The following is a 72,089-nucleotide window of genomic DNA, read 5'->3' on the forward strand; positions in this document are numbered from 1 at the left end:
TTGTAGGGGAAGAAAGAGAAGCTAACTATATTAACCTTGTAGATTGTTATAGGTTAAACTTTATCAGTGTGCCGTGTTTTACCCAGTTACTCCTGGGGGGGAACAACTTTAATATATGTTTGATGAAACGTGATTATATGAATGAGTGTATTTTATATGACTTAGACTTCAGTTTGAATGACCAAACATGTCTTTGGCCTATAAATGTCTTACAAACTCTCATGAAAGATGTTCGAGGTGTGCTGCTCATGCATTTCAAACATGTGCACACAACAACGTTGGCAGCACTCTTTACAGCAGAGCGAAGGGCAGCTCGCTGGCGTGCATTTCCAACTTTATACAATAGCAGCTGCAGATAAGAGAACATGTAAAAAGAAAAGATATTGTCAAGTCTTTGATGATGCGAAAAAACTAAATGGCCCTGCTATAAAATCAATATGGTGCGATAATTAAAATTGGCCTAAGGCTCAGCAGTATGTGATTGGGAGGAACTTGTTTTTTCTTCCTTAACATCATAGCCCATTTATCACCTTGTGTCAAATGTAAGCTGGCTAATTCAGCAGATAATTCACAACAAAGTATCAGAGTAGTATTACTAATGATCAACCACATTGATACTACAACCATTGAGCACTTACATGTGTAGGGAAGTAGCTGTTCCTGTTTGTTTGTCAATGCAGATGTGCTTGCAAACGGTCTGCAGGAGTCCTCATGTCAGACTGCAGGGGTTGTTGTGGTTTAAATACACACTTTGCCATAGCAACTGATGCATCCTTTGCCAGTTTCAAGACAACATGTCGCAAAGTGAAAGTGGACATTCTGCTTTAGCAAAGAAGGCCTGTCGCCATGTTCCTAGTGGATCTTGATAGTGCGACCAAAGTACATTAGAGTAGTGCAGTTGTACACCACAACCCAAACATTAAACATGTCATTTTCCCATAGAAATAAATACATCCTTTTTAAAAAAATAAATGTGCAGAGCTGAGTCTACCATTTCGCCTTTATGAAGATATTAATGCTCAGTGCCCTCTCATGCAGCTTAATACCATGACCAAAATATTGCAGCATAGAGCAGTAATACACCACTGCAAACCACAGTTTAATGACACAGTTTTTTGACACACCGTTTGCATTGGATCACAATAAATCAATCTAGTAGAGAATTTTAAAGGGGAATAGTATTTTGTTATTATTTTAAAACAAAAAATATAATTTATGCATTAAGGCATCTATTCTATTTAGACAAAACGAGAAGATGAAATATGCACAAAGAAACAGCTTTTAGGAGCGAACTGTTGTTTTTTTTGCTGTTGAACAGCACTGGTCAACATGTGCATACTGTACCTATATATACCTGCGCATCTCAAACAATTACTATATTGTGCAAAATTATTTGAGATCAGAGTTAATTTCGGGCTAAAAATCCAAACTTAAGGCTCAGGAATTTTTTTTGCAGTTAATTTGCTGATTACATTTTGAACCAGTTTACTTTTATTCAACTTTTTATCAGTTGTTGACATTTTATCAGACACATTTTTTTATTAGCTGTGCACTATTCTTATCAAAATTTTAAACACAAAAGAAGAAATACATTGTTGAAATATTTTACTAGAGTGATACCTCACCATATCACGCTTCACTACATTTATTCTTTTAAAGCGTTTGCCTAAATTAAGCATTTTTAAGGATAAAAATGACTAAATTAAGTAAAAATATCAATATTATTGGCCAATAGATGAGATCAAACCATTAGATTGCACTGTTCAGTATCGTGGCCACTGATTGGCTCAGCCTCAGACAGCATTACTATACTGGATTAAAAGAGTGTAAAGTTGACTTAAAAATTGTGTTATTTCATGTCTCTTGCAGTGTTGAAAAATGTATTTAAAAGCAGTGTTAATTTTGTTGACTAATGTTCGTCCTAGTTATTGTCAACAGTTTTTCACGTATAGTCATAGTCTTTTGACGAACATTAGTCATATTCTAGTATTCTAAGTTGATTTAGTTTAAGCCCAGTTTTAATCGATTCAATTCTTCAACATTTTAATTGCAGTAAATTTTGTCGACTAAATTATACAGTATAAATTTGTCCTGAAACCCCTTGTTTTAAGGTTATCTCAGAGGAACTACTAAATTCTAAACAAAACTAAACTAAATTCACAACAAGACCTGTTTTAGTTAGGGGAAGTATAGGTTGTTGACGATAACTAAAATAAGTATTGTTAGTCACCAAATTTACTTCTGTTTAGAAGGAAATAAACAGTTTTTCATACTCTAGTTATATGAAAATAATAGATTTACTATGCATAATTCCTACTTCACTGAAATGTATTTATTGCATAACCAATTAGCAAGGGATTACTATACTAAAACAAATAAATGCATTGTTTAAATCAGGGGTGTCAAACTCATTTTAGATCGGGGGCCACATGGAGAAAAATCTACTCCCAAGTGGGCCGGACTTCTAAAATCACGGCACGATAACGTAAAAATAAAGTCAACTTCAGAATATTTTCTTTGTTTAAAAATAGAACAAGCACATTCTGAAATTGTACAAATCATAATGTTGTTGTTTTTTTACACTTACATGTTGCAGTTAATAGTATTCTATCTTTATTTGTTATTTATATTTTCTGAATAAATGATGTGATATTGTTCATCAGTCAACTCATTGGTGTTAATTTTCAATCTGTCAAGATAAAAAATGTTTTTATCAAAATCAAATTACAGGATGTTATTCATGTAGTTTGCTCATTTTTCTCGACTGATGTACTAACATCATGTGGTGATTTTTTTTTTACATATGTAGCATAATCTACAAAGATACAAAGAATTGCTATTGCGACATCAAGTGGACAAGATTAGAACAGCAGTTTCTTTCATTCAAAAATGTAGGCTCATTTTTATACTTAGCAAACTCATCCCGCGGGCCGGTTAAAACCTGTTCGCGGGCATGATCCGGCCCTCGGGCTGTACGTTTGACACACCTGGTTCAAATGTTTTATTCTACAGTAATTTCCGCCCTGAGATCGGTAGGTCGTGAGTTCAAACCCATGCCAAAGACTGTAAAAATGGGACCCATTACCTCCCTGCTTGGCACTCAGCATCAAGGGTTGAAATTGGGGGTTAAATCACCAAAATGATTCCCGGCCGCGGCCACCGCTGCTGCTCACTGCTCCCCTCACCTCCCAGGGGGTGAACATGGGGATGGCTCGAATGCAGAGGATAATTTCATCGCAACTAGTGTGTGTGTGACAATCATTGGAACTAACTTTTTTTAATACATTTTTTAATTTGATCTGCTGATTTTGGTCTATATGCAAAATACACTTTAAAAAAATATTTTTGATACATTGAAAACAGCTGCCAACCTGATTATGATCAATATCTAATTGGTCATTAGTCACATGATTGTAGTTAACATCAGGGTGTCCAAAGTGTGGCCCAGGAACCTCTTATAGACCCCCAGCTTGTTTTGTATGTCCCGCAGCACAAATTAAACATTAAAAATGTGAAAAAAAGAGCAAAAAGGCACAATGTAAAAACTTTTTTTTTTTTTTAAATGTTCAACTAAGATGATTTGATTTTTCTGTATTCGGCCCCTCGGTGGAAAAGGTTTGGCCGCCGTCTATCAGAAGCAGCCAGGCCACTGCCAGTTTGGTAGTGCTGCTGCTGGCCTTCCTTGCAACTCTTTATGGCACATATTCAAGCCGGTCCAAAGTCCATGAAAGTTTTGCTGATAAGCGTAGCCAATAAAAGCAGCAGCGGTGCAGTGTAAACACACCTCGGCCCAGAGAGGGCCTTCTTGGGGCTGATTTACATAAGGAGCCATCAGCCAGCCCACTCATTACCATCTTTTATATCCCCCAGTACTGGGGCAGCATCATGGCATAGTATAGCACCATCCTCCTCTCAAGCAGGTGTCAGCACCAGTCAGGTCCTCGCCAAACTGGACCAGCAGAGCCCGAACGGAACTTATTCTTTGTCTACTTCCCCTCCCTCTCCCCCCCCCTGTTAGTTCTAGGCCTATGTTGACTTTTTAATGTTCTCCAAAATGGTGTCCAAGCTGACATCCCTGCAGCAGGAGCTCCTCAGCGCCCTGCTGGACTCCGGGGTCACTAGGGAGGTTCTAATCCAGGCCCTGGACGACATGGACCCCCTCATCCCCGCAAGCGGCTTCGGGGTGAAGCTGGAGAGTTTGCCCCTGTCGCCTTCGCACAAGGGCGGCGGCGTCGAGTCCGACTCCAAGCCCGTCTTCCACACGCTCACCAACGGCCACGGCAAGGCCAAGCTGTCCGGGGACGAGGGCTCTGAGGACGGCGACGACTACGACACGCCGCCCATCCTCAAGGAGCTCCAGTCGCTCAACACGGAGGAGGCCGCGGAGCAGCGCGCGGAAGTGGACCGCATGTTGGCGTGAGTTTGCTTTCACATTAAAAGTATTAAAAATATAATTTTTTTATTTTTTATTTTTTTATGTATCCGCACAAAATGAAACAAATTTACGCGTTATTTTTTTTTTTTTAAATTTATTTCTAAACTTCAAAAAATTGGGAGTTTAATATATATGTCACGCACGGGCCTTATTATTCCCTTTAAAACGAGTTATTACTTATTACTTAATTGTTAGAACTTGATGTTCATTTAGTAACAATAATAATTTTAATATGCAATCACTCTTAGTTAAAAAAAAAAAAACCCACTATTTGATGGCAGAGGGAGTCCCCGTCACCGGAAAGAATCCCCACAACTAAGCCACGTGTAGTTGAGATATTATTAATTCTAATTCTATAAATCATCAACTGAAAGATACACAGTGTCGTGCGATTAGACCTGAATGGAGATCTAGTTATTCATTGTCAAAAAGTTATAAACTAACATCTCCCACTTAAGCAGCACACTTCCACGCGGGCCTCCGCGTTCTCCAAAACAAACAGACGCGCGTAGATTCGCTTTAATTAACCCACGGGAGCTTCTCCGGCGTGTATTTTTGTGCAACAGTAACGGACATGGGACTGATACAGGTGAGACGGTTTAAAAAAAAAAAAAATGTATTCCATGTTTGTGTTAGTTGAGCACCATGGCCTCACTTTTGTTCATTTTAGATGTATTCTTGTCACGTCTCATTTGCTAAATATTTAAAATAATTGCTTTGCTTTTTCTGCGTCTTTAAAAGTATTATTTTATTAGAGTCAGATGTTAATACCAATAATAACTAATGATTTGTGGAATAGAAATTGTGTTTGAATTCCTGCACTGTTATATGGTTATGGTTTATTTGTTTCAGACATGTTACATTTCAACATATCTGAAAAGAAGTAGGAAGACGCAAAGCTTATATTTAATCCTACCCTTCCTTCATGTATTTTACTAATTTACACCATAACTTCTAATTTTTTACATTGAGTTATCTTCCTGTTTGAAAGAAGGGTAAACAAATAACACATATAACTTTTTGGTGATATAGTCAATGAATGGTATGTATTACTTAATATTGTAGAATCTGTTATAATCTGTTATTTTTGTAGTTCTAGTTAAGATGCATCATTGGGATATTTTCAAACAAATACTGTTAAGTCCAAAGTTTCCCTGCACTTGAACTCACCTATTTTCTGTCATAAACAAGAGTGGCCTTATTGTTATTCTGAGCGCAGCAAACAGGGAAGTATTCATGGTCATAGAAACACAACTTTATATGTGAATGTGGATAAAAAACTATATATTCATATATGTACTGTCACGGTTGATTCTGTGTTGTAATGTGTTTTTCCCACTTTTCTCCTGACCTGGTATAGAGAGGATCCATGGCGGGCTGCCCGCATGATCAAAGGTTACATGCAGCAGCACAACATTCCCCAGCGGGAGGTGGTTGACATCACTGGGCTCAACCAGTCGCACCTCTCCCAGCACCTCAACAAGGGCACGCCCATGAAGACGCAGAAGAGAGCGGCCTTATACACCTGGTATGTGCGCAAGCAGCGGGAGATCCTCCGACGTAAGTTGACTTTAGCTTTCTCAGTCCTCTTTGCATGCGTGCACGCCTGCTATGATGAGAGTTGCATGCAAAAGGCCCGACACTTCCCTGTAAATCCCTGACTGTCCTTCAAAACTGTTACCAATACTCCCTTTGGCTTTTTTATGCTTGTTACAATTTTGTTGTGTTCCTATGCAAAAGTCTTAGGCCACCTGCAGCTTTGTTGACCTCTTGAACAGCAACCATTTTGACACAGTAAGAGAGATACAGTCAGTAGCATTACCTGTAGGTTTTGGCGAGTTCTATTTTGACCCAATTCCAACCAGGAAGTAACCTGCTAACTAACAAACACACATGTCAAATGAGGTCACATGAGCTTATCAAGAAGGGCAAGCGGCTTCTCATGCATTATACAGACTATACTTTTGCAGTATGACATGTGCAGATTTGTTCAAATGTTGTGTTAAATGTCTTTTTCAGCTTTTAACTCAATTGTGACTCAATAATATTTTTCCCATGAACATTGGAACAAAGCCCTTCCATGAACTAGGAAGTAATCCGCTAACTAATAGACACAATCGTCCATAAAAGTCACAGCATGCAGCTTCTCATGCACTATCCTGAAAACTATGGAATTGTGCATCTCATTTCTTCTTCCTGGGCTCAGCAGGCTTGGCAAGCAGCATATCAGTTGTATGCTTTTGCCAATTGCATGAATGGTTCTGGCCTAGTTTTGTATGACAAATGCCCTTCCTGATGCAACCTAGCTGGCCGGGAATCAAACCTATGCCCACTGCCATGAAAGACAGAAGCATGTACCATTATACGCACTATTGTGACTAAGTACTTGTGTTGTCCTGATACCAATATTTTGTTACCGGTACCAAAATTATTTTTTGGTACTTTTTCTAAATAAAGTGGACCACAAACAATTGCAGTATTGGCTTTATTTTAACAACAAATCTTAGGGTACATTAAAACATATGTTTCTTATTGCAAGTTTGTCCTTAAATAAAATAGCTAACATACAAGACAATTTGTCTTTTATTAGTAAGTAAACAAACAAAGGCTCCTAATTTTGCTGCTGATATATGCAGTAACATATTGTGTCATTTTCCATTCTATTATTTTGTCAAAAGTATTAAAGCCAAGCAGTAGAAAATAAATTATTAATATACTTGTTCATTTACTGTTAATATCTGCTTATTTCTCTTTTAACATGTTCTATCTACACTTCTGTTAAAATGTTCTAATCACTCATTCTTCTGTTGTTTGATACTTTACATTAGTTTTGGATGATATCACAAATTTGGGTATCAATCCTATACCAAGTCGTTACAGGATCATACAATATTCATATTCAAAGTCTTCATGTGTCCAGGGACATATTTCCTGAGTTTATAAACATAATATACATTTTAAAAAAACGAAAGAAGATGTTTTGATGCGGACCGGTACTTTTCAGAGGCGGTATAGTACCCAAAATGATTCATTAGTATTGCGGTACTATACTAATACCGGTATACCGTACAACCTATTAAGTACCCTTCTTTAGTGAAAATTTGATGACATTTTGAGTCAACTGAAAAGCCTTCGAACCCGAAAGTATAACCTACTTGTTAACAAACACAAATATTAGATAAGGTAAGGGCAAGCAGCTTATCATGCACTTTCATAACTAACAACTGTTATTTGTGTGAAAATTGCACATTTGATATTTTGAGTCAAATGCCTTGTTACCGAGTTCAACTATTTTGACCTATTAACCTTGTTTACGCTCACACACACACAGATTTTGAGTCAGTGGGCCAGCCTGCCATTAACTAGGAAGTAACCTGTTCATTAATAAAACCAGCATCTCATGCACTATCCTAACTACTACTGTAGAGTAGGCCTACTCTTATTTCTTCTGTCTTCTTCTTCCTGAGTTCATCAGGCTTGGCAAGTAGCATAGCGTGCACTACTGGACTAAATATAATAGAATGTAACCCCCTTCGAACTAGTACTAACCTGCTAACTAAGAAACACTAATGTCACAAGTGGTTGGGTCAAGCAGCTTTCAAGACTAAATACTCTTACTTGGGTGACATACGTATCCAAATTTGTTGAAATTGTGTTTTAAATGTCTTCTTACTGAGTTCAGCGGACTTTGCAGTCAGCTTATCATGCACTACCGTGACTAAATTATATTTTTTGTACACACATGCTGATTTGAATAAATTTTAGGTAAATCGAACGGTCATCCTCATTCGAGCCAAGAAGTAACCTACTAACTTGCTCAAATGTCAAATGAGCTTGGGACAAGCAGCTTATCATGCACTATCGAGAGTAAATACACGTATTTGCGTGACGTACGCAGATGCGCTGACGATTTGTGTCAAATGTTCAGCAGGCTTCACATGTAGCATATCATGCACTATCGTCACCAAATAATCTTTTCCGTACACATGCAAATTTTATGAACATTTCTTCTAAATGTCATCTTACTGAGTTCTGCAGGTTTCGCTGGCAGCATATCATGCACTATTGTGACTTTTTTTTTTTCATACACATGCAGATTTTATGACATTTTGTTTTAAATGTCTTCCTACTGAGTTCAGCAGGCTTCGCAGGCGGCATGTCATGAGGCATCATATCATACACTATTGTGACTAAATCATTTTTTTTCCGTACACATATGCAGATTTGATGACATTAAAAAATATGTATATTTTTACTTAGTTCAGCAGGTTTCTCAGCCAGCATATCATGAGGCAGCATATCATACATTATTAGGACTAAATATTATTTTTTTCATACACATATGCAGATTTGATGAAACCAAATACAAGAAAAATGTCAAATGAGGTTGGAGCAAGCAGCACTATTGCAACTAAGCACTCCTATTTGCGTAACATTTTGAGATCTGAGGACATTTTGAGCTAATGGAAGTCACCCTCTGTCAAACCAGGAAGTAACTTGATAAATTCGGTATCAGAGGTCTGTGCTCCACTGAGGGCCATTCTAGTTGTTTATGGTTATTATAGAAATAATAAAACAACATATCTAATGGTGGACTAAGACTTTTGCACAATGTGTTGAGTTGCAATTGTATTTTCTACAACTGTGTTCTTTGAGTGCGTTTGAGATCAACACAAACATTGCACAACTCCGTCCACAGTTGTAACAAACATGCCTTCTTCTTATTTTTGCAGAGTTCAACCAGGCAGTTCAAGGTTCTGGCAGCAATATGACAGACAAAGGCAATCAGGATCCGGTGTTTTTTTTCCCAGAGTTCAACCCGTCTGGTCAGGGCATGGGTCAGCCCGGCGAGGAGGTCGGCAGCGAGCCCTCCTGTAAGAAAATGAGGCGTAACCGTTTCAAATGGGGGCCCGCGTCCCAGCAGATCCTCTACCAGGCCTATGAGAGGCAGAAGAACCCAAGCAAGGAGGAGAGGGAGGCTCTGGTGGAGGAGTGCAATAGGTTTGTGGATCTTCCAAATCCTATTCGGATCAACAAGCTCTCTAGGATTTAACAAATCCATCTTTATTTTTCCTCCAGAGCTGAATGTCTCCAGAGGGGTGTGTCCCCCTCCAAAGCCCAAGGCCTGGGCTCCAACCTGGTCACAGAGGTGCGGGTGTACAACTGGTTCGCCAACCGGCGCAAGGAGGAGGCCTTCAGGCAGAAGCTGGCCATGGACGCCCACTACAGCACACCCACGCACAGCATCAACCCACTGCTGTCCCACGGCTCGCCACATCACCCCCAGCCCAGCACTTCTCCAACAAGTAAGAATAGCGTCACTTCCTGTTGCCGATTGGTCATTACATGCTCAGTACCACGTTTCTGTAGATGTTGCACACTGATTGCAGTGCAGCAAAAACATATGCCTGTTCTGACCAGCGAGCATCGCATCTCCTTTTTATCTGCATATTTGGAGACATTTTGGGTCTTCTTATTTATGTTTTAGGGCAAACAGCTTATCATACACTATAACTGTTGACATTTGGGGTTTTCTTATTTATTTTTAGAGCAAGCAGCTTTTCATGCACTGTTACAGTAGAAATTTGGGATATTCTTATTTATTGTTTAGTGCAAACAGCTTATCATGCACTATTAATGTAGAAATGTGTGGTTGTATTTATTGTTTAGGGCAAGCTGCTTATCAAGCACTATTACTGTAGAAATTTGGGGTCTTATTTATTTTTGGGGCAAGCAGCTTATCATACACTTATACTGTAAAAAATTGGGGTCTTCTTATTTATTTTTATGGCAAGCAATTTATCATGCACTATTAGTGTAGAAATTTGGGGTTGTCTTGTTTATTTTTTTGTGCAAACAGCTTATCATGCACTATTACTGTAGAAATGTGTGGTCTTATTTATTTATTAGGGCAAGCAGCTCATCATGCACTATCACTGTAGAAACTTGAGGTGTTCTTATTCATTTTTAGGGCAAGCAGCTTATTATGCACTATTACTGTAGAAATTTTGGGTCTTCATATTTATTTTTGGGGCAAGCAGCTTATCATGCACTATTACTGTAGAAAATTGGGGTCTTCTTAATTATTTTTAGGGCAGGCGGCTTATCATGCACTATCTGACAATCTGACTAAATACACTTATTTCCGTTACATCTCTGGATTTGTTGAAATGTTGTGTCTGTCTTCTTATGACATGTTCCTGAGTTAAGTGAAGCAAACAGCTTATCATGCACAATCGTGACTAAATACACTTGTTTCTGTTACATCTGTGGATTTGTTGGAAAATGTTGTGTCTGTCTTCTGACATGTTCCTGAGTTTAGTGAAGCAAGCTGCTTATCATGCACTATCGTGACTAAATACTCTTGTTTCCAAGGCAACCGCAGATTTGTTGAATTTAAGGTCTGTTTCTTTCCTCTTTGTTTTTTCTGAGTTCAGTGTAGCAAGCAGCATTTCATGCTCTATCTTGACTAAATACCCTTATTTTCGCGACGTCTGCAGGTTCTGTTATCATTTTGCATTTAATCTCCTTATTTATTTTCCTGAGTTCAGATAGGCAAGTAGCATTTTATTAAAGATTAAAGTACCAATGATTGTCACACACACACTAGATGTGGTGAAATTTGTCCTCTGCATTTGTCCCATCCCCTTGGGGAGCAGTGGGCAGCAGCGGCGCCGCGCCCGGGAATCATTTTGGTGATTTAACCCCCAACTCCAACCCTTTGTTGCTGAGTGCCAAGCAGGGAGGTTATGGGTCCCATTTTTATAGTCTTTGGTATGATGCAGTATTGTGCCTAAATACTTTTATTTACATTACATCTGTAGATTTGTTGAAACGCTGTGTCTTCTCATGACATTTATGACAATACTCTTGCTTTGATGGCAACTGCAGATTTGTTTAATTTCAGGTCTTCTGCTTTCTTATTAGTTTTTTCTGAGTTCAGTGAAGCAAGCAGCATATCATGCACTATCTAGACTAAATACCCCTATTTTAATAAAATTTGCAGATTATTTAACATTTTGCATTTAATTTCCCCATTCGGTTTTCTTGAGTTCAGAGAGGCAAGCGGCATGTCATGCACTTTTGTGACTAAATACTGTTATTTCTGTGGCAATAACATTAAAGTTTGCCAAGATTTCCTTGCACATTTTACTACAATAATCCTGATTTAGAAAAATAAACCAGAGCATTAGCCTAATCTGCTCAATAATGATTTGTAATAAACATTTAGCTCAACAGAATAGATCATAATATTTGTTCTGGTTGCTAGGCAGAACTCGTGGCGACTCAATGATTTATGCTGCCAAACCCAATGAAAAATGTTCATGTGTACATTAGAACCTAGGCAACACGGGTCAGTGCGCTTCGCTGCCTCACAACACAGAGAAAGGACAGCGATAGGCGGCAGGAACATGGTCCCATTAGTCTGTGTTAAATCCAACGCAAAATGACCAAGGGGGTCCCACTTCCTGAAACGAAAGTTCCAAGAGAAAGCTGCGGCAGGTATCAGCTGCCTTGTTTGCCGTCGTGTGCGAGAACGCGCTGGGCTCGGGCAGGCGGCGTTGATGCGATCAGAGGAGCGTAGAAAGAGGGGACAAGTGATCAATGAGCGTGAGTGAGTGAGCTGAGCAAATGCCATTGTTATTCTGATCTTTGAAAACACACTGAGAACAATCCACATTGTACCTGCAATCTCCACTCCAAAGTCAGCATGGAGAAGCATGACACAAAGGGGCGGCCATCCTGTGACAGCGTTAGGGTCAGGCCCGGGTCAGGGGGTGGTTATCGGCGGAGGTGGGGTTACGCGATGCTCGCCCAGGTTACCTCCGCATCACGCCCTTATTTCCTCCTCCTGCGCTTGTTGCTAACGACTCCGTCCGCAGGCGTTGCCAAAACGAGGAAACGCCAGCGCGGTTTTGCCGTGACCATTTCACCCCGACCTGGTGTTTGCATTGGGAGTAATTAGTGTTGACAGAGTCTACCTGGCGTGTACACGACATAACAACAAAGCTGATAGGCCTCGCCGAGCTTTATCCTCCGCGCCATCACTCACCCTCCATAAAAGTGGGATCGGAGAGCTCGGCTCGCGGCCTTTTGTGGCCACTCGTGTCCGAACACGAGGCGATCTTTGGTGGGAAAACAAACTGTTTGCCTTGGCTCGCTCTTTCTGCCTTGTGACAAACCGCTCGTGGATTGTCTGTTTGCTCGAGCTCTCTGTTGTTGCGTCGCTCAGAACACCTGACCAGGCTTTGACCTCAGGTTTAGGAGGACGGGGAGGCTCTCAGCTGGCTGCTTACAAGGTGTCCTGCTGGCGTCCTGCCGACAGCATCAGCTGTTTTTCAGTGTCAGCCCGGGCCGTACAATAATGACCCCGCGGGGCGTCTCATTGCGTTGCTAGGGCACGGCCTGTATTATGCATGCTTAATGGACAATTAAAATCCTTTGGTACTACATCTCCCAGGCCTTTGATAAGGGGCTCCTCGGACTTCTACTCTCTATACTTCTCCTTGGCAGGGGTCCCCATTGTCTGCTGTATTAGAAGACTGCAGTGACTGCAAACTAGGTTCATTTATCTCTGCTGGGCCCTTAAGGAGGGGACCCTTTTACATCCCCCCTTACCTTTATAGGCTGTAGTGCAGTAGCAGAGGCTGGTTGCAGACTTGGAGCAGCAGGAGCTGTCCACTGGACTATTGGCTCTTTTTGGGCCAGACAGGACTGATGACCCTTTGCTCGCCAATAGAGAGAGAGATGGAGAAGTGCTGATCCCCCACCCCTTCTCGAGCCATCGCCGTGGTATACCTTCAGTTGCACACGAAAGGTCATCGCCGGGTCGGATCAAAGAATTCCGCTCTCACTTTGGGAGTTTTGTATTGATCGGGGATCGCTCCGTCGAATACGTCCGACACAAGTGAATAGACGTTCAAACAGCGTGACGTATACTTTGTGCTGACACGAGCTGCGCAATCGAAAGCAAAAGAAAATGCATTTACAAACAAAATATTATCTATAAACAGCAGAAGAGAAATTGAAAGGCAAATACAAATACACAGAGTAGACATTGGCAGAGTAAAATAAATCAAATGTTTGGGTGTAATAATGGATTATCAAATAAACTGGAAATCTCATGTAAAAATATGCAACATAAGGTGGCAAGAAATATTTCTATTGTGAATCAATCCAATCCACTTCATTTATATAGCACATTTACACAACAAGAATGTTTCCAAAGTGCTGCACAGCCATGTTAAAAACAATATTAAAAACAATATTATGCTACACCAATGACTGAATAAAAACAAAGAATAAATGAATAGAACACCAATACAAAAACAATATAAAAAAGAAATATGATTAAAAACGATTTTAAAGGGTAAAACCAATTAAAACAGTAAAATAGACATAAACATGTATAAAAAAAAAACACAGAGGACAACAGAGGACAGAATAAAGCTAAATATGTTCTTGACCAGTGATTCCCAAACTGTGGTATGCGGGTTCCACCCAGTGGTATGCCAAATAATCACTTAGTTAAATATTCAAACAGAGTGTTACTGTTCAAACTGTGTGTAACGGTACAGTGGCTCAAAATATGTTGTATATTTGTTAAACAAAACCTCTACCTTGTTTTTAATAAATATTTAGGCCTAATACGCTACTGTATTTGAATGCTTTTCATTATGGTGGTACTTGGAGAACCAAGTGTTTTCTGAGATGGTACTTGGTGAAAACAGTTTGAGAAACACTACACATTCTTTATATGTTATTGTGCAGAAATATGGGGAAATGATTACAAAAGTACACTACATTCAGTAATTGTGTTACAAAAAAGGTCAGTTAGAATAATACATAATGTTTGCTATTAGGAACATTCAAACCTTTTACTTTTTATATACAAAACATTGAAATTCAATGATTTGGTGCATTTGCAAACAGCAGAAATTATGCTCAAAGCGAAATGTAACCTGCTATTCAAGCATGTAACACAATCATTTTTAACAAAAAAGAAGATATATAAACTTAAAAATGTAATTTAAAACATTTGTATGCACATACTGTACAACACTTAAAACCTTCAGCATATCAGTATGTGGAATTAAATTACAGAATGGATTATTTAAAGAAGTCAAACAATGTAGTAATATGATTTAGTTTAAGAAACTGTTCAAACTACAAGTGTTTACAAAGTACAAAAATGAAGAATTATGATAGACGTCTTGAACTTATTGAAAATGAGAGATTATTCATCTCGTTAAGTGAATCATAACTGACTTAATTATTTATGAAGATAACTGTTGTATTTAGAATGAATTGATGTAAATAGTGTACAAATTAAGAACAGGAAGTGAACATATGTGTTAGTAGTTGCTATGAAGTAGAAAAGGGGTAAGATTAAATAAGATTTGCTTCTTCCCACTTCTTTTCGGACGTGTTGTAAAGAAAAATGAAAATATGTTAAACTGTTTACATGTTTGAAAGAAACTGTAATCAACCAACTAATACTAGCGCCAAATCACACCTTTTGGTACTCTTAATTAGGCACATGTTTACATTTGACATGTGTGTAAAAAATAAACAAAATGTATTTACATTTAATTTAAGTAGAGTCAAACCAAAAATAAAAACATTTATGAAATGACACCATTGCAACCAAAGTAGTTAATGTTTAGAATGAAAAAATATAATTGAAAAAGCATTAACATCCCAGCAGGCACTAGACATTAAAACAACGTTGAGAACTTGTTGAATTAGGTCCTGACATTGAGCAACTCAAACATAAAGTCGGGTTCTGACGTTGATTTGACCATTGAATTTTGGTCATTTCCTAACCAATATTTCACAACGCAAATACAACGTTAAAACAACATGCTTTTTGACAACATTTATTCAATGTCAGGTTGTGGCGTTGATTTGACCTTTGAAATTTGGTCATTTCCCAACCAACAACTTGGATCCAACGTCAGACACCAACGTTGTCTCAATTTACAAACACACTTATTTTGCAACAATGTTTTCAAAGTCAGTTTTAAAGGGCATGTATGTATAATCACAGTGTACCAATGCTTTGTGCCTGCTGGGATGATCATAAATACAGTATACAGCTCTTATATTAAATGTGTACCTAATTAGGTGGCAGTCCGGTCTATAATTCTGTCTTTGGCCACCTGTGTGTCCTTATGCAATATTTACCCACTGTCCACCCACTAATTGTGTTGACTGAGGTTAATTAAGTCATCCATCTTGTTTAGGGCGTCTCACAATGAGGTGTGAATCTCCACAAACACATTCATTTCACTTAAGCTGCACCTGCTTACGCTATAGCAACCAAACACTTGCAGAAAAGCTGGCTTTCCTAGCGTCCAAAAATGCAGTGCCACCGAGTCGGCGCCGTGTAAGCTTTGGAAAGCTGCACACTCGGGTGCGGGGGCGGAATCCGTGGGCCTGCTTACAGTCACCTTAGGGCTGCCCTACGTTCAGAAAAGACTGCCCGGCGCTGCACTTTTCGGCTCCCAAAGAGAGGGGTCACAAAAAAGAGGACGGGGTACGTCCTGCGGAGACCCAGGAGGTCTGTCATATGCAGGCCCACTACAATGAGGCCAGCCTGGGGTTGGGGAGGTAGGCTTTGATATTACATGGCTCACACAGGGCGCTGGAGGCCTTTAAAGCTGCTCCGCTCTCTCACTACCACTCCCCTCCTTAAAGTTCTCGCCCTCCTCCTTCTCTCCTTCTGCTTTTAGAACCACACTTTTTTGTTGTTTTTTTGGACCAAACCTCCAAATTTAAACTTCTTGCCTTGCCGTTAGACGCATCTAAGTTGTCCCAGTCGATGGAATTATGACCAGAGAAACAAAACGAGGCCTAAAAAGCATCCTTCTCCCCCTCTGATGCTTTAAGAGGTCGAGATAACTGCCATTTTATGAGCGCCCTTCCATTGTGTGGCCACGGGGGTCATGAGTCCAATGGAGTGCTTTATTGTCTTGTGGCGGTGTTTACAAGGCCCGGCGGAGTGTTGCGGGGCCACTAGTATGTCGCCGGAGACAATATGAAGTCGGGAGGGCCGGACAAAATGGAGGACAGATATAAATCAATGTTAAATGGCTGGTTTGTCCACTAAACTGACTGTTTTAACCTCACAATTTGTTCTATATTCTAATACAGTGGTTCTTAAAAATGTTCACTAAGTACCACCTCAGAAAAAACTCTTCAAGTGTCACCATAATGAAATACAGTAGCGTAGTAAGCCTAAGTATTTATTAAAACAAGGCAGAGGATTTATTTTACATTACACACAGTACACTGTGTTTGAAAATAGGAAACTAAAACATTGTACTTTAATCAAGTGATTCTTTGACGTACCACAGTTTGAGAATCACAGTTCTAATATATTTTAGTGGTTTAAAAGTTCTGCCATATGAATTGGACCTTTTCACAAAGCTTTAGTAGCAATTACGCTAAGAGAAATGCAACTTATCCACCCCCCAGCGTCACCATTAGCAACTTTTTCCACCAAGAACTGCGTAACGGGAAGTCAGCGTATGCAGGGGTCCATTTTTTGGGGGATTTATTTTGTAAAAAACAGAGAAAACAGACATTACATATAATTAAAGACAAAAGTGTCATATTTGGGTTATATAAGTCAGTGGTCCCCAACCACCGGGCCGCGGCCTCACAAGAAATTAAAAAAATTACAAAAATGTTTTTTAATTTAATTGTATTTATTTTTTTATTAAATCAACATAAAAACAAACACAATATATACATTATATGTCAATATAAACCAATACAGTCTGCAGGGATACAGTCCGTAAGCACACATGATTGTATTTCTTTATGACCAAAAAAAAAAAAATTTTTTTTTTACTACACCCCAGGAAATGTTTTGAGACAATTCCAACTTTCACCACAGCGTCAGTTGCTATGTGGAGTGCCACTTTCCATAATTTTCAGCAGACTGCATTGCAAAATGATTAACCCCTCTCTTCCTCTCAGCAATATCCACCCAGGAATGGGGCCATATGAATCCCTTGTCTACTATACTGCTGCTCATAAACACATTATAATGGGACTGTCTGTGAATGTATCTTATCGCACATTCGATGGTAACTTCTTAACGCACCCTAATACACACCTGGGGCCTCGTTTGTAAAGGTTGCTCAGCACAAAAAAGTTACGTCAGCACACAGCGATGGAATTTGTGTGTACAACGTTCACCACAAACGTTGTTATTTTTAAAACAATTCTATACAGAAAAGATTGCGTATTCCTGTGCAAACTCTTTCAGGCACGCAAAGGGATCAAATTTTAAATAAATACAAATGCACCGTAAAATACAGCGCACGTGTATTTCACAAAGTATGAGCATTTCTCTATTTGTGGATATATCGTATATTTGTTTGGTGGAGCCTGAATACAGTATGAAAATATAGAGCTGTTTTTAGCCTAGATATGAAAATATAGAGCTGTATTAATGTAGGTTTATTGTACATGTAGTTTTATATGTGGTGGGTCATTGACGTATTGTTTATTTTGCTAATTTTTAACAAATTAGCATAGCACTGTGTAAATAGGTCTGGAGGTGTGTCTTAGACTTTGATTTTTTTTTTAGGCTAAAGACTAAAAACTATGCATTTTTGGTTATATACAATTCTGTTGTAAATTTATGAACATGTCTTTTTTCAAGACGTGTAGACTTTGGGAGTTTATAACACAGTGTGAGTTGTCGCAAATGTCTGGGTCTCAAGTAGCCACGCTGCACATGCTGTACACGGCCATTATGTAATCCTATATTATTACCATGCAAATATTTGATATGCTACACAATACACCTATAAGCTAAACAACTGTTCAAAAACCCATTAATTTCGCAAATTATATTTTAAAATCATCTTGCATGTTTGCCAATTGCCCACAAGAACTTTGAATATTTCCATTGACTACATTTGTTATGCAACAGGATGTTATTGTTGGTATATATATACATGGTAAATATTTTTTGTTTTCATCTTAGCAATATTTCTAAGTCATGATGGACCTGACACTATTAACTTGATTGGTCAAATATTACCATTCCAACTGTAGTTTGTTGATCCTATTTGTTGAGCTATTTAGCTTTGACCATTTATGGAGGATTGTGGGAGGAGTAGTACTTTTAATAGATCTTAATATTTATTTGCATACGCAATGTTTTAAGATAGACTCCATGCACAGTTTTATAAATGAAGCTCCTGGTCTGCCAGAGAATAAAAAGACCAAGCAGGAAGGATCTGTGTTGTCAATTTAGCGACTTTGTCACTATATTTAGCGAGCATGTAGACTCCTCTAGAGTATCTTTTCAAAAACAAATATTGTTTTCGGACATTTGGAGATACCACTTTGCCTGATTTACAACTGCTAAAAGGTGTTTTCTGTCGAGGCTTTCAAAGTGTGAGGTGCAGCAGAATGAGAAAAATAAAAAGGGGTAATATTTTTAAAGCTGCTAAGGTAACTAAATTGGGGCCCGAAGTACGACCCCCACATTACAAAAAGGTTTTCTCACCTATTTGTGTGAAATGTTATATTTAATTAGGTGCATTTTCGGACCTAATTAACAGTTATGTTGGATGCAAAATAAAAATAAAAAAACATAACTACAACACAAATGATCAAACATTTCAGTACTGAGTTCTAGAGATGTCCGATAATATTGGCCTGCCGATATTATCGGCCGATAAATGCTTTAAAATGTAATATCGGAAATTATCGGTATCGTTTTTTTTATTATCGGTATCGGGTTTTTTGTTATCGGTATCGTTTTTTGTTTTGTTTTTTTTTGTTTTGTTTTTTTAAATCAACATAAAAAACACAAGATACACTTACAATTAGTACACCAACCAAAAAAAACTCCCTCCCCCATTTACACTCATTCACACAAAAGGGTTGTTTCTTTCTGTTATTAATATTCTGGTTCCTACATTATATATCAATATATAACAATACAGTCTGCAAGGGATACAGTCCGTAAGCACACATGATTGTGCGTGCTGCTGGTCCACTAATAGTACTAACATTTAACAGTTAATTTTACTAATTTTCATTATTTACTAGTTTCTATGTAACTGTTTTTATATTGTTTTACTTTCTTTTTTATTCAAGAAAATGTTTTTAATTTATTTGTTTTATTTTATTTTATTAATTTTTAAAAAAAAGGACCTTATCTTCACCATACCTGGTTGTCCAAATTAGGAATAATAATGTGTTAATTCCACGACTTTATATATATCGGTATCGGTTGATATCGGTATCTATACAGTGGTAATTAAGAGTTGGACAATATCGGAATATCGGATATCGGCAAAAAGCCATTATCGGACATCCCTACTGAGTACTTATAGCTTACAGGACCAGTGTAAAAATGGTGCGAGCCATAGAGGACAGTGATAATGTCGTTAGGCCTATTTTACAAAAATATTTTTAACCCACCTAAATAATTTGGTGTGATTTATATATATATATTTTTTAAATTAAAAAGTTGCCGAAAAATACAATATCAATATGCAGGAATATGAGTTTAAAAATAAATAATAATATAAACTGTCATTATTCACTATGACTATAAATGATTTGAAGACCCTTAGTCAGCGCTTATAATCCAATCCAAACCGTTTCATCAGTATGCCCGCATTACTATACTGAAAATCCAGTCCACATTTTCACTGTTACCTTAGCAAGGTAAAGGCAGACGCAGCAGCATTAAGGCTACTTAGTGTGTTTACAACACACTAAGGATGTCCAAATCAGATTTTTTTTTTTTTTTTGTCAAATCTGAACTTTTTATGTAGTCGTTCACGTTACCAAAAAATGTGTCCAGACTCAAATGTCAATGGCAAACTGACCCGAATACAGGGATGGCGTCCTGCAGTGTTAACGGATGTAAACTCGGAAGTGAACATGCTCTGATTGTAGTCGTCTCAGTACTGGCGCATTTGTGGCGATTTCAAGGATGCTGTGTAATCAAAGTCAACATTTTCTGAACCGAAGATTATGAAAGAAGATGTCTCCCGCAGTTTTGGGGACATTTGCCTTGATGTCTGCTCTAAAGAGCGTGATGGCGATTAATGGTAGAACATTGATTGATGTGAGTTCCTAAAACATTATTTTTGCCTGTTTATGCAAATTTCTCAACCATTTATTCTGTACCTGTCTATTTTGGTGAATAATTTACCATTATGCGACCAGAGCGCGGGAGAATTCACACTGAAGTCGCATCATAACACTATCTGATTAATTGGTAATTTAAACCTCATAATAATAATGGCTATAATATTGCTGACAGAAAAATAACTTGCATACCGTATGATAAGCAAAGCACACTACTACAGCTTTGCAGTAAAGGAGTGCGACCTAAACTTAATGGATGTAGTTTGACAGCCTTAGTTTTATTTTAGAGTCGTGTTTTGGGGGCTTTGTAGGCTGGATGCACTGACAGACTCATGGTCAAAAAGGTGGAGTTCAATGGGTGTTTTTGATCTTCACTTTTACCGTTTTCACCATAAATGGCAGGTTATTGTCATAGTCCATATCACCCATCTCTACTAGCCAGGTGTGGCCCATGGGCCTTGAATTTGACACCTTTGGTGTAAATGCCTTAAATTACCATTACAGTAATAACAGGAAACTAACAATATTGCTTTTCAACCATTTCAATCTCTTCAGTATTCGCTGTGTAATTCTAATACAGTAACAACAAGTTGTAAGCAAAAAAAAATTATCAAGTACAACAATTCTGAATCACAGAGGTTGTGCACAGACAACATATCTTTGGGTGGACATCCAGCCCCTGTTTTCCAGGCAATCGTTTTTTTTCCCACCAGAACCTTCTCTGTTTTCAGCTCAACTCTGTAGTGCTCTACAAGTTGGTTTACATTGCTGTCATCTGTGCAACGTTTCCCTGTTTGCAAGTTTACTAAGGATGACTGAAGTTTTCTTCCACTTCCACTTCAAACCTAGTGACGCCCCTGATTATGTCAAGGGAAATTCACTGTTATATGTACAGCACGTAAAAGGTGTCTCAGAGCGTAACATTAAGCGATGTTAAAGGTAGTAGGGAGGTGATTTTTCAAAGAAAATAAATGAAACCAATAACAAAACTACCTAAACAACAAATATATTTGATTATAAATATCAAATACAAATCTATTTATAGCAAAAATGCTAACTTGGTTTAATATGTTCAAAATGTTTTTTTATTGTTCCAAAAAAAAAACTGTAGAGATACTTTTAAATAATACACAAATGTCATGTTAAATTTTCATTTAGTGTGTTTAATTAATTCTGTTGCAAAGTCCAAAAATAATATGCAGCAATAAAAAAAAAAAATTATCATATATTGCATGTACATACAGTACATACACACCTTCACATTCAATATGTGTTCTTTATTTTCATGACTATTTACATTGTAGATTGTCACTGAAGGCATCAAAACTAGGAAAGAACACACGTGGAGTTATTTAACAAAAAAAAAGTGATATAGCTGAAAACATGTTTTATATTCTAGTTTCTTCAAATTAGCCACCCTTTGCTTTGATGACTTTTTCGCATACTCCTGGCATTCTCTTGATGAGTTTCAAGAGGTAGTCACCTGAAATGGTTTTCACTTCACAGGTGTGCTTGAAGCTCATCTAGAGAATGCCAAGAGTGTGCAAAGGGTGGCTATTTTGAAGAAAGTAGAATATTGTTTTCAGTAGGGCTGTCACGCCAATTTTCTTCCCATCACAAAAACCTTCCTAACCCCCATTTACTTCCGGGGTCATTTCCGCTTACGTCAGTTCCTCTTACGTCATTGACAGCGATCGATAGCACTTCGTTTGACTCTTTTTTATAATACAGCGTTAACAAAACGTCTGAATTATCAACAATAATGTTGATTTAAAGTACAGACATTTAACATTATATATTAATTAATATTACTGAAATGTTTAAACAATAATGTTGATTTAAAGTACAGACATTTAACAGTTTTGTATAATAATTAATATTAGTGAAATGGTTTCAACAATAATGTTGATTTAAAGTAGTACAGACATTTAACAGTATTATATGAGGTGGCGACTTGTCCAGGGTGTACCCCGCCTCCCGCCCGATTGTAGCTGAGATAGGCTCCAGGGCCCCCCGCGACCCCGAAGGGAATAAGCGGTAGAAAATGGATGGATGGATGGATATATTAATTAATATTTTTTGCACGTTACCACGAAGACAGAAGTTCGCAGCAGCGGCCCTAACACTCCGCTTGAAATGTTGCGAAGCCTGCTGGTGTTTGACATAAGTCCCCTGGGACAGATAAAGACGAATATCATCCAGTGACACCACCATTTTCAGGAGATTTTGATTTATCGATCGCTGGCAATGACGTGAGAGGAAATGACGTAAGTAAGAGGAACTGACGTAAGCGGAAATGACCCCGGAAGTAAATGGGGGTTAGGAAAGTTTTTGTGATGGGAAGAAAATTGGCGTGACAGCTGCAACTAATGATTAATTTGATAATCGATTAATCTGTCGATTATTACTCAGATTAATCGATTAATAATCGGATAAAAGAGACAAACTACATTTCTATCCTATCCAGTATTTTATTGAAAAAAAACAGCATACTGGCACCATACTTATTTTGATTATTGTTTCTCAGTCGTTTGTAAATGTTGCAGTTTATAAATAAAGGTTTATTAAAAAAAAAATTTAAAAATTTTTTTTTTTTTAATTAAAAAAAACAAAAAACAAAACTCTGTGCATGCGCGTAGCATAGATCCAACGAATCGATGACTAAATTAATCGGCAACTATTTTAATAATCAATTTTAATCGATTAGTTGTTGCAGCCCTAGTTTTCAGTTACAATAGGAAAAATTAACTTTAAACATTCGGCTCCATTTTCCAGCAGTGACACAAAATCAATGAGCCTATCATTGCTCACATTTAGCAGCGTTTCTTTATCAATCCCATCAGTATGTGTCAATGCGTCTCTGCTCGCTGCGCTAGGGCGTTCCCGCTGTCTCACCTGGGTCACGGACGGGAAGATGAGAGATCTAGAGCACAATTAAAGATTGTCTCTGCAACGGGCACAGTGTGTGTGAGAGAGAGCATAGGATAAGAATGTGTTTGACATTGCTTGTAATTGTGTAATGTTTACTCGGTGGATATCAGAGAGGGCCTGTATCGGCAAACATGCGTCTGATTGTCAGTGGTGCTTCTTAGACAGGAGGGGACGAGCATTCCTTAAGACCTCCAGTAAGACAGTGCATGTAGTCCATAGACATGGGATTATAACGGAGCAGTGTGGTGACAATAATGTTGCTGGGAGTCATTGCACAGTGCATGTAGTCACACACACACACACACAGCGTGGCCTTGGCTGAGCTCAGCAGATAGCAGCAATGGACGCAGGTCAATGTGTTTGTTTGCTCCGTCCTTCCTCACTCGGAGGCAAAGAGCGAGCAGGTGAGCTCAGTGGATGACGACAGGATCGCTACAATCTATAGTATAGGATCTGGAGCAGCGCCTTTAAACATCAAATTGCTAACCAACCTTTAGTTAGTCTATTATGGCGTTTAAAGAACAATAATAACACGCCATAGAGCTTGGACCTCCACCAAAGTCAAACTAGTGCTTTATTTGAGTTTATTTGTTAGCTAGCAAACCACTTCCTGTTTCACAGAAGCCGGATGACAGAGCATGTTACAAATTAATCAATCAGTCAATCAAAGTTTATTTATATACACTACCGTTCAAAAGTTTGGGGTCACCCAAACAATTTTGTGGAATAGCCTTAATTTCTAAGAACAAGAATAGACTGTCGAGTTTCAGATGAAAGTTCTCTTTTTCTGGCCATTTTGAGCGTTTAATTGACCCCACAAATGTGATGCTCCAGAAACTCAATCTGCTCAAAGGAAGGTCAGTTTTGTAGCTTCTGTAACGAGCTAAACTGTTTTCAGATGTGTGAACATAATTGCACAAGGGTTTTCTAATCATCAATTAGCCTTCTGATCCAATGAGCAAACACATTGTACCATTTGAACACTGGAGTGATAGTTTTTGGAAATGGGCCTCTATACACCTATGTAGATATTGCACCAAAAACCAGACATTTGCAGCTAGAATAGTCATTTATCACATTAGCAATGTATAGAATGTATTTCTTTAAAGTTAAGACTAGTTTAAAGTTATCTTCATTGAAAAGTACAGTGCCTTTCCTTCAAAAATAAGGACATTTCAATGTGACCCCAAACTTTTGAACGGTAGTGTAGATATATATTTATATACATCGGACACTGATTGTTATCACTCCGGTACTCTTGTCTTGTTCTGTATATTGTACAGTATTTTGTATATTGTACAGGATTGCTTATTATTTTTATTGGATAGTAGTCTATTTATTTCAATTCTTAGCTTCATCTTTATTACTTCTTGTGTAATTTATTTTTATCCCATATTTGTTCCCACTACCGCACCTTACGTTGGAGTCCTTAATCTCGTTATATGCAAATATAGTGACAATAAAGTCCATTATATTCTATTCTATATAGCCCTAAATCACAAGTGTCTCAAAGGGCTGCACAAGACACAATGACATCCTCGGCTCAGATCCCACATCAAATGCCGACCGGTGCAAAACTGACAATATATTCCAAAATTGTTTCTCAGCTGTGGTCTGTATGGGCCGCGGCAGTACTCACTTGTAATACAAGTTTCCACCACTTGTGGCAGTAATGACAATATCAAACAAACAGAAGAAGCCTGCAGCTAAAGTCATATAACTGCACTTTTTTTGGAATTTTGCCTATCGTTCACAATCATTATGAGAGACAAAAAGACATGTTTTTAGTTTTTTATCGCATTCTAACATTTAAAAATCGGCTCGTTCTTGGTGGCTAGCAATCCATTCTACCTCTAAATCCCTTTAAAAATGCATTCAAAACCAGTCAACAATACTTACTTTACGTTCCGTAACCTGTATAATAACCAATCTGTAGAAACATTGTTATTGTAAGAGCAAACAGCGAGGAACTCTTTTTCTATCGTACTAACACATTGGCGAGCTACGGTGTTAGCCGTAGAAGCTAACTACGGAAAGAGATAGCTTTTACGTCACCACGAAACGCGTTTGAGTTTGTAATGCACAACACTGCGATAGGACAGCAATCTGTACTGACTGAAAAACATGAACAATTAGATTACAGTATATGTAAAGTATTAGCCCACATTTCATGTTTTGTTTGTACACAGCTCGCTCAACAGCGTATGCACTGAAGTGTAAGGTGATGTGCTGCATGCATCATGATCAATAGTATAGTGACTTACTCGATGGACAGTTGTCTGTTTGGTCCAACTGGCTGGAGATGTTTCCAGTTGATTTGGGTAAGTAATCCATGAATTCGGCATAGCCTCGCTGAAAAGTTTCAGTTTTGCAGTTTGACCATGTCATTTCTCTCGGCTCCCGTCTGCTCCAATGTTTCAGCCTCTTCTCCGTGCTGGCTTCTATAAGCAGCAGTTCATCCTCCGTGTATTTAGTTTCAAAAATATAAGGTTGTGAATCCTCATTTGTCCAAAAATAGTCGACTTCGTTGTCTGTTACCAAGTCTGCCATGATAAGAAAACACACTCGCGTTTGGTTCCGGCAGTAGGAACACATTTGTTGCAGGAAGTCGGAAGTGCGCTGCTACGGAAACGGAAATAAATGCGCCGAAGAATTGGTTCCGGCTGTGCATAATATGACCAAAATGCGGTACATATTGTACATATTACATATGAACATGTCTGTTACTACATTATATACATACTTGCAGCATAAAACGTTTTGAAATAGTTTTAGAGGGCTTTGAAGGCTAAGCCGGTGACTCCCATTAGTCGCATCTTGCAAGCGTTATTTATCATCTTTAAAATCTTAAAAAAACAAAAAACATATGTTCTTGTCTCTCATAATGATTGTGAATGATAGGCAAAATTCCCAAAAAAAGTGCAGTTCCCCTTTAAGCGCAAAATTTATGACTAAAATGGTGAAGCTGTATTGCCATTTGCACTTTGATTTTATCGACAGTTTATAGAAACGTGTTATTTCTATTTATTATTAATTTAGTTTAAATGTATGTATTTTTATTTTAGCACATATATTTGTCATCAGTTTTCATGAGTCCCTTTTTTGGAGTATATTTGATAAGTATTTATTTTAGTAATCAGCCTGACCTAAGCCTTGATAATAATCTTTGTGATTAAAGCATGCTTTCATGTCAATATTTTATCCTGCTCAACTGTAAGTAGTTAATATATAATTATTGAATAGTGTTAATATTTGAATGAGTGAAAAAATTGGGCTCTGAGGTAAAAAAAAATTAAGAACCGTTTATGAATGGCTTGAAATACAAAATACAGTAAACCTCATTTTCTCAGTTCGGCATTCACGCACTGTTTCCTTTCTCTATTTTAGGTTGTAAATAATAACAAAATGTTAAATAGTAACTATATTGAAAGTGGTTAAATGGAAGGAGAAAAAAGAAAAGAGTGCTGCATCTATAAATCTAGCAGAGGGCGCTGTCTCACAAGTTAATACACAACATTTTTCAGCAGAAAGATGCTTTGACAAGATGTGATGTTGTTTTGCAAGTGCAATTCTGTAAATTGTACGCTTGTAATAGGGTTTACTGAATTTAAAATGTGCTTAATAAGTATAAGAATCCAGACGGTGATCCACATCCCTCCCAAAATGTAATCACTTGTTTCTTATCCTTTTTCGGACATTTCTTGACAAAAACAAAATGTTCCCATATATATTTTTTTAGCTAAGTAGCTAACTAAAAACAGACAAGCATAAAAAACCAGGGGGGGTTAGGTTTGGTTGTTATCATCACTTCAGTCATCAACAATTGAGAACAGAGAAATGGACATTGAAACAATGTAGGTCTGACTTAGTAAGATATGTACAGCAAGTAGTGGACATAGAGAGAGAGAGAGAGAGAGAGAGAAAGAGAGAGAGAGATCGGAAAGCATAAGAAAAAGTATCTACATTTGATTATTTATATTTGATTATTAACAATCCGGGGAGGGTGTTAGTTTAGGGTTGAAGTTGCCTGGAGGTGTACTTTTATTGCGGTTTTGAAGGAGGATAGAGATGCCCTTTCTTTTACACCTGTTGGGAGCGCATTCCATATTGATGTGGCATAGAAAGAGAATGAGTTAAGACCTTTGTTAGATCGGAATCTGGGTTTAACGTGGTTAGTGGAGCTCCCCCTGGTGTTGTGGTTATGGCGGCCATGGTTAAGGAAGTAGTTTGACATGTACTTCGGTATCAGGGAGGTGTAGCGGATTTTATAGACTAGGCTCAGTGCAAGTTGTTTTACTCTGTCCTCCACCCTGAGCCAGCCCACTTTGGAGAAGTGGGTAGGAGTGAGGTGTGATCTGGGGTGGAGGTCTCAAAGTAATCTGACTAGCTTGTTCTGGGATGTTTGGAGTTTAGATTTGAGGGTTTTGGAGGTGCTAGGGTACCAGGAGGTGCATGCGTAATCGAGGTAATAGTGGAGGTAATAAATCTGTCTGTTGCTTCCAAATCAGAGTTGGCGTGATGAAATAAATGGAGGAAACCCTCTTGTCAGTCATCCATTTTCTTTGTCTCTGTGGGTGGATGCGGGCCAGCTAGCCTACCCACCCAGAAAAGTTCAACCGTATGACGTAAATGCAAGGTAACGTATTAGAAATATTCAAAAATCAAATTCGTTTTTTTGTTATCTCATTTCGGACCTGTCCCGAAAGTTTCATCAAAATCTGCTCATAACTGTTTGAGTTATGTTGCTAACAGCAATAACCAAGAATAAAAACATGGCCAACGACCACCGTCAGCAAATCGACTAGTTAAGGTAAATGCTCAAAGTAATTAATCTTTTTGTAAATTTTTCAGAAAAGCATTATCAAAAAAGTCACAAAATTCCGATTTCCTAGTTTGATTGAACGCAGCATTAGATACCTTAGGTCAGGGGTGTCCAAACTCTTCTGACAGTGGCCACTTTGATACATTTTGTACACAAAAGATGAGAAAACCAACCCAATGTTGGTTCATACATACTGAACTATCTCAAAACATCCACTTGCTAGCAATTTGCAACCCGTAGCTAATTTTTTAACAGCCCGCGGCACAATGGTCAGCATTCTGATATCAGCATGTTTTATTTTGCTAACTCTGAAAGTATACACCTCAGCGTCAAATATGTTGTTGCTTGACAAATGATACCTGTTAGCATGTTAACGTTATTATGCAAACTTTTTTATTTAATTTAGAAGGTATACAGCTCAGTCATATGTATCCTAAAATTATACTGCTACCATTTTAAAAAAAAATTTCCAGGTACACACCACAGTGTAGTATATTTTGGTATTTGACCTACGTTACAGTTAGCATTTTAGCATACTACCTTTTTTAAGCTAATTTAGCAGGTATTTCACTAATGCTAACTTTTAGCATGCTATTATTAGCATTTTAGCATAATACTTTTATCTTTTTTAGCTCATTTGTTCATATTTTTTATTATTATTAAATCTAACTTGACGTTATCTAGCCATCATGCTAACTGTTAGCATTTACAAGAAATGTTTAAAGAAATAGCATGTGTTATTTGAAAAAAATCTATACATTGCACTAGTCGAGGCTGCAATTTGGACACACCTGCCCTACCAAGTTGAAAAATTGTGCTTAATATAGATATCACTACTGTTATCACAATCTGTATTTTTGGACGTTAGGGAGACTGAAAACTAATAATGATGTGAAACTTTTCAGAAAACAAATCTTACAGAGCCAATGACCTTTTTGTTCATAGCGGTCCTGGTGTCTCCATCTAACGTTGTCTCTTTGTGTGCGTCAGTGCGATACAGCCAAGGTCCCGGCGAGGTCACGTCCTCCACCAGCATCAGCCACCACGGCAGCAGCGCCATGGCCACCAGCCAGTCGGTGCTCCAGCAGGTGTCTCCGGGAGGACTGGACCCCAGCCACAGTCTGCTGTCACCCGACGCCAAAATGGTGAGTGAGCACACCTAGGGGGGCCCCCAGATTAGATAAGCGAGGCCCTGCTTTTAACATAAACGCACCCAGGGGCCCGGCCTCCTCTCCCATGGAGACAACAATTAGCACTTTGTGTATTTGGAGGCCGCGCCGGCCTGTAGCGTGCACCATGACAGCGTCAGCGGGCGTGCTCGTCCTCTGGGCCGACAAAGAAACATTGTGTTCTTATTGATTAAACGCCAAGCGGAGCGCTGCCAGATAAAAGACGCATACATTTGATTTTGTTTAGTTTTTTTTAGGCTTCTCCCGTCTGCCCTGGTCCAATATTTGGTTTGCGACAAGGAAACTTGTGTGCAGCATTAGAAAGGTGGTGCAACAGTACTTTCAATATGATGACTCACTGTACTGAAGCAATTTGAAGACACAGCCCTAGACAACTATTTGACTATTTTTATTACACTTGTCACCAACATATTTAGCTCTTCATCATGCCAAGAGTAGTAGGACCACTCTGTAAGTGCAGGTATTGTTTGTGCATTTTTTAACAGATATTTTCTTCTTTATCAGTGAGTGTGAGCCTTTTATAAAAGTCTACACAACGCACATTTAACGACATCCAAAACAAGAGATGTACTGGATAAGCTGCATGCCACTGATATTTCTACTCACTCAATAAGATAAATATTAATTACGGAAAAAAGTATTTTTTTATGTGTCTGTAGGCTGTTTTCTTCAGGATTTAGTTCAATAATATCACAATTTATATGAAATGCTTTTTCACTTTTCGTATCAAATTTGTACATGTCGTATTTGCTGATGCTGTTCTGTTGTTGTTGTTGTTGTGGTTGTTATTGTTATTGTTGTTTGTTGTTGTTGTTGTTGTTGTTGTCTCTGTCTTATCCCCCTCCTGTCCCCACAATTTCCCCCTCTGTCTTCCTTTTTTTCTCTTTCTATCCCGTCCTGCTCCGGTCCGGCTGCGGCAAACATTGATATAAATCCAATCAATAAAGTCAAATACAAATAAGACAACAAGAGATGTAAATCTGTACAGCAAATATGCGCATCTGCATCAACAATATGATTTGCCTAAATAGCTAGCCAAGACCAAAAAGTAATACTTTAATCACTGAATAGGGATTTATATATATATATATATATATATATATATATATATATATATATATATATATATATATATATATATATATATATATATATATATATATATATATATATATATATATATATATATATATATACATATATATATATATATATATAATATTGTATATATATATATATATATATATATATATAATATTGTATATATATATATATATTATATATATATATATATATATATATATATATATATATATATATATATAATATTGTATATATATTTTTTTATATAGACGTGTATATATATATATATATATATATATATATATATATATATATATATATATATATATATATATATATATATATATATATATATATATATATAAATAATTATATATTTATACATAAACGTTAATATAATATATATATATTTATGTGTATATGTATCTTCATTATTTTTGGATGATGTTTATGTACAAATATTCCCAACCAAAATATAAATATATTATATCACTTTTTTAAAGTTTTTTAAAAAATATTTTCCCCCTAAAATAGCTTGAAAATATAAAACTACTTTGACATAAGCCACGTTGCAGCTAAAATCTTAAAAATAAAATGTTTAAAAGAGATAAATCTGTTGACATATGCACACTGCAGTTGTTGTATTTTCAATAAAATGAAAAAAAAATTGTAAAGAATAAATCAAATCAATTGACCTATGCACACTGCGGTTATTTACAAAAAACAAAAACCTTACATGCACATTTACATTTAATAAAAAATAATTATATATATGTTTTTGATTATTATATATTATATTTCCAGAACATGTATTTTGATTATATAATTTCATAATATATTTTGTTTTTATTTTGAGATTTAAAAAGAATAGTTTATCTTCCTATATTTATAGCAGGCATGTGTGCTGACATTTTGGGTGCTAAAGCCAGAAAAAAGAGCACTCATCGCAAAAAATAGTTAAAAAAATATTTTTTTCATTATTAAAAAAATATATATTTTCAAAATTATTTAAAAATGAAGTTTGTGAATGCCGTCAAGCAGTTAGGGGAAGAATTCTCACAATGACTCAAATGTATAAACATATTTGGGGGGAACATTCAATTAAATACAATTAAAAACAACTTTATTTGTCGCTGCGGGCCAATTCAAGGCACGTAGAGCAGCAAATATTGAATCAAAGGCAATTAGACTTTTAGCAGCTGTAAACACGAACTATACAAATAAAAACAGCACACAAATAGAGAATAATTAGACATTAAATAAAGCTAATGATAAAAATGCTAACATATGCAATCAGGAAAATTAATAACAGAGATGAATTGTTATTCTTAATTAAATGAAGAAAAAAACCAGAAAGCACACCTTTTTCATTTAGAGCAAAATATTCTCTGTTTTTGATATATATTTATATGCAGTGCATGTTTTTAGTCACTATATTTTATCATTCAGAATTGTTATTAATAGGGTTTAATGTATGTATTCATTTATTTATTTCACATGTTCCTTCATTTTCCAGTAAATAATGTATAAATCCAAATGACAAGGAATATGCTTGAATCTATCGTGCCAGTGCAATATTAATTCATATAATATCTTGCCCCAGATCTCCGGCTCTGGCGGAGGCCTCCCCCCAGTGAGCACGCTGACCAACATCCACAGTTCTCATCTCAGCCACCAGCAGAACCTCATCATGCCTCTCTCTGGAGTCATGGCCATCGCACAGAGTACGTCCTCCCACTCTCAGACGCCATATTGTGTTTCTTTCCTGACCGCCGGATGCTTTGCCGCCAGGTTTAAACACGTCGCAGTCTCAGACGGTGCCGGTGATCAACAGCGTGGCGGGCAGCTTGGCGGCGTTGCAACCTGTCCAGTTCTCCCAGCAGTTGCACAGCCCACACCAGCAGAGCCTGATGCAGCAGTCGCCCAGTCACATGAGCCAGCAGCCCTTCATGGCCACCGTCACACACTCGCACAGTCAGTATCAACAAAATGACAAATTATCCGTATACTTATGTCAATTTAGCTACAAACTAAGCTAATCTACTGGGGATTATATAGAATATAAGGATAATTTATTGCAACCTTGTGTCCAAATATCTAATAATGTTGTGGGTTTTGTTGCCATGAATTCATAAAACAAGAAATTATAAGATTTTCTAAGCAAGCCCTCATATGTTGTATTTATTGTTACATCTACAAAACCCAAAACTAGTAAAGTTGGCACGTTGTGTAAATCGTAAATAAAAACTGAATACAATGCTTTGCAAATGCTTTTCAACTTATATTCAATTGAATAGACTGTAAAGACAAGATATTTAATGTTCGAACTGAGAAACTTATTTTTTCTTCTTCAAATAGTCAATAACTAATGGCAGCAACACATTCCAAAAAAGTTGGCACAGCAGGGGCATTTTTACCACTGTGTTACATGGCCTTTCCTTTTAACAACACTCTGTAAACGTTTGGGAATTGAGGAGATCAATTTTTTAAGCTTTTCAGGTGGAATTCTTTCCCATTTTTGCTTGATGTACAGCTTAAGTAGTTCAACAGACCGGGGGTCTCCGTTGTGGTATTTTACGCTTCATAATGCGCCACACATTTTCAATGGGAGACAGGTCTGGACTACAGTCAGGCCAGTCTAGTACCCGTACTCTTTAAGTACGAAGCCACGCTGTTGTAACACATGCAGAATGTGGCTAGGCATTGTCTTGCTGAAATAAGCAGGGGCGTCCATGAAAAATACATGGCTTGGATGGCAATATATGTTGCTCCAAAACCTGTATGTACCTTTCAGCATTATTGGTTCCTTCACAGATGTGTAAGTTACCCATGCCTTGGGCACTAATACACCCCCATACCATCACAGATGCTGGCTTTTGAACTTTGCGTCTATAACAATCCGGATAGTTCGTTTCCTCTTTGGTCCGACACGACGTCCACAGTTTCCAAAAACAATTTGAAATGTGGTCGTCAGACCACAGAACACTTTTCCACTTTGCATCAGTCCATCTTGGACGAGCTCGGGCCCAGCGAAGCCGGCGGCGTTTCTGGGTGTTGTTGATAAATGGTTTTCGCTTTGCATTGTAGAGTTTTAACTTGCACTTACAGATGTAGCGACGAACTGTAGTTACTGACAGTGGTTTTCTGAATTGTTCCTGAGCCCATGTGGTGATATCCTTTACACTCCGATGTCGCTTTTTGATGCAGTACCGCCTGAGGGATCCAAGGTCACGGGCATTTAATGTTGGTTTTCAACCTTGCCACTTACATGCAGTGATTTCTCTAAACTCTCTGAACCTTTTGATGATATTACGGACGGTAGATGGTGAAATCCCTAAATTCCTTGCAATAGCTCGTTGAGAAATGTTTTTCTTTATCTGTTCGACAATTTGCTCACGCATTTGTTCACAAAGTGGTGACCCTCGCCCCATCCTTTGTTGTGAATGACTGAGCATTTCATGGAAGCTGCTTTTATACCCAATCATGGCACCCACCTGTTCCCAATTAGCCTGTTCACCTGTAGGATGTTCCAAATAAGTGTTTGATGAGCATTCCTCAACTTTCTCAGTTTTTTTGCCACTTGTGCCAGCTTTTTTTTAAAAACATGTTGCAGGCATCAAATTCCAAATGAGCTACTATTTGCAAAAAAACAACAAAGTTTACCAGTTCGAACATTAAGTATCTTGTCTTTGCAGTCTATCCAATTGGAAATAGGTTAAAAAGGATTTGCAAATCATTGTACTTGTCCAGGGTGTACTCCGCCTTCCGCCCGATTGTAGCTGAGATAGGCTCCAGCGCCCCCCGCGACCCCGAAGGGAATAAGCGGTAGGAAATGGATGGATGGATGGATGTATTCTGTTTTTATTTACGATTTACACAACGTGCCAACTTCACTGGTTTTTGGTTTTCTATCATGTGCCAATAGTAGCAGCAATTGCACACTCATACACTGTTTGAAAACATTTTTTAAACCATTACACCTCCAGGAAATCAATATATGTATTACAAAAATATGTTTTAAATATATTGTGATACAATTGTTATTTATTTATTTAACATTTCTTTAAAGAGACATCCAAAAAATGCATACATAATCAAATATAAAATAATAAGATACAAAGGGAAACTATTATTAAATAAAACATGTTTTAATATTTTTTGAAATCTCATAAAATAATAAATATACACAAAATATTTACAACTAAATATTACAATTTAAATAATACATTTAAATTAAAAAACAATTTTTTTGTTTAATTATATATACTAATAATAATAGTAATTATAATAAAAATCATCATTATACAAAAACGTCAATGCTAAGAAATGAAATATATTAGTGAATTAAATAAATTATAAGAAACTAAATATTTCATAATAATTATTGAGAACATTTACAATTAAAATGATTATTGTGAAAAATACAAGTTATTTAAAAGTGTATTCAAATTACACAAAATAATGATAATATTATTAACAATAGTAGGGGACGGCGTGGCGAAGTTGGTAGAGTGGCTGTGCCAGCAATCGGAGGGTTGCTGGTTACTGGGGTTCAATCCCCACCTTCTACCATCCTAGTCACGTCCGTTGTGTCCTTGGGCAAGACACTTCACCCTTGCTCCTGATGCGTGCTGGTTAGCGCCTTGCATGGCAGCTCCCTCCATCAGTGTGTGAATGTGTGTGTGAATGTAGAAATACGGTCAAAGCGCTTTGAGTATCTTGAAGGTAGAAAAGCGCTATACAAGTATAACCCATTTATCATTTATTTATTTATTACAAAAATTAAAGTATTATTAAATATGAATTTAAAAATGTTTTGCTATATAATAACATAATAAACATATGAAAATATTTACATCTAAACATTAACATTTAAATAACACATTTAAAATAAAATATGCAAAAACAATTTTTAATTAGTTTATTTATACATACCAACATAAATAGTAATAATTATAATCATCATCATGTACAAAAAATGTCAATACTAAGAAATGAAGAAAAATATTGTAAAATATGATTCAAATCAATTATATGAACTAAATATTTTATATTAAATATTGAGAACACTTACAATTAAAATGATTAATGTGAAAAATACAAAAGTCGTTTAAAATTCTATTTAAATTACACGTAATAATGATAATGATACTATTAATAACAATAGTAATGATCATTACTACAAAAAAGAAAGTATTATTAAATATGATTTTAAAATTGTTTTGCTATATAAAAACATAAGAAATATATAAAAATATTTAAAACTAAACATTAACAATTGAATAACACATTTAAAATAAAATATACAAAATGTTTGTTTTTATTTGTTTAATAATACATACTAATAATAATAGTAATAATAATAAAAATCATTATACAAAAACGTCAATACTAAGAAATGAAAGAAAATACTGTGAATTAAATCAATGATATGAAACTAAATATTTTATATTAAATATTGAGAACATTTACAATTAAAATGATTAATGTGAAAAAGATCACGGGTACGAGCGGCCGAAATGAGTTTCCTCCGCCGGGTGGCGGGTCTCTCCCTTAGAGATAGGGTGAGAAGCTCTGTCATCCGGGAGGAACTCAGAGTAAAGCCGCTGCTCCTCCACATTGAGAGGAGCCAAATGAGGTCGTTCAGGCATCTGCTCAGGATGCCACCCGAACGCCTCCCTAGGAAGGTGTTTAGGGCACGGTCGACCGGCAGGAGGCCACGGGGTAGACCCAGGACACGTTGGGAAGAATGGCTACCGGCTGGCCTGGGAACGCCTCGGGATCCCCCGGGAGGAGCTGGACGAAGTGGCTGGGGAGAGGGAAGTCTGGGCTTCCCTGCTTAGGCTGCTGCCCCCGCGACCCGACCTCGGCTAAGCGGAAGAAAATGGATGGATGGATGGATGGCATTTAAAAGTGTATTTCAATTACACATAATAATGATAATGATATAACAATAACAATAGTAATAATTATTATTACAAAAATATCAATACCAAGAAATGAATAAAAATATTGTAAAATATTATTCAAATTAATTATATGATACAAAATATTTAAATTAAATATTAATAACATGTACAACTAAAATGATGAATGTAGAAAAAATACAAAAGCCATTTAAAAGTATATTTTAATTACACGTAATAATGATAATGACAATAATAATAATAATAATAATTAGAGATGTCCGATAATATTGGACTGCCGATATTATCGGCCGATAAATGCTTTAAAATGTAATATCGGAAATTATCGGTATCGGTTTTAAAAAAGTAAAATGTATGACTTTTTAAAACGCCGCTGTACGGAGTGGTACACGGACGTAGGGAGAAGTACAGAGCGGCAATGAACCTTAACGGCACTGCCTTTGCGTGTCGGCCCAATCACATAATATCTACGGCTTTTGACACACACAAGTGAATGCAATGCATACTTGGTCAACAGCCATACAGGTCACACTGAGGGTGACCGTATAAACATCTTTAACACTGTTACAAATATGCGCCACACTGTGAACCCACACCAAACAAGAATGACAAACACATTTCGGGAGACCATCCGCACCGTAACACAACATAAACACAACAGAACAAATACCCAGAACCCCTTGCAGCACTAACTCTTCCGGGACGCTACAATATAGTTAAGGTAGCGGAGGTTGTCCCCCGCTACCTCAACCCCGCCCACCTCAACCAAATTCCAAGCTGCTGTTTTGAGGCATGTTAAACAAAATATTGCACTTTGTGACTTCAATAATAAAAATGGCGGTGCCATGTTGGCATTTTTTTACATAACTTGAGTTGATTTATTTTGGAAAACCTTGTTACATTGTTTAATGCATCCAGCGGGGCATCACAAAAAAATTAGGCATAATAATGTGTCAATTCCACAACTGTATATATCGGTATCGGTTGATATCGGAATCGGTAATTAAGAGTTGGACAATATCGGATATCGGCAAAAAAGCCATTATCGGACATCTCTAATAATAATGTGATAATGATCATTATAATGACAATAATAATCATAATATATCTATTTCATCCAAAAAAACAAGTGTAAGGTCAGAGGTCACTAATAATGTTCTTCTGCACCAAACTCCTCCAAGCATACCTTAACAACATTGCTTTATGCAATAAGACGTTTAAGTCAAAAAAAAAAAAAAGTTTCCCCTTTTTGGTGACTTGTGAGAAATCTCAATGTGATTGTCCATGAATAACATCCCGCGTGTCCTCCACAGTGTACCCTCACAAGCAGGAGCCCCCTCAATATTCCCACCCGTCACGCTTCCCCTCGGCCATGGTGGTGACGGACGCCAACAGCCTCAGCACGCTCAGCTCCATGTCCTCCGGCAAGACGGTGAGTTCCTCCTACGCAGACCCCCCTTTCTCCTCCCCCCCTCACACTCACCTGTACATAATGGCACCATCATGATGCAGATACCAGGAAATAGACGGCACCCATAAGAGTTGTGTGTGCTGACGTGTTTGATTCCTGTCACATTAGGACGCTCCAGTAAACAAGATGGTGCAACTCGGGGGTCTCTCCTGGGTAAATACTGTTTTATTAGTAGAGCTTGTCACCCCACAAATGGATACAGGTGGCACACTCCTCCATACTTCCATTTCCTCTCCAATCGCTCGCTTGCTCCTTCATGCTGAACCTGCCGTGATTGATGCCGCCCTCCTTTGCAGCAGGAAATGAGCCTCGCTCTCCTAATCACGCTTCTCAAGCTCGGTGGAGCTTCCACTTTCTGTCATGCACGGCCAGGGAGGGAGGGAGTGATACTGGTGATACCGGTGGTGATACCGGTGGTGATACCGGTGGCGATACCAGCGATACTGGTGCTGGGTGTGGGTCTTCCTCTCCTTCTTCTTTCTAATTGCACTGCTTCCTCTTTCCAACTTTGCTGAGCGCTCTAGCCTGAAACTCCATCACTGGCGGTGCGTTCAAACGCTTCATTTCCCACCCTGAGTCCCACGGCATGATCCATGTAACAGCAATGCATCTTCTTACAAATCCATGTTTCTGTCCATCGTTCCATCTACAGCAGGGATGTCCAAAGTGCGGCCCGGGGGCCATTTGCGGCCTGCAGCTAATTGTTTACCGGCCCGCCACACATTCTGCAAAAATTGCAAAATTGATAGTATTGCAAAAATGTAAAAAAACATTTAAAAAAGTGGAATGAGGTGAAATCTAACGAGAAAAAGTTGCAATGTTGACACAAAGCTGCCATGCAGGCTGTTTTTTTTCTTTTGTCTTTCTTTATTTTTCTTTTTTTTGCCATTGCTCAAAAAAAAAAAGACAAAAAATCTTTGTTATAATGAATTATTGACCTATTCAAGGCTCCAATTACTTCAAAAATGTCACTTTAAAATGTTTTATGTGGAAAAAATATTGCATATATTGTGTGGTTGCCGTATAAAAACATTAAAGATTTTTGACAAAAGAGCATAAAAACAAACAAAATAATAGTTCAAACGTAAAATCGACAGATATATCCGAAGTTGATCTCGTAACTTAAGTGTTGAAAGTTAAAAAAAAACTAATAAAAATGTATCACTTTATGAGTGGGGCACCTTTTGGATCCCAAACATATTTAGTGGGATTTTATTAATATTTTCACTGATTCCTCAAAAATATTAAAGAATTCAAATCAATGGTGTCCTGCATTATTGATCTTTTAGAGCTCTAATTACTAAATACTGCATATTTCCAGTTTTGCTATAAAAAACAAAGTTGTCTTTGACAGAAAAGGCATAAAACCTTCTTTTTTTTTTTTTTTTACTTTTTATCAACCTGAAGTTGATATAGAGATTTACTGTAAGCATTAAATAAAAAATAATAATAATAATTTGACTTATTTTTAACGTTTTAATGACTGAGACCCTTTATGGTCCCCGGGAGCCCTAAAGGTTAAAAAAAAAAAAATCTGTATATTTTGTTATGGTTTGAAAATGAAAAATATCAAAATGGCCCCCGCATGCTTAAATTTTTCCGTGTGCGGCCCTCAGTGGAAAAAGTTTAGACACCCCTGATCTACAGTATTAGGGTGATGTTTATGTGCAAATATGCAAATATTCCCGGTCAACATAAAATTACAAGACGATTGAAAGCCCGTTTACATTTACAGTGTAATATTCAAATAAAAATGTCCCCGAAAATGTTTGGAAAAATGAAACTGCATTGACTACTTAATTTTTTTTAAATCCAAAATTTAAAAGAAAAAAAAACATTTACATATGCACACTGCATTTAATATATTTTTTGAATAGAATTGAATGAAATCTAAAAAATTAAATCAAATCCATTGACAATTAATTAGTATTTTTTTAGAACAATGACTCACATACAGTTTACAATTTTTTTTTAAAATTTTTTTTTAATTATTACTATATTCCTTTTATTGTTATTATTATTTGTACTTATTAGCCTTTTTAATAATAATAATATTTGTAATTAATATTATTGTTTTTGTTGTGTCTCTGAGGAAGGTTCCACTGCAAAAATTTTAAATAAAATGAAATGTTAGTATTGGAACTTTTGTTGTACTGAAATGTTGATGCTCAATAACAATACATCCATAAAATTAGCAGTTATTTAAAATATATTAATAATTATTGTTGTTATCATTGTTTTTGTTTTGTTTTTGAAGAAGGTCTCACTACAAAAATAACTCGATTTTGCACTGTGTTGTTGATGCTCAATAAAACATACTTTAAAAAAGGACATTTTAATAAATAAACAAATTAAAACTGTTATTAGGAATAATTGCAGAGATAAACTATATTGTTATATACATACTGCAGGTAAAAATATTTAGCCTAAATTTGGAAAAAAATAGATTGAAAAAAAAATATTGAATATAATGGATAAGTTTAAAGTCATGTTTTAAAAGTAGACACTTACAATATTGTTATTATTGAAAATAACATTACACTGACTTGTGAACTAAATATAAAATTACACATGAAATATATTAAAATACATCTTAAAATGTAAAGTTAAAATCTAAATAATGAATATGAACTCATTACAGCACTACATTTCAGGATTATGTGACACTACTACATTACACTACTACATTACATCACTACATTACACTACTACATTACATCACTACATTACAGGATTGCATTATAGTACTACATTACATCACTACATTACAGTACTACACTACATTACAGGACTACATTACAGATGACTTTACAGAACTACACTACACTTTATTACAGTACCTTACAGGACTACATTACATTACATTACAGGACTACATTACATTACTACATTATACTACATTACAGTACTATATTACACTACATTACAGGACTACATTACAGGATTACATTACACTACATTATACTACATTACAGTACAACATTACACTACATTACACTACTACATTACAGTACTATATTACACTACATTACAGGATTACATTACTTTACATTATACTACATTACAGTACTATATTACACTACATTACAGGACTACATTACAGGATTACATTACACTACATTATACTACATTACAGTACAACATTACACTACATTACACTACTACGTTACAGTACAACATTACACTACTATATTACAGTACTATATTACACTACATTACAGGACTACGTTACAGGATTACATTACATTACTACATTACTGTACTATATTACACTACGTTACAGGATTACATTACACTACATTATACTACATTACAGTACAACATTACACTACTACATTACAGTACTATATTACACTACATTACAGTACTACCTTACACTACATTACACTACTACATTACATTACTATATTACTCTACATGACAGTACTACATTACACTACATTACAGTACAACATTACACTACATTACACTACTACATTACAGTACTATATTACACTACATTACAGTTAAGGCTGCAGCTAACGATTATTTTTCTATCGATTAATCTATAGATTATTTTTTCGATTAATCGGTTAATCTATAGATTATTTTTTCGATTAATCTATAGATTATTTTTCCTTTTATCGATTATTTTTTTATTCAAAATGATGAAAAAATAAATGTAGGCCCGTTTTTTCAAAAGGCATGGCTTTTATTTACAAAAAAAAAGAAGTATGGCCACTCAGTCAACATTGACAACAACATGACTAAATATTCTGTAACAATGTAAACATTTAAAACTTTTAACATTTAAAAAAATTAAAAGTAGCTTATTTGCTTTTTAATGTGCAAATATAAAAGTCAACATCCAGTGCAAATCTTAATATTCTGCAATAGTATAAGCATTTCAAAAGTAAAAGTATTGCTTATTTTGCTTTAAAATGTGCAAAAATAAAGATAAACATCCAATACAAAAAAGTGCAAAACGAAATATTCTGTAACAGTGTAAACATTTCAACAAAAGTGAAAGTATTGCTTATTTGCTAAAATGTGCAAAAATAAAGATAAACATCCAATACAAAAAAGTGCCAATATAAATATTCTGGAGCACTGTAAACATTAAGTATTGCTTTTAAAATGTGCAAAATAAACATCCAGTCCAACACAGTACACAATAACCAATTCTACTCATTCCAGTGAGTGACTAACAGTTGTAATGAAGAAAGGTTAGCATGTCTACATGCTTTGGTTCTTTTCTTGTTTACAATATTCCCAGCAGCTGAAAATAGGCGCTCAGAAGGGGTCGATGTGGCTGGAACTGAGAGGTAATTAGCCTTCACCTCAAGCCAGGACTGCGAGTGAGCTGAGCTGCAGTTTAAGTTTCTAGAAGGTCAACGGGCTCATAGTGATGTTACTAGTAGTTGACTGGGAGGTGTTTATTATCATTTGGGGAGAGTCTGCTGCCTGATGCTCACCTGCTAAACACCTATCTGCTCCACCCTGAAGCGCTGACTACATGCGCTCTGAATACGCACTGCTGATTGGCTGATAATGCTTCGTGTGTACCAATCAGATGGTTGTGTGGGTGGGACAATGCTGCGTGTGTACCAATCAGATGGTTGTGTGGGTGGGACAATGCTGCGTGTGTACCAATCAGATGGTTGTGTGGGTGGGACAATGCTGCGTGTGTACCAATCAGATGGTTGTGTGGGTGGGACAATGCTGCGTGTGTACCAATCAGATGGTTGTGTGGGTGGGACAATGCTGCGTGTGTACCAATCAGATGGTTGTGTGGGTGGGACAATGCTGCGTGCTGAGACAGAGGCAGACGGAGCAAAGCAGCTTGTTAAGACTTTAGTTTTAGCTTAGAAACTCGTTCGGTACACCCCCGTACCGAACCGAAAGCCCCGTACCGAAACGGTTCAATACAAAACACGTACCGTTACACCCCTAGCAGATACAAATGACACATTCATGTTTTTGTGTAATGATGACAACGTATGCTCGCGCGGACGATTGACTAGTTGATGGTTTTCTTTTCAAATGTTCGTTCATAGCCGTTGTGCTGCTATGATAGGCCATTTCCGCTCGACACAGTGTGCATACAACAACATTATTAGGCCGTTTATTGAAATACTCCCACACTTTTGACCACTTTTGGCATGCTTTTCCCCCCTCGCTCGCACCGCTCGCATCGTCTTCTTTGATCGTCTGCTTTGCGCTTCGCCATGACGGTAATGTGACGTCATTATGCGACGCGTCGACGCACAAAAACGGCGTCGACGTATTTACGTAACCGATGACGTCGACTACGTCGACGCGTCGTTTCAGCCTTAATTACAGTACATTACAGTACTACATTACACTACTACATTACAGTACTATATTACACTACATTACAGTACATTACAGTACTACATTACACTACTACATTACAGTACTATATTACACTACATTACAGTACATTACAGTACTACATTACACTACATTACAGTACTATATTACACTACTACATTACAATACTATATAACACTACATTACACTACTACATTACAATACAACATTACAGTACTACGTTATAGGACTACCTTACAGTACTACATTACAGTACTTCATTATACTACATTACACTACTACATTAAATTACATTACACTACTACGTTACAGGACACTTGTGATTTAGGGCTATATAAATAAACATTGATTGATTGATTGATTGACTACATTACAGGATTACATTGCAGTACTACATTATACTACCTTACACTACTACATTACACTACATTACAGTACTACGTTACAGGACTACATTACACTACTACGATACAGTACTACATTATACTACCTTACACTACTACATTACACTACATTACAGTACTGCGTTACAGGACTACATTACACTTCATTACAGTACTATGTTACAGGACTACATTACAGGATTACATTACAGTACTACATTACACTACTACATTATACTACATTACACTACTACATTACAGTACTACGTTACAGGACTCCATTACATCACTACATTACACTACTATGTTACAGGACTACATTACAGTACTATGTTACAGGACTACATTACAGTACTACGTTACAGGACTACATTACAGCACTACATGAAATGACAGCATTGACGTGGTGTTATTTCCTTTATTTAAGCAGCAATTATTGAGCAGGCCCTATACAGGCCCACTACATTACACTACTACATTACAGTACTACATTGCACTACGTTACAGTACTACATTACACTACTACGTTACAGGACTACATTACACTACTACATTACACAACTACATTACAGTACTATATTACAGTGCTACATTTCAGGACTACGTTACAGTACTACATTACACTACATTACAGTACTATATTACACTACATTACAGCACTATATTACAATACTAAATTACAGGACTACATTACACTACATTACAGTACTATATTACAGGACTACATTACACTACTATATTACACTACATTACAGTACTACGTTACAGGACTACATTACAGTACTACGTTACAGTACTACGTTACAGGACTACATTACAGTACTACGTTACAGTACTACATTACAGGATTACATTACAGTACTGGGTTACAGTACTACATTACAGCACTACATGAAATGACAGCACTGACGTGGCGTTATTTCCTTTATTTAAGCAGCAATTATTGAGCAGGCCCTATACAGGCCCACTACATTACACTACTACATTACAGTACTACATTACACTACTACATTATACTACATTACACTACTACATTACAGTACTACGTTACAGGACTCCATTACATCACTACATTACACTACTATGTTACAGGACTACATTACAGTACTATGTTACAGGACTACATTACAGTACTACGTTACAGGACTACATTACAGCACTACATGAAATGACAGCATTGACGTGGGGTTATTTCCTTTATTTAAGCAGCAATTATTGAGCAGGCCCTATACAGGCCCACTACATTACACTACTACATTACAGTACTACATTGCACTACGTTACAGTACTACATTACACTACTACGTTACAGGACTACATTACACTACTACATTACACAACTACATTACAGTACTATATTACAGTGCTACATTTCAGGACTACGTTACAGTACTACATTACACTACATTACAGTACTATATTACACTACATTACAGCACTATATTACAATACTAAATTACAGGACTACATTACACTACATTACAGTACTATATTACAGGACTACATTACACTACTATATTACACTACATTACAGTACTACGTTACAGGACTACATTACAGTACTACGTTACAGTACTACGTTACAGGACTACATTACAGTACTACGTTACAGTACTACATTACAGGATTACATTACAGTACTGGGTTGCAGTACTACGTTACAGCACTACATGAAATGACAGCACTGACGTGGCGTTATTTCCTTTATTTAAGCAGCAATTATTGAGCAGGCCCTATACAGGCCCACTACATTACACTACTACATTACAGTACTACATTACACTACTACATTATACTACATTACACTACTACATTACAGTACTACGTTACAGGACTCCATTACATCACTACATTACACTACTATGTTACACTACTACATTACAGTACTACATTGCACTACGTTACAGTACTACATTACACTACTACGTTACAGGACTACATTACACTACTACATTACACAACTACATTACAGTACTATATTACAGTGCTACATTTCAGGACTACGTTACAGTACTACATTACACTACATTACAGTACTATATTACACTACATTACAGCACTATATTACAATACTAAATTACAGGACTACATTACACTACATTACAGTACTATATTACAGGACTACATTACACTACTATATTACACTACATTACAGTACTACGTTACAGGACTACATTACAGTACTACGTTACAGTACTACGTTACAGGACTACATTACAGTACTACGTTACAGTACTACATTACAGGATTACATTACAGTACTGGGTTACAGTACTACATTACAGCACTACATGAAATGACAGCACTGACGTGGCGTTATTTCCTTTATTTAAGCAGCAATTATTGAGCAGGCCCTATACAGGCCCACTACATTACACTACTACATTACAGTACTACATTACACTACTACATTATACTACATTACACTACTACATTACAGTACTACGTTACAGGACTCCATTACATCACTACATTACACTACTATGTTACAGGACTACATTACAGTACTATGTTACAGGACTACATTACAGTACTACGTTACAGGACTACATTACAGCACTACATGAAATGACAGCATTGACGTGGGGTTATTTCCTTTATTTAAGCAGCAATTATTGAGCAGGCCCTATACAGGCCCACTACATTACACTACTACATTACAGTACTACATTGCACTACGTTACAGTACTACATTACACTACTACGTTACAGGACTACATTACACTACTACATTACACAACTACATTACAGTACTATATTACAGTGCTACATTTCAGGACTACGTTACAGTACTACATTACACTACATTACAGTACTATATTACACTACATTACAGCACTATATTACAATACTAAATTACAGGACTACATTACACTACATTACAGTACTATATTACAGGACTACATTACACTACTATATTACACTACATTACAGTACTACGTTACAGGACTACATTACAGTACTACGTTACAGTACTACGTTACAGGACTACATTACAGTACTACGTTACAGTACTACATTACAGGATTACATTACAGTACTGGGTTGCAGTACTACGTTACAGCACTACATGAAATGACAGCACTGACGTGGCGTTATTTCCTTTATTTAAGCAGCAATTATTGAGCAGGCCCTATACAGGCCCACTACATTACACTACTACATTACAGTACTACGTTACAGGACTCCATTACATCACTACATTACACTACTATGTTACAGGACTACATTACAGTACTATGTTACAGGACTACATTACAGTACTACGTTACAGGACTACATTACAGCACTACATGAAATGACAGCATTGACGTGGTGTTATTTCCTTTATTTAAGCAGCAATTATTGAGCAGGCCCTATACAGGCCCACTACATTACACTACTACATTACAGTACTACATTGCACTACGTTACAGTACTACATTACACTACTACGTTACAGGACTACATTACACTACTACATTACACAACTACATTACAGTACTATATTACAGTGCTACATTTCAGGACTACGTTACAGTACTACATTACACTACATTACAGTACTATATTACACTACATTACAGCACTATATTACAATACTAAATTACAGGACTACATTACACTACATTACAGTACTATATTACAGGACTACATTACACTACTATATTACACTACATTACAGTACTACGTTACAGGACTACATTACAGTACTACGTTACAGTACTACGTTACAGGATTACATTACAGTACTACGTTACAGTGCTACGTTACAGGATTACATTACAGTACTACATTACACTACTACATTATACTACATTACACTACTACATTACAGTACTACGTTACAGGACTCCATTACATCACTACATTACACTACTATGTTACAGGACTACATTACAGTACTATGTTACAGGACTACATTACAGTACTACGTTACAGGACTACATTACAGCACTACATGAAATGACAGCATTGACGTGGTGTTATTTCCTTTATTTAAGCAGCAATTATTGAGCAGGCCCACTACATTACACTACTACATTACAGTACTACATTGCACTACGTTACAGTACTACATTACACTACTACGTTACAGGACTACATTACACTACTACATTACACAACTACATTACAGTACTATATTACAATGCTACATTTCAGGACTACGTTACAGTACTACATTACACTACATTACAGTACTATATTACACTACATTACAGCACTATATTACAATACTAAATTACAGGACTACATTACAGTACTATATTACAGGACTACATTACACTACTATATTACACTACATTACAGTACTACGTTACAGGACTACATTACAGTACTACGTTACAGGATTACATTACAGTACTGGGTTACAGGACTACATTACAGCACTACATAAAATGACAGCACTGACGTGGCGTTATTTCCTTTATTTAAGCAGCAATTATTGAGCAGGCCCTATACAGGCCCACTACATTACACTACTACATTACAGTACTACATTGCACTACGTTACAGTACTACATTACACTACTACGTTACAGGACTACATTACACTACTACATTACACAACTACATTACAGTACTATATTACAGTGCTACATTTCAGGACTACGTTACAGTACTACATTACAGTACTATATTATACTACATTACAGCACTATATTACAATACTAAATTACAGGACTACATTACACTACATTACAGTACTATATTACAGGACTACATTACACTACTATATTACACTACATTACAGTACTACGTTACAGGACTACATTACAGTACTACGTTACAGTACTACGTTACAGGACTACATTACAGTACTACGTTACAGTACTACGTTACAGGATTACATTACAGTACTGGGTTACAGTACTACATTACAGCACTACATGAAATGACAGCACTGACGTGGCGTTATTTCCTTTATTTAAGCAGCAATTATTGAGCAGGCCCTATACAGGCCCACTACATTACACTACTACATTACAGTACGACATTGCACTACGTTACAGGACTACATTACACTACTACGTTACAGGACTACATTACACTACTACATTACACAACTACATTACAGTACTATATTACAGTGCTACATTTCAGGACTACGTTACAGTACTACATTACACTACATTACAGTACTATATTACACTACATTACAGCACTATATTACAATACTAAATTACAGGACTACATTACACTATATTACAGTACTATATTACAGGACTACATTACACTACTATATTACACTACATTACAGTACTACGTTACAGGACTACATTACAGTACTACGTTACAGTACTACGTTACAGGATTACATTACAGTACTACGTTACAGTGCTACGTTACAGGATTACATTACAGTACTACATTACACTACTACATTATACTACATTACACTACTACATTACAGTACTACGTTACAGGACTCCATTACATCACTACATTACACTACTATGTTACAGGACTACATTACAGTACTATGTTACAGGACTACATTACAGTACTACGTTACAGGACTACATTACAGCACTACATGAAATGACAGCATTGACGTGGTGTTATTTCCTTTATTTAAGCAGCAATTATTGAGCAGGCCCACTACATTACACTACTACATTACAGTACTACATTGCACTACGTTACAGTACTACATTACACTACTACGTTACAGGACTACATTACACTACTACATTACACAACTACATTACAGTACTATATTACAGTGCTACATTTCAGGACTACGTTACAGTACTACATTACACTACATTACAGTACTATATTACACTACATTACAGCACTATATTACAATACTAAATTACAGGACTACATTACACTACTATATTACAGGACTACATTACACTACATTACAGTACTATATTACACTACATTACAGCACTATATTACAATACTAAATTACAGGACTACATTACACTACTATATTACAGGACTACATTACACTACATTACAGTACTATATTACAGGACTACATTACACTACTATATTACACTACATTACAGTACTACGTTACAGGACTACATTGCAGTACTACGTTACAGTACTACGTTACAGGACTACATTACAGTACTACGTTACAGTACTACGTTACAGGATTACATTACAGTACTGGGTTACAGTACTACATTACAGCACTACATGAAATGACAGCACTGACGTGGCGTTATTTCCTTTATTTAAGCAGCAATTATTGAGCAGGCCCTGAGCAGGTATTTCCTTATCAGTGCTTCTTCCCAGCGTGTTTTACAACACTCCCTGTTGACCCAGCCAGCCTCCACTCACCTCAATCATGAGCCAGGTCTCGGCCGCAGGTCACCTTCCTTTATCAGGTGTTTGCGGGACCGCCGCGCCGGAGGTCAGCGGCAGAAATAAATTCCACAAACAATCTCGGAGGAGAGGGGCGAGGAATTTATTTGGCCAGGTGTGTCGCGCCGAGCGCTTGTTTGCGTAGGTTTTGTGTGTCAGGAAGTGTCACGTGATCAAACTGCTTTTATTGTTTTATGTAACCGTGCCCTACTTTTTCTTCTTCCTTCTCTTTTTTCAGTGTCCTCTTCAAGCGTGGTGAGAGCGTGCACACCTGACCTCCTCGCTGCCCGGCAACCGGAGCGCATTTTTTCCACCCTCCTCCCGGCGTTACCACGGCAACTGTCCACGCGGATGATGAAGTCAGCGGACAAACAAGCCAGGTCCAAGCGGGATGGATTTTTTTTGTTTTTTTTCAAACTCAGTATTCCCTCGGTGACCCCCACTTTTTTTTTTTTGCAAAAGAACAAACAAAAACAAAACATTTTCAAGCAGAAGTCTTTGAACTGTGCGACGGGAGATCGCCTTCTTCTCCACAGAGTCTTCCATGTTTGTCTTTGGCGCCGACATGACCCATGTTTTTATTTCCCTTTTTTGCGCCTACTGTGATTTTCTTGTTGTTCTGACAATCTTGAGAGGACTATGCAAAGTTGTGCGAGACTTTAAGAAATAAATATATTCTATTACATATGCACTATATGAGTGAAGGCACCAAAGCAAGGAAAAGCTGCCTGCAGACAAAACAAAGTGTAAAGAATCCCGCTTCGGTTTTGGCCCCGCCCCCTCCGGATGGGACTCCCCTGTTTTGATATTGTTCATAACGAGCCCCCAGCATCCTCAAAGCATGAATTGCGGCAGCAGCTCTCATCACACTGGAATCCAACCCCAAGTCGACAGCCATTCTTAACAGTATTAGTCATTCCCAGCGTGGACGGAGAGACTGGCGGCGCCCCCCCATGCCCCGCCCCCCCCCCCCCCCCCCCCCCCATGTGTCTCCTTTTGAGCATTAGGTCATTATTAGTCTCTCTATTGTGCTTGTTGTGACTGTTATCTGCTTACTGCCATCTGATTGGAGGGCGCTCGTACGTCTGATTTGCTGTATTATTTTTGTATAAAGTGGAAATCAATCAAATCATTATTTATACCTTCTGGGAAAAATATCGAGTAAAGGTTTTGTTTTTGCAAAAGTGACAAAAAAGTGTCCCGTACAAGCGGGTTTGTGTGTCCATAGCTTGAATGCTCATGAGCTGGGCTTCGCCACAAGGAGGGCGTCTACTAGAGATGCGCGGATAGGCAATTATTTCATCCGCAACCGCATCACAAAAGTCGTCATCCACCCGCCATCCACCCGAACTAACATTTTATCAAAACCACAACCGCCCGCCACCCACCCGTTGTTATATATCTAATATAGACGATGCAAGGCATTAGTGAGGTTAGAAAGCTTTTGCCTGTTAAAGAAAGGAGACTGATCCAATGCAGCAGAGACATTCAATGCGTGCCACACATTAATATCTCTAGACGCTAAGAGATATTAAAGCGTGATAATATTATTTATCATTATTATAATATTATTGTCATTTCCATTAAGAAAGTGTTGACTATTGTTATTTTTTTACCCTGGTCTTTAGTATTCCCTTTTTTAGTTTGTCGCGTACCACGTTTGCTGCCGGCGATGCCATCTTTTTATTTTTTTCTTCTTCTTCTGTTGTGGTGTGCTGTGTCACGCCAAATTTCTTCCCCCTACAAAAACCTCCCCCCGCCCCCATTTACTTCCTTGGTCATGTTTCGTCTTACGTCATTGACAGCGATCGATAGCACTTCGGCTTTGACTGCCCGTCGCTGGAAGGATACTTCGTCTTTGACAGCTGCTGGAATCTGAAGAAATCGATTATTGTTTTGTTTTTTGTACAAGCGCGAAACAGGACAGTCAGACTTTATTGGACGCAGCCCCGGAAGTAAATGGGGGGGAAGAAATTTGGCGTGACAGCTGCAGCAGTGCCTGATGAATAATTGCCTGTTTCAAAGAGTGCTGCTCGTTTTTCGTATGTGGGTAACAACATTTAACTATGTATATATATTTCCGAATTGGTTCAACCGCCACCCGCCTGAATCTATTTAAAATCTATTTTCTTCGTCATGCATCCGCCCGACCCGCGGATTATCCGCGGACTCCGCGGTTGTGTCCGCAAACCGCGCATCTCTAGCGTCTACTCTCTGGGTTATGATCCCAGGCCTCCAGTGAATAGTGGACTACTAAATAATGGAAACGCCTCCAAACTAGGGTTGTTCGGTATCAGTATAGTACCGCGATACTAATGAATCATATTCGGTACTATACCGCCTCTAAAAAGTACCGGTCCCCCACTCCCCCGCCGTCATCACGTCGTGTCATTGCTGGTTTTACCAGCAGACGAGCATGTTCGGCAGCGCACAATCACAGAGTACTTACAAGCAGACACAGTGTGAAGACATAAAAGGGAGAACGGACGCATTCTGGCTTAAAAACTGACGATAAAGGTGAAGTTTTAACACTGAAACGACCTCACACTGCAAAAACTGATATTTACGTAAGATTGAATATCTCAAATAAGGGTGATATTTGCTTATTTTCTGTCTGATAAGATCATTCTTCTCACTAAGCAGATTTTATGTTAGTGTTTTACTTGTTTTAAGGGTTTTGGTCCGAAATGATCTCAGTAAGATATTACAGCTTGTTGCTGAGATTTGATGACCTATGTTGAGTAAAACATGCTTGAAACTAGAATATCAACTGTTGCAAAGCTGTGTCGTCAACACTCACAAGTATAAAACTACTTTTTTAAAGTAATAATTTCTTATTTCAAGCATGAAAAAAAAATCATGACTTTGACACAATTGTGTCTCATAATTAAAACAGATGACAGCCAAATGGACTTTGCTGTTTTATTTTCAATGAAACAAGAGAAAATATGTGCTCATATAGTAGTACAGTTGGCACAGTACAGTAAACTGACAGTTAATATTTAAACATTTAACATTTCAAACAATTTTGAACAGAAATAGTTCATGCACATTTAGATAAATTCTTCAAAATTCAATAAAAAAAATTTGGCCGGGGGCCGGGCTGTATGTATGCGCACTAATTGACTGAAAGAGCACGCACTTGGCGCGATGATGTCATGTTATCGATGGAAAAATGCATTTTTAGACAATATGATTTGCCTGAGCGGCTTGTAGTGTAGACCCCGAGAGTAACAAGCGGTTGCCTTGTTGCCTTTCCATTAAGAACAATAAACTAGTTTTTAGTATAAGTTTGCTGGTTTCAAGAAATGTAATGCCGAGCGCATATCATTATGTCAAGGTAATGGCACTAGCATTTACTTCATTTAAGAATATTTTTCAACATATTGAGCAAAAGGTCTCTTTTTTTTCTACCAAGAAAAGTGCACTTGTTATTAGTGAGAATACACTTATTTTAAGCTATTTTTGGGTTCATTGAGGTTAGCTAATTTTACTTGTTTTGGAAAGTCTTGACAAGCCAAATTTTCTTGTTCTATTGGCAGATAATTTTGCTTAGTTCAAATAAAATACCCCTCATTTTTGTATTTTTTTTTTCTTGTTTTTAAACACTGACTTTTTGCAGTGCAGGAAGAGGTGCTTTAAGACATGGTTAGCTAGCTAGCGGTTAACGTCCTTCCGCAGTCGGCAGTGTTTTAGCTACTTCCAAATCACTAATCCTCGTCTCCATGGCGACAAATAAAGTAAGCTTCTTACAAGTATCATCCCTGGAAGACGAGGAATAGCTAAACATGCTTCACTACACACCGTAGCTCACCGGCGTCACAATGTAAACAAACGCCATTGGTGGATCTACACCTGACATCCGCTGTAATGATACCAAGTACAGTAGCGTATCTAGTCGATACTACTATGATTACGTCGATATTTTTTAGCATCACAAAATCTTAATATTTTGGTAACGGTACCAAATTTTTGGTATCGGGACAACACTCAACAACCTCCTGTTAGTTTAACATAGCGCTCTCTTCCGATCGCTGATGAACATGTGTGTTGAGACACATTACCGTATTATCCCGATTATGAATATAAGCTGCACCCACTAAATTTTAGAAGAAAAAAATATTTTTTCCATATATTAGTCGCACCAGACTATAAGCCGCAGATATACACATTGCAAAACTAGTTATTTACACAGTAAGATTCTGTAAATGTTTATTTACATACCTTAATTGTTCCCAAACGGTGTCTGTAACACGGCAGTAAAACGGCTGATCAAACAAAACAGAAGTCATGGTCATGGACCCACTAGCTGCGGAAGATAGCTCTCCAATCAGCTAAACAGACTCAATTAGTCCACATTGACGTTTTGGTGGATTTACTGAGGGATTTGTGAAACTGAATCAACACAAAAAGAATGCCATTGTTAGTTAATAATACTAACACAGACATTTGTAAACGTTAGGGGTGTGGGAAAAAATCGATTAGAATTCGAATCGTAATTCTCACGTTGTGAGAATCGATTCTCATTTTTTAAAAATTGAATTTTTTTTGTGATTTTTTTGAATTTTTTGGGGGGGATTTTTATTTTTTATTTTTTATTTTTTCTAAATTAATCAATCCAACAAAACAATACACAGCAATACCATAACAATGCAATCCAATTCCAAAACCAAATCCGACCCAGCAACACTCAGAACTGCAATAAACAGAGCAATTGAGAGGAGACACAAACACGACACAGAACAAACCAAAAGTAGTGAAACAAAAATGAATATTATCAACAACAGTATCAATATTAGTTACAATTTCAACATAGCAGTGATTAAAAATCCCTCATTGACATTATCATTAGACATTTATTAAAAAAAACAATAGTGTCACAGTGGCTTACACGTGCATCTCATCTCATAAGCTTGACAACACACTGTGTCCAATATTTTCACAAAGATAAAATAAGTCATATTTTTGGTTCATTTAATAGTAAAAACAAATTTACATTATTGCAATCAGTTGATAAAACATTGTCCTTTACAATTATAAAAGCTTTTTACAAAAATCTACTACTCTGCTTGCATGTCAGCAGACTGGGGTAGATCCTGCTGAAATCCTATGTATTGAATGAATAGAGAATCCTTTTGAATCGGGAAAAAAATCATTTTTGAATTGAATCGTGACCCCAAGAATCGATATTGAATCGAATCGTGGGACACCCAAAGATTCACAGCCCTAATATATATATATATACATATATCTTATGTTTTTTTTTACATTTTGAGTAAATATATATACTGTATATATATATATATATTATATTTTTCTGACATTTTAAGTAAATATATATCGAGTATATATACATGTATATATTTTTGAACAGTTTATATATATATATATATATATATATATATATATATATATATATATATATATATATATATATATATATATATATATATATATATATATATATATATATATATATATATATATATATATATATATATATATATATATATATATAAAACTATTCAAAAATGTGTATTGCGCACCTCAGGCACCTTTGTTTTATTTTAGTACAAAAGTATTTGGCTAACAGGAGTGTAAGTAACAGGAGTGAGTTATTACCATAGAATTATCAAGCACATTAAATAAAACTTGGAATGTCCCACATATTTTGTAGCTTCAACACAGTAAAAAATGTCCCATATTATGCTATTCAAATAATTATGAAAATACAAACCCCCAAACCAGTGAAGTTGGCAGGTTGTGTAAATCGTAAATAACAACAGAATACAATGATTTGCAAATCCTTTTCAACGTATATTCAATTGAATAGACTGCAAAGATAAGATACTTAACGTTCATACTTCAAAATGTTGTTGTTTTTTGTAAATATTAGCTCATTTGGAATTTGATGCCAGCAACATGTTTCAAAAAAGCTGGCACAAGTGGCAAAAAAACTGAGAAAGTTGAGGAATGCTCATCAAACACTTATTTGGAACAATGCTGAAAGGTACATACAGGTTTTGGAGCAACATACCTGTATGTTGCCATCCAAGCAACGTTATCATTTAAGCAAGACAATGCCAAGCCACGTGTTACAACAGCGTGGCTTCATAGTAAAAGAGTGCGGGTACTAGACTGGCCTGCCTGTAGTCCAGACCTGTCTCCCATTGAAAATGTGTGGAGCATTATGAAGCCTAAAATACCACAACGGAGACCCCGGATTGTTGAACAACTTAAGCTGTACATCAAGCAAGAATGGGAAAGAATTCCACCTGAAAAGCTTCAAAAATTGGTCTCCTCAGTTCCCAAACGTTTACTGAGTGTTGTTACAAGGAAAGGCCATGTAACACAGTGGTAAAAATGCCCCTGTGCTAACTTTTTTGTAATGTGTTGCTGCCATTAAATTCTAAGTTAATGATTATTTGAAAAAAAAAAAAAAAGTTTCTCAGTTCAAACATTAAATATCTTGTCTTTGCAGTCTATTCAATTGAATATAAGTTGAAAAGGATTTGCAAATCATTGTATTCTGTTTTTATTTACGAATTACACAACTTGCCAACTTCACTGTTTTTTTGTAGATTAATTACATAATTATGATAACTAGAGATACAAAAGAATGCAGAAAAATGACGGGGAAGAAAGAGAAGCAACCTATATTAATCTTGTAGATTGTTATAGTAACAATAGGTTAAGCTTTGTCAGTGTGCCATGTGTTACCCAGTTTACTCTAGGGCGGGGGTCGGCAACCTGCGGCTATAGAGCCGCATGCGGCTCTTTAGCGCCGCCCTAGTGGCTCTCTGGAGCTTTTTCAAAAATGTATGAAAAATGGAAAAAGATGAGGGGGAAAACATTTTTTTTTGTGTTAATATGGTTTCTGTAGGAGGACAAACATGACACAAACCTCCCTAATTGTTATAAAGCACACTGTTTATATTAAACATGCTTCACTGATTGGAGTATTTGGCGAGCGCCGTTTTGTCCTACTAATTTTGGCGGTCCTTGAACTCACCGTAGTTTGTTTACATGTATAACTTTCTCCGACTTCCTAGGACGTGTTTTATGCCACTTCTTTTTCTGTCTCATTTTGTCCACCAAACTTTTAACGTTGTGCGTGAATGCACAAAGGTGAGTTTTGTTGATGTTATTGACTTGTGTGGAGTGCTCAGACATATTTTGTCACTGCATGACTGCAAGCTAACCGATGCTAACATGCTATTTAGGCTATCTATATGTACATATTGCATCATTATGCCTCATTTGTAGCTATATTTGAGGTCATTTAGTTTCCTTTAAGTCATCTTAATTCAATTTATATCTCATGACACACTAATATGGCTTTTAATTTTTTGAGGCTCCAGACAGATTTGTTTTTGTATTTTTGGTCGCAATATGGCTCTTTCAACATTTTGGGTTGCCGACCCCTGCCCTAGGGCAACAACGTTAATATGTTTGATGAAACGTGATTATGTGCATGAGTGTATGTATGTATATGTACTTGTATATGTACAGAATGTTTATATGTGTTTGTACAGTGAATGTATATGTACACTAAGTATGTGTATATGTATGTTTGTACAGTGAATGTTTATGTACAGTATGTGTATATGTATGTTTGTACAGTGAATGTATATGTACAGTATGTGTATATGTATGTTTGTACAGTGAATGTATATGTACAGTATGTGTATGTTTGTACAGTGAATGTGCGTGTGGATGTACGAACTTTGAGTATGTAGGTATGTACTGTATTTGTGTATGTATGTGGGAGCATAGGTACCTATGTATGTATGTATGTATGTATGTGACATGTTTACAACCAATAAGCATTCCTGTTTATACAGAAAATTGCCAACAAAAATGTAACTAGTGGTTTGTGCTGTTCCTAATGTTTTGACCCTCTCGATGACGGTAAAGATCAGACCTGGGCATTCTGCGGCCCGCGGGCCACATCCGGCCCTTTGTGCGTCCCTGTCCGGCCCGCGTGAGGCCAATCATAAATTACAAAATACATTTAAAAAAGTATCTATGTCGAGTGTGCAATACAACGGTGCTGCTTTTGTTTTGAAAAGCGTTATTTGTATTACTTCCGTGTGGACGTATGCGCGTGCGTGATTGTGAGTGAATGTGAACAGCTGCAATCACAAATTACAAAATAAAGTTAAAAAAACATCTATGTCGTGCGCGCAATACAACTGTGCTGCTTTTATTTTGAAAAGTGTTATTTATGGGCGTATGTCCGTGTGTAACCTGTGAGTGAAGGTGCACAGCGACAAGTGATGCACGGTTTACACACGAGACGCTAAAAAGAGAAAAGTTGATGACGAATGGCGTGTTTTCAACAAGACATGGACTGGCAAGCAACGTTCCCTCTAAGGTGCGCGCCTGCGCAATTGCGCACTGCTCAAGCGTCCTCTGCGCACAGCAAATATATGCAGTGCACCAAATCAAATCCCATCTGAATTCTAAACTAAATAAACACATTTATTCTGTGTAATTTTGCGATGCAACTTTGAGTGACAGTGACGACAAGCGGCCCTAACGGTGTTCGTCAACACCGTTCAATTATTGTAACGTCTATCGAGATGCTTCGAGGCCAGGAATTATATCGACCACTTTATTGAGCAAAACTGTTTATATTCGGCCATAACCACACCAAAAAACATGAGTAAAACACTTCTATCTCAAAAAACTTGTCATTTTCTGCCGTACAAACCAGGCCAAAACCAACTTGTCATCTGTCACCAACACGCATACCACTAAACCACTGGTGCATTTATGGCCACACAAAAAGTCGGACAAGTCAAACACCACACAAAGTTACACTATGACTCCTCAGTCATACGTGTGCTTATTTTACTGTCATTTATTATTAATGTTATTTTATTTATATTAATCATGGAATGCTGTTACTAGAGAAAGTTACAGGAATGCACACTTCATCTTATGCTTACATTTCATTGTGCAACATGAGGATGTTTAAGGGGAACTAAATGTGATCTCTGAAAGGGGTACAAATGACTTCCAAAGCAGTGCTTTTGGTATAAAGTTAAGTTAGGTTAAATTAAAGTATTATTATTATTATTATTATTATTAATTATTATTATTATTATTATTATTATTTATCTTACGGTATATATCAAAAATAATATTGAGCAAAATGTAATTAAAATATTGTTGATGTGGCCCTCCAGCAGTGCTCGGGTTGCTCATGCGGCCCCCGGTAAAAATTAATTGCCCACCCCTGGTAAAGATGGTCCAGTGAGGACATTGTCGCTGAGGTCATACGCGCGCTAACTACCGAGCCATGTTCTTGGTATCCTCCTGTTGACCTGCAGCCTGGCGCCCCGCCGGGCTGGGTCCTTGTAATCCACTGACGTTGCTCAGTTTGCTTCTCAATGGCCTCTTTGATTTTGGCACCCAGGAAGCCTCCAAAGATCTGAGCAGGGCTTTTTTTTCTCTCTCTCTTTTTTCCCTTCTTCCTCCGCCCCTTGTACCTCGCCACAGTTAGCGAAGCCCTTCACCTGCTGAGTCAGAAACACGTGGTATTAAAAGTACAGTGTCAATAAGTCCAAAGTTTACTTCCATTGCCATTGAATAAGCATTTATGAATGGAGGTCGCGTACGTTGCCGTGTGTTTAGGCGTGCCACAAGAAAGGACGCTACATCAACTCCAGCTGAGGCCCAAGGGGGTTAATGGATAAGACTACCCAGCAGGGGTCAAGGGTCAGGAGGCCACGCTCCGCCAGGGCTAATTGGTCACTGCGACAGAGGCCACTTTTTGGATGGAGAATTTTCATACACATGTCAGGGGCTGACAGCGGTCCTCCATCATGACGTCCCGCATCAAGGACCGCACTCTTGTGTCATGGAGATGAGCCGTGTCGCCATGGCGACGCCCACTCACCTTTTTTTACCACCTACAGGGTCACTTCAATTCATTATTGTTATGTTTTTGCTGCAATAAAACACGCATCATAGCTTCCTATAGCGACATGGGTCCGTGTACTTTCCGTTCATTCCATTTCCAATTCTTAAATGCAAATCAAAAAAACAAATTTTAGTTTATTTTCATCTCTGAAACAAAAGTTGGAAAACTATTTAATGACACTTTTTTTAAACGACAATAGGACTCCTGCTGAACAAAGATGTTACAGTTATGGGTCCGTGTACCTTCCGGTCATTCTATTTCCAATTCTTAAATGCAAATCAGGAAAGAAAATTAGGGCCGTTTTTCGATTATTATTATTTATATATGCCAGATTTCAAAACAAACAAAAAGGGGTTGATTTTCATTAAAATATTGCCATAAAATTGGATTTTGTGCAGTTTTCCTTTAATGAATTTTTATTTTTCCAGGTAAACAAAAAAATCGAATATATGTTCATCCAAAATGCAAAAATGCGTGTTTATCTGTGTAAATTGAACCAGAAGCCGTTTTTAGCTTTTCCTTTGCGTTTAGCATGTTTTTAGCACAACGGTAACATCTTTGTTCAGCAGGAGTCCTATTGTCGTTTTAAAAAAGTGTCATTAAATAGTTGTCCAACTTTTGTTTCAGAAATGAAAACAGAAAAATTGGCCCGGAATTTGTTTTTTGATTTGCATTTAAGAATTGGAAATGGAATGAATGGACCGTTGTGCTAAAAACATGCTAAACACAAAGGAAAAGCTAAAATACTACTTCCGGTTCAATTTGTCATCACACAGATAAACACGCTTTTTTGCATTTTGGATAAACATGAATTGGATTTTTGAGTTTATCTGAAAAAATGAAAATCCATAAATGGAAAACAGCACAAAATCCAATTTTATGGCAATATTTTAATGAAAATCAACCCTTTTGTGTTTGTTTTCAAATCCGCCATATATAATACAAATCGAAAAACGGCCCTAACTTTGTTTTTTGACTTGCGTTTCAGAATTGGAAATAGAATGAACGGACCGACTTGTCATATTTTACACTAAATCATTTTTGTTTAGTCTTTATTTGAAGGGACAATGTACAGAAACATTAAGCTCAAAGACAGATATGTTCTGTACCAGATTATAGCTAAATAGCTAATTTCCAAAAAAGGAAAATAATAAAATAGTTTTGTTGATTTTTTTTAATGGTCTTATTTATTCTATTAATATAACATATGTTATTTTAGATAATGTTGATCAAACTAAAATAAAATGAAATTATTTTCGGGAAAAAATATATTTTAGGTTTTTATGTATGCTGTTTAAAATATTTGTATTATATTTATTAGAATAATATACGTTTCTTTAAATTCCTGTCAATGTGTCATAACCTGATTTTATTTAATTTTTTTTAAATTTTTTTACTTTATTAATTTTTTTTTAAAACAAAACAGAAATATAATAACAAAATCATTGAACAATTTTGAAAAACATGTAAAAAAATATATTTATTTTTTAATATTTAGGATAATGTTGATGGATTAAAAAAATAGAATACAGTATTTATACTGTATTACATTGCAAGGACATTTTTTGTCTTTATTAAAAATGGAAGGTTTTCCAGCTACTGAAATTGTTTGTTTTTCAAATGTGTGTGCCAATTAAGCATTTTTATTGTGTCCATTATAATTTTCTGTAAATTCAACGTATCTTAACCTGAATATGTTTTTCTTTTTACTTTATTAAAAATAAATAAATAATAATAAAAACTAAATTTAAAACAAATGTTTTGAATAATAACATTATTAAAATTAACATTAATAAAAAAAAATGGAATACAGTAATTATATTGTATTACATCACAATACATATTTTTCAAGGGCTGGTTTTCTTGACCCTGAAATTGTTTTTTTAAAACATATTTATCATATCAATGCCAGTTGAAGCATTTTTATGATATTATTACAATTTTCAGCAATTATTACAAAACAACAACATACAGTATCTTAACCTGAATGCATTATTATTATTTGCACTTTATTTAAAAAGAAAAAGTAACAAAACCATTGGAAATATAAAAAAAACAAAACGTTAAAAAAATATAATATGTTATTTGTCAAATACTGTTGATGAAATGAATAAAAAATTTGAAAATGTCAATTACACTGTATAATTGCAACAACTTATTTTTCTTCAATAAAATTGTCTTCTGAAATATTTGTATCTAAATATGTGTCCCAATCAAGATATGTTCAGGAATTGCTATTAAATTTATTAGTCATTATAATTTTCTGTAAATTCCTTTCCACATTACAAATATATCTTACCAAATGATTTTTTTTCAGACTAACAAAGAAAACTAATGACAAAATCATTCAAAAATAACAAAAAATACTCTAGAAAATGTCTCCATGAAGCAAAAAAATTATATAAATCATATAATATATAAAATAATGTATATATAATAATAATTTGAAAGTACTTTTTTTTTTTTGGTTAAATTCAACCCAAGAATGAACTAAATAGATTCTAAGCATATACATGTAAATAAATGATGATCTATCATGACCCATCTAGCTTGTGTAACGTTGTATCAAATGAAGCTTTTACGGCTTCTGGTGTGATTGTGTTGCGTTGCGACATTGTCGTTATTAGCATGCGAGCTACAGTAGGACGCGTCCGAGCTGACAGATGGATGTTGTCATGCTGATGCTGTCAGCCGCTGGACGTTGGACGCCTTGGTGATTTACGGCCTGCCGAATGGGAGCGGGGTTAATGTTCACCTTTCTGGCGGGGCCTTCTCACCGTGTGGGGCTGCATGAGGACGAGGGGGCCCGACCCGGCTCGCACGGCAGGGAGGGGGACCGGCCCTGATGTTGGCGGACCTGTGAATGGACTCACTGAGAGACTGATGGAGCCTTTTTATGGGCCTCAATTGGAGAGAGCAACGAATGCAAACATCTGGTGATCAGCTCTACTTGAAATCCTTAATTCCCCTCATTAGTCTCTCATTAGACTACCAATGGTTGACTTTTGGCATTCAAAGCGTTAATAGTTTTAAAACATGGGTCAGACATCCATTACATTTACGCAAAATGCATCACAGTGACGACTTACAGGTGGTAAAAATCACAAGATAAAACCATTAACTACATAATATATATACAAACCCCGTTTCCATGTGAGTTGGGAAATTGTGTTGGATGTAAATATAAACGGAATACAATGATTTGCAAATCCTTTTCAACCCATATTCAATTGAATGCACTACAAAGACAACATACCGTATTTCCTTGAATAGCCGCAGGGGCGTTAATTAATTTAAAACCTCCTGTCACACCTGCGTTTACCGGAAACCGGCGGGATGGCCGTGCATGCGGTAATTATTTTAAAACCTCTTCTCACTCCGGCGTTTACCAAAAGGAATCCATAAAATTTAGGCGTGCGCTTTGAGTGTGATGTAAGCATACCATCATGAAAAGCACGTTATTATGGTCTTACCTGTACTTATAAATGGAGTCCATTTGCAGCTCCTTCTGACCAAAAGCATCGATAACTTGTTTATAGAAGTCTTCCTTATTTTCTTTCTTCAGTTTTAAAAGTCTCTGTTTCGATGGAGATATTCCTTTAATTATTACCTCCTGCTTCGATTGAAAGTCCAGTTTAGAAAACTGTTTTATTTTAGATACCTGTATGTGATCCTCCATGTTAGAAGTTCAGGCAGAGGGAAAAAATAAATCTCTTGCTGCGTGTGTTCACTTCTTCTGCAGTACAGGAAGTCGCAAGAAGGATCACTAGCGCGGCAGCGCCCTCTACCACCAGGAGGCGGGAGTGATTTAATGACTTATACAGTATTTCACACACGCAGCTACGGTATATTAATAAAACATAGCTGCTTACTGTTCTCTTTAGCATATTGTACCGGTATTCAATAGCTTGGACCTTAAATCCTACTGAAAAGCTCTTTATCTTTTTTCCTTTGTGCGATTGTAAACTACTGAAATCAGCTTCCTCCATTTTGAAAAGGAGGACAGATGCGTCACTCGTGACGTAACGAATTTGACCCGGTGGAAGTTCTAGCCATATGCTAAATATTTTGCGAAACGAGTTCGACCCGGCGAAAATTATAGACATGCGATAATAAAATTAATATTTTGCGAAACGAATTTGATCCAGCTTCAATAATAAACCGGCGATAAGGCCAAGCATGCGTTAATTATTTTGAGAAACGAGTTTGACCCGGCAGTAATTCTAGACGTGCGAATACTATATTCCCTGCGCCAATTCAAGGAAATACGGTATTTGATGTACAAACTCATAAACTTTTTTTTTTTTGCAAATAATTATTAACTTAGAATTTCATGGCTGCAACACGTGCCAAAGTAGTTGGGAAAGGCCTTGTTCACCACTGTGTTACATGGTCTTTCCTTTTAACAACACTCAGTAAACGTTTGGGAACTGAGAAGACCAATTTTTGAAGCTTTTCAGGTGGAATTCTTTCCCATTCTTGCTTGATGTACAGCTAAAGTTGTTCAACAGTCCAGGGGTCTCCGTTATGGTATTTTACCCTTCATAATGCGCCACCCATTTTCAATGGGAGACAGGTCTGGACTACAGGCAGGCCAGTCTAGTACCCGCACTCTTTTACTATGAAGCCACGTTGTTGTAACATGTGGCTTGGCATTGTCTTGCTAAAATAAGCAGGGGCGTCCATGGTAACGTTGCTTGGATGGCAACATATGTTCCTCCAAAACCTGTATGTACCTTTCAGCATTAATGGTGCCTTCACAGATGTGTAAGTTACCCATGCCTTGGGCACTAATACACCCCCATACCATCACAGATGCTGGCTTTTCAACTTTGTGCCTATAACAATCCGGATGGTTCTTTTCCTCTTTGGTCCGGAGGACACGACGTCCACAGTTTCCAAAAACAATTTGAAATGTGTACTCGTCAGACCACAGAACACTTTTACACTTTGCGTCAGTCCATCTTAGATAAGCTCGGGCCCAGCGAAGCTGGCGGCATTTCTGGGTGTTGTTGATAAATGGCGTTCACTTTGCATAGTAGAGTTTTAACTTGCACTTACAGATGTAACTGTAGTTAATGACAGTAGTTTTCTGAAGTGTTCCTGAGCCCATGTGGTGATATCCTTTACACACAGAAGTCGCTTTTTGATGCAGTACCACCTGAGGGATCAAAGGTCCGTAATATCATTGCTTACATGCAGTGATTTCTCCAGATTCTCTGAACCTTTTGATGATATTGCGGACCGTAGATGGTGAAATCCCTAAATTCCTTGCAATAGCTCGTTGAGAAATGTTTTTCTTAAACTGTTCGACAATTTGCTCACGCATTTGTTCACAAAGTGGTGACCCTCGCCCCATCCTTGTTTGTGAATGACTGAGCATTTCATGGAAGCTGCTTTTATACCCAATCATGGCACCCACCTGTTCCCAATTAGCCTGTTCACCTGTGGGATGTTCCAAATAAGTGTTTGATGAGCATTCCTCAACTTTCCCAGTCTTTTTGCCACTTGTGCCAGCTTTTTTGAAACATGTTGCAGGCATCAAATTCCAAATGAGCTAATATTTGCAAAAAATAACAACGTTTTCCAGTTCGAACGTTAAGTATCTTGTCTTTGCAGTCTATCCAATTGGATATAGGTTGAAAAGGATTTGCAAATCATTGTATTTTGTTTTTATTTACGATTTACACAATGTGCCAACTTCACTGGTTTTGGGTTTTGTACATATATCAATGTTAATGTAACCAAGAGTGTACAAATGGGCCCAATAAGGGGTTCGCCCTAACCTTAGCCAATTGTCACTCATTATACAAACACCAACCAGTCATCATTGATTTTCTCCGTATGTATGGATGTTTTCATTCATCCAGGTCATTCTATTTTTTTCCATTTTTTTGGGCCCGTGGATTCGCAGTCCTTTTTCTCTCTTTGTTGCTTTGATGTAAACTACCTCTCTACATGGGTCTAAAAGTAGCAAAGCTACAGGAATAGCTACTCGTTCAGAAAGTAGCTAAGCTACCGCCAAGCTACTGGGAAATTTAGTTAAGCTACGTAGCTTAGCTACATGTAGCTTGTTACTGCGCATCATTGATAATATGTAATACCGGATTTTTCGGAGTATAAGTTGCACCGGCCGAAAATGCATAATAAAGAAGGAAAAAAAACATATATAAGTCGCACTGGAGTATAAGTCGCATTTTTTGGGGAAATTTATTTTTATAAAACCCATCGCCAAGAATATACATTTGAAAGGCAATTTAAAATAAATAAAGAATAGTGAACAACAGGCTGAATAAGTGTACGTTATATGACGCATAAATAACCAACTGAGAACGTGCCTGGTATGTTAACGTAACATTATGGTAAGAGTCATTCAAATAACTATAACATATAGAACGTGCTATACGTTTACCAAACAATCTGTCACCCCTATCGCTAAATCCCATGAAATCTTATACGTCTAGTCTCTTACGTGAATGAGCTAAATAATATTATTTGATATTTTACGGTAATGTGTTAATAATTCCACACATAAGTCGCTCCTGAGTATAAGTCGCACCCCCGGCCAAACTATGAAAAAAACTGCGACTTATAGTCCGAAAAATACGGTACATTGTTTTATGCGACAGTGTAGTAGTGATGGAAAAGAGGGGAAAATGTGAAGATCACCATAAAACAGGAATAGCAATACAAATGTGTCTGTCCTGGCGGCTCAGTACAATCAAGCCGACATGAAAAAGTATATTTTTTATGTGTAGTGACAAGGGATGTCCGATAATGGCTTTTTGCCGATATCCGATATTCCGATATTGTCCAACTCTTTAATTACCGATACCGATATCAACCGATACCGATATCAACCGATACTGATATATACAGTCGTGGAATTAACACATTATTATGCCTAATTTGGACAACCAGGTATGGTGAAGATAAGGTCATTTTTTTTAAAATGTATAAAATAAAATAAGGTAAAGAAATTAAAAACATTTTCTTGAATAAAAAAGAAAGTAAAACAATATAAAAACAGATACATAGAAACTAGTAATTAATGAAAATGAGTCAAATTAACTGTTAAAGGTTAGTACTATAAGTGGACCAGCAGCACGCACAATCATGTGTGCTTACGGACTGTATCCCTTGCAGACTGTATTGATATATATTGATATATAATGTAGGAACCAGAATATTAATAACAGAAAGAAACAACCCTTTTGTGTGATTGAGGGGAGGGAGGTTCTTTGGGTTGGTGCACTAATTGTAAGTGTATCTTGTGTTTTTTATGTTGATTTAATTTTTAAAAAAAATAAAATAATAATAATAATAATACGATACCGATAATTTAAAAAATGATACCGATAATTTCCGATATTACATTTTAAAGCATGTATCGGTTGATAATATCGGCAGGCCGATATTATCGGACATCTCTAGTAGTGACACTACATTCCAAGAACCTCTGTGAATGTCCAAAACCACACCTTTGATTAATAAAATACAATTATAACTTACAAAAGATACCAATTCATTTTGAACACCTCCAAATACGACAATTAAAAAGCATAACTTACAAACGATACAAATTATTTTCCCTGTGGCATTCGACATTAACAAAATGCATTTAAACAATAGCGCTAACTCGATGCTAATTTACATTGGAAAATCCTTTTGTACGCACGAGTGATTGGCATTTCCAACACCTCCAAAAAAAACAATTAACACGTAGAACTTACATGAACTTACATAAGATACAAATTATTTTCCCTGGGACCTTCAGCATTAACAAATTGCATTTAAACAAATGCGCTACCTACATGCTAATTTACATGTGGCTAACATTAGCAATTTTAAATGGCAATTTTGAACACCTCCGAATTTGACAATTGAAACAGACAGCTAAGATGTACATTCCACTTACAGGAGGAAGGGGATTCATATGGCCGCATTTGTCACGATTTACCTGACACATGAAACGTGACAAATTGGGGGGTGCACGATCCACTTTTTCCGCCAGGTGGCAGTAGAGTGTTGAATATCTTAAAATATGCTTTGTGGCAATTCCGACTTAGACAACACCGTCAGTTGCGTCAGAGTGGCGCTTTCCATATTTTTGCTGCATTGCAAAATGATAACCCCTCTTTTCCTCTCACGCGATATCCACCCGGGAATGGGGCCATATGAGTCCCTTCCCTACTGTACTCAGCTGATACATACAGTATACAGTATTTCCAAACTTTTGTATGTGAAGTGACGCCAAAGAGGTGAAAACGTGACGATAACCATAAAACAAGAATGTATACAAGCAGTACACATGTGGCTCAGTATTATGAAGTCGACATGAAACAGTATGTTGTTGTTTTTTGTGAAGCGACAATATATTCCAAGAAACCCTGCAAATGTCGAAAACCACACCAATCATTAATAAAACAAAAATTATAATTAATTTCCCTATGGCATCCAACAACAACAAAATGAATTTTAATAAAATATGGTAGCTTGATGCTAATTTACACTGGCATTAGCAATTTTTGAACAATATGACAATTAAGTGGACAACTAAGTCGTACATTGCACTTAATCAGCTGACGCAGTATATAAAAATCATACAATACTTACACAGGTTCATGCGCCAGTGTAGTAACGGCAAAGAAGGGAAAATGTGATGATAACCATAGAATAGTAATGTATGCAAGCAGTCAAGTCGACGTGAAAGAGAATGTGTTTTTGGTGAAGAAACTCGCCTCCCAAGCATTATTGTACCTCGGCAATTTCATCATAGCACTTGACGTCAAATTACTGGTTTTATTATTATTATTTCAACATTTTTACGGTGGTTATGGTCCTCAAACATTGCCTGCACAAGTAATCAAGTCATTCATAGGTGCTACAGTTTGACTCTGGAACGGATTATTCCTATTTTTGCTATTTCCTACTGTCTAGGGCAGGGGTTGGCAACCCAAAATGTTTGAAGATTGGACCAAATAAATTGGACCAAAAATTAATTTAATAAATCTGTCATTTAAAGCCTTATTTAAGTGTTATAATGAAGGCAACACATGATGTAAATGTCTATATTATTTATATTAGCCTACTATCAAAGGCTGACGCAAATCTTCGTTGACAGATATGTTGTATTTTAATTTTCGTTCTACACATTTTTGCAACATTGGAAATCATTAGTAAAACGGAGACGTCTCACAGGATGAGATAACTTCTGGAAATGACTGGTTTAGAACGGCCAAAGGTATAGATGTGTGTGTCCAAGTTCATGGAAACGGCAGGCTGTCTTCTTCTAATGGATTCATTACAATCTTTGCAAGCGAGGTAATGTTTGCTGTGGTCTGGAACAACATGGCCCACAAACAACTATGAGAAATTTTGCCAATATTACATACAGATATTGTGTCATGAGACATGCAAATCTAAATCAAAAACACAGAGGACATACGTAAAGGGCATTAAATAAGCTCTAAATATACCTACAAACGAGGCATAATGATGCAATATGTACATACAGCTAGCATAAATAGCATGTTAGTATCGATTTACCATGAATTGATTAACGTGGACCCCGACTTAAACAGGTTGAAAAACTTATTCGGGTGTTACCATTTAGTGGTCAATTTTACGAAATATGTACCAGTGTTTCCCACACATTCATTTATTTGTGGCGGCCCGCCACGAAAGAATTACGTCCGCCACAAATAAAAAAATAAAAAAATAATATATATATATATATATATATATTTTTTTTGTCCTGTCCAGCTTCTCAGGCAAATCATATAGTTGATGTAGATGCCCATATAGGCTGTTCAGATTTACTTTACAAAAGAGAAGTTTAGTTTAGTTTAGTCTTTATTTGAAGGGACAATGTACAGAAACATTAAGCTCAAAGACAGATATGTTCTGTACCAGATTATAGCTAAATAGCTAATTTCCATCTGCAGTCCCTGGCTACCTAAATTAAAGGGATACAAAAATCATGCAATAAAATTATGACAATAAAATCATACACAAGTATTAAGAAAAAAGTCATAAAATGCCCTTTCATGGACACATACTTAATATACAATACAACCGCACCTCATTTACATCATCACACAAAGACAATACATGCTTTTGTTCACATCTGTCATCATTTGTAAAAACAACCATGATTTTAACACACACACACCTCACAATTTACAATAAAAATGCTCTCATGGATAAATATAATACACATTAGGTTGAGTAATGCCCATCTTAGTGACCGTGTGAGCAGCTTTGATTGCTCCAAAGCCACTTTTTAACTTCAATTGTGAATGAAGAGTAATCTGTTAGACTTTTCAAGTTTGTTGTGAGGTGGTTCCATTCCTTTATGGCTTTATATGAAAAGGCTGATTGTGCAAAAGAGGTTTTACATCTGGGTATGCTACACTGCCCCCTGGTGGAGGCTCGTGTGTTTCTAGTTGTCACAGCAGATGTAAACTGGACAAAGTGCTTAAGTGGCGCTGGCGCAGTGTTATTTAAGATTCGATGGGCCATTCGTATTGATGCTAATCTTTGAATGTTAGCTAAATTTAACAATCTATATTTTTGGAGAACTAAACAATGATGGTGGTGTTGTGGTTTTCGGTCAAGGATTTTGAGGGATTGTTTGTGCAAAGTTTCCAATGGCCTCAGTGTCATTTTGCTTGCCTGCGACCAACATGTTATACAATAATAAAAACGAGACATAATCATTGCATTAAAATAAGTTTGAGCTGCTAAGTGTAGGATACTTCTCTTGTTGCCTTATTTGTATTTGACCACTAATGTTTTCTGTTTATTTGTTACTGACTGTGGCAGGACACCTCTGCCTCTGTTTCACTTCATGTTGCTGGTAAATAATATGGTTGTAGTAGTAGGCTAAAGTTAAATTATTTAGTATGCACTAATTAAAGGGGCAAAACTTTAAGAGACAGTTTAGCTTTTATATTTTATAAGATATATTTTTTGTAAGAACCACGATTAATAAATATATTTCAGTGAATAACTTATTGTTCAAATCTGTATATAAATATGTACAAAAAGGGTTGTAATTATATTGTAAAATGGATGGATGGATGGATGGATGGATGGATGGATGGACGTTTAAAACAAAACTGTTATTATTAATTAGTAAGTATACATTTTTTGAGCCTTTTTAGAGAAAATCATATCATTGTTTTAAATTATGCAAATTACTCGATGATGTAATGGTGACCACGCCCATAGCCACGCCCATAGCCACACCCCCACCGTCACAGGTATCTTGGCAGTTTATGGGAAACACTGTGTACTGTACTGTGCAATCTACTAAAAAAAGTTTCAATCAATCAATCAATTGATTAGCTTGCAGTCTTGGATTGACCAAATCAAATCAATAAATCATATCAATAAAATCAACAAAGCTCACTTTTGTGCATTCACGCACAACATAAAACGTTTGGTGGACAAAATGAGACAAAAAAGGAGTGGCATGAAACATGTCTTTCTGTGGCAGCGTCGGAAAATGTTGTACATGTAAACAAACTACGATGAGTTCAAGAGCCGCCAAAATTAGTAGGACAAAACGGCGCTCGCTAAATGCTCTCATCAGTGAAGCATGTCTAGTATAAATAGTGGGATTTCTAACAATTAGGAAGGTTTGTGTCAAGTTTGTTCTCCTACAGAAAATATATTAAAACATTTTTCCATTTTCACACATCTCTGAAAGCGGTCCAGGGAGCCACTAGGCTGGCGCTAAAGAGCTGCGGGAAAAATGTATTACTGTTTGTTCTTCATTGTTTACATATTCCGTTAAATGTTAGGTTTATTTTAGCAGTTACATAATTATGCTGATGTATACAATATGCTGTGTCTTTTTTAATAAGCTGCTAATCATATAGCCGCTAAACTTTTTTGCGCTGCAAATATGAAAATAAACATCCAAGCTACGTTATTTTATTGTTATCAAGTAAATAATTATATGGAATGATGTTGAAATATTGTATACTTGTTGCAAAATGTGGCATTAACGTCTACATGTGTGTTTACTTAATTGTGTGGTAGTCCTTGGGGATTGTGATTGAGTACGGCAGCTTTTGAGGGTCAAAAAGGGTTGGGACGTTACAAGTAATTGACTTTTTAAAACCTGAAACTA

The 72,089-nt window shown here is 36.7% G+C and overlaps 1 protein-coding gene across 2 annotated transcripts; it reads left to right on the plus strand.

Moving 5' to 3' along the window:
* Positions 1 to 3,564: 3,564 nt before the first annotated feature.
* On the plus strand, positions 3,565 to 50,411 carry hnf1ba (HNF1 homeobox Ba). Of its 2 annotated transcripts, none has more exons than XM_062062082.1 (10): positions 3,565 to 4,416; positions 5,796 to 5,995; positions 9,169 to 9,436; positions 9,515 to 9,741; positions 29,313 to 29,467; positions 32,199 to 32,319; positions 32,387 to 32,569; positions 37,836 to 37,954; positions 38,102 to 38,146; positions 50,255 to 50,411. In XM_062062082.1, exons 1-10 carry the CDS (start codon positions 4,043 to 4,045, stop codon positions 50,273 to 50,275), a joined length of 1,713 nt encoding a protein of 570 aa, XP_061918066.1. In that variant the 5' UTR covers positions 3,565 to 4,042; the 3' UTR covers positions 50,276 to 50,411. The 2 variants fall into 2 exon arrangements, with proteins under 2 accessions (XP_061918066.1, XP_061918067.1); XM_062062083.1 differs by having other exon boundaries at positions 9,247 to 9,436.
* Positions 50,412 to 72,089: the final 21,678 nt, after the last annotated feature.

Source organism: Entelurus aequoreus, linkage group LG10, assembly GCF_033978785.1.
Source record: "Entelurus aequoreus isolate RoL-2023_Sb linkage group LG10, RoL_Eaeq_v1.1, whole genome shotgun sequence".
Lineage (NCBI taxonomy): Eukaryota > Metazoa > Chordata > Actinopteri > Syngnathiformes > Syngnathidae > Entelurus > Entelurus aequoreus.

Coding starts and splice junctions, on each gene's coding strand:
- hnf1ba (XM_062062082.1), top strand. CDS start 4,043: ATGTTCTCCAAAATGGTGTCCAAGCTGACATCCCTGCAGCAGGAGCTC. Junction 5,996..9,168: donor GCAGCGGGAGATCCTCCGAC/GTAAGTTGACTT, acceptor TTATTTTTGCAG/AGTTCAACCAGGCAGTTCAA. Junction 9,742..29,312: donor GCCCAGCACTTCTCCAACAA/GTAAGAATAGCG, acceptor TGTGTGCGTCAG/TGCGATACAGCCAAGGTCCC.